The sequence below is a fragment of the Anomaloglossus baeobatrachus genome, chromosome 7 (genome assembly GCF_048569485.1).
Source record: "Anomaloglossus baeobatrachus isolate aAnoBae1 chromosome 7, aAnoBae1.hap1, whole genome shotgun sequence".
NCBI lineage: Eukaryota > Metazoa > Chordata > Amphibia > Anura > Aromobatidae > Anomaloglossus > Anomaloglossus baeobatrachus.
Window position 1 is genome coordinate 87808739 of NC_134359.1, and position 72089 is coordinate 87880827.

A 72089-nucleotide genomic window follows, 5' to 3' on the forward strand; every position below is an offset into this window, starting at 1 on the left:
ATTGTGATATGCTCTTTGGATGAGAGTTTTGGGGTATTCTTTTTCCAAAAAACGATCTCTAAGTATTTTTACCTGATGGTTAAAGTCATCAAGACGGGAACAGTTTTTTCTAATGCGTTTATATTGGTTCCCTGGAATGTTTTCAAGCCATTTGGTGTAGTGCTCACTGTTATAGTGGATGTATCCATTGGTGTCCACTTGTTTGAAAAATGTTTTCGTCAATATTTTGTTATCAGAATGAAATATGGTGAGATCCAAGAAATTGATTTCAGATTTGTGATAGGTGGAAGTGAAAGTGAGACCCCAATTGTTCCGATTCAAATGTTGTAAAAAAAATTCAATATTGCAATGCTTATTGTCCCAAATGAAGATCAGATCGTCTATATAGCGTTTATACAGAATTATCTCACCCATGAACGTGTCATTCTGGATATATAATTGTTCGAAAATCCCCATGAAGAGATTAGCGTAAGCACATGCTGCTCTAGAGCCCATTGCTGTGCCGAGTTTCTGATGATAGAGCTTATCCTCAAAAGTGAAGAAATTGTTATCCAGCACAAATTCCATTGCTTCCAAAATAAAGTTTTTTTGGGCAAACGGGATGTTACTGTCATTCTCCAGAAATATAGATAAACACAGTAGACCAAGATGATGTGCTATGTTAGAATATAATGCAGACACATCTATGGTGAGGAATAAAAAGGATTCTTCCCACTCGATGTTACACAGGGAATTGATGAGGTGGGTGGAATCTCTCAGATAGCTGTCCAGATTAAGTACATATGGTTGCATGAGTTGATCCAAATAAGCGGCCAAATTGGCGCTAAGGGAATTAATGCCTGATATTATAGGTCTCCCGGGAGGGTTGGAGAGACTCTTATGGATTTTTGGTAAATGATAAAAGAAGGCCATGCTGGGATTTTTTATTGAAAGGAATTTTTCTTCTTGAGAATTAAAAATTTTTTGTGATACTCCTTTTTGGATCAAGGCGTGATAGGCTTGAACCGCGGCATCATATTTGGTGCTAGTGACCACCTCATAATAAATGGGATCAGATAAAATTCTATGTGCTTCTGCCAAATAGTCAACTCTATCTTGAATGACAATACCCCCTCCCTTGTCAGCTGCTCGAATGATGATATCTCGGTTATCTCTAAGATTGGCTAGAGCTGATTTCTCATCACCGGTGAGATTATTTTGTGAATTTCTTTTGGCGCTCATGGCTGATTTGAGGTCCGTTAGAACCAGATCGCTGAAAGTTTTGATGTGGTGGCCTTTGTTCTCAAAGGGATAGAATTTGGATTTAGCTTTACAAGTAGTATGGAGAAAAGGACTCGGTTCGGCAATGGGCTGAAAATCTTTACCCTTTATTAGGAAATGCCTCTTAAGTGTCAGCTTGCGAATATAGCTCTGGACATCTAGAAAAACGTCAAACTCATTGGATCTTTTCGAGGGGCAGAAGGAAAGACCTTTGTTTAATAAACTTATTTCACTTTTTTGGAGCGGGTAGCTAGAAAGGTTAAATATATTATTAGTGGGGGTTGGGCCCGAAGGGGTTAAATTAACACTTTTTCTTTTTTGCTTGTGCTTGATTCCTGCTCTGGTCCCTCTGTGAGATTTTTTCTTTTTCTTACTGAAGAGTTTGGTGTCAGAAAACTTGTAATGAGGTTGCGGTTTTTGGCTGGGGGCAAAAAAGGAACCAAGGGAGTGACAATATTGGAGTTGTCCACAGTGATAATCTCCCCAGCAGAGGGAAGGACAGAAGGAATGACTGGGTTGGAGCAACTTGGTTGGGGGTCATCATGAATAGAGAGATCCATCAAATCTAAGATATCGTTATTGTGAATAACCGAATCATCAGTATGGAGGGTAGCTTCAGAAGTTGTGGGCAGCTCTGGAGACTGATTTTGATAAATGGTTGTCTCCACTCAACCTGCAGCCTGGTAAGGCCGTGTGCGACAATGCTGCAAACCTGGGTGCGGCCCTTCGCCTGGGCAAGGTGACACACGTGCCTTGTATGGCTCACGTGTTGAACCTTGTTGTCCAGCAATTTTTAACACACTATCCCGGCCTAGATGGCCTTCTGAACAGGGCACGAAAACTGTCTGCTCACTTCCGCCGTTCAAGCGCCGCAGCTGAGCGACTTGCATCGCTCCAGAAGTCTTTCGGCCTGCCGGTTCATCGCCTGAAATGCGATGTGGCGACACGCTGGAATTCAACTCTCCACATGTTACAGCGACTGTGGCAGCACCGCAGAGCCCTGGTGCAATACGTCATGACGTATAGCCTGGGCCAACGAGATGCAGAGGTGGGGCAGATCACCCTGATGGAGTGGTCTCAGATCAAGGACCTATGCACCCTTCTGCACAGTTTCGACATGGCGACGAATATGTTTAGCTCTGACAATGCCATTATCAGCATGACGATTCCAGTCATTTACATGCTGGAGCACACGCTAAACACTATTCGGAGTCAGGGGGTGGGACAACATGAAGGGGAGGAACTACAGGAGGATTCATATGCGCAAGGGACAACAACATCACCAAGGTCCAGACGTTCATCATCACCAACGCAGCAGGCATGGGACCATGGGGGACAGGGATCGACAAGGGCGCATAGTAGCAGGAGAAATGTTGAGCAAGGTGCAGGAGAACATGAAGAAATGGAGGACGAACTGTCCATGGACATGGAAGACTCAGCGGATGAGGGAGACCTTGGTCAAATTTCAGTTGAAAGAGGTTGGGGGGAGATGTCAGAGGAAGAAAGAACGGGTAGCACCTCTATGCCACAAACACAGCGTGGACTTGGTCCGCATGGCTGCGCAAGACACATGAGTGCCTTTTTGTTGCACTACCTCCAACATGACAGTCGTATTGTCAAAATTAGAAGTGATGATGACTACTGGATTGCCACACTATTAGATCCCCGGTACAAGTCCAAATTTTGTGACATAATTCCAGCCATAGAAAGGGACGCACGTATGCAGGAGTATCAGCAGAAGCTGTTACTAGATCTTAGCTCGGCTTTTCCACCAAACAACCGTGCAGGTGCAGGGAGTGAATCTCCCAGTTGTAACTTGACAAACATGGGACGGTCTCGTCATCTTCAACAGTCTACCCGTACCAGTAGGACCGTATCTGGTGCCGGTAACAGCAATTTTATTGAATCTTTTCATAATTTTTTTAGACCCTCTTTTGCAAGGCCACCAGAGACAACAAGTCTGACACATAGTCAACGGCTAGAGAGGATGATACAGGAGTATCTCCAAATGAACATCGATGCCATGACTGTGCAACTGGAGCCTTGCTCCTTTTGGGCTTCAAACCTAGAAAAATGGCCAGAGCTCGCAACTTACGCCTTGGAGATTTTGTCGTGTCCAGCTGCCAGCGTTGTCTCTGAACGTGTATTCAGTGCTGCTGGGTGTGTGCTGACAGATAAGCGCACGCGTCTGTCCAGTGACAATGTGGACAGACTGACGTTCATCAAAATGAACAAGTCATGGATCCAGAAGGAATTTACTACCCCTGTGTCATCCTGGGGAGAGTAAATGCTTGTTGATTTTGAATGTGCTTGATGCAAATCAAAACATCCTGTTTGCAACTAGGGCACAAGTGCTGCCACTGAATGGGTGGGTGTGTGTGGGGCACAATTTTTGGAAAAAAGGGAGACTCCGCTTGGAGTAACTCTTGCTTACATTGTTTTTAAAAGAAGCCAAGATGAACAAGTCATGGGTCAGCAAAGACTTTGCTACCTACCCCGGTGTCATCCTGGGGACGGTTAAGTATGGCGTATTTTTGAATGTGCTTGATGCAAATCTAGCTGTGAATTGTACAACTAGGGCACAAGTGCTGCCACTGAATGGGTGGGTGTGTGTGGGGCACAATTTTTGGAAAAAAGGGAGACTCCGCTTGGAGTAACCCTTGCTTACATTGTTTTTAAAAGAAGCCAAGATGAACAAGTCATGGTTCAGCAAAGACTTTGCTACCTACCCCGGTGTCATCCTGGGGACGGTTAAGTATGGCGTATTTTTGAATGTGCTTGATGCAAATCTAGCTGTGAATTGTACAACTAGGGCACAAGTGCTGCCACTGAATGGGTGGGTGTGTGTGGGGCACAATTTTTGGAAAAAAAGGAGACTCCGCTTGGAGTAACCCTTGCTTGCTGTGTTTTTAAAAGAAGCCAAGATGAACAGAGCTGGGATCAGGAAAGACTTTGCTACCTACCCCGGTGTCATCCTGGTGACGGATAAGAATGGCGTATTTTTGAATGTGCTTGATGCAAATCTAGCTGTGAAGTGTACAACTGGGGCACAACTGCTGCCACTGAATGGGTGGGTGTGTGGGGCCCAATTTTTGGAAAAAAAGGAGACTCCGCTTGGAGTAACCCTTGCTTGCTGTGTTTTTAAAAGAAGCCAAGATGAACAGAGCTGGGATCAGGAAAGACTTTGCTACCTACCCCGGTGTCATCCTGGGGACGGATAAGAATGGCGTATTTTGGAATGTGCTTGATGCAAATCTAGCTGTGAAGTGTACAACTGGGGCACAACTGCTGCCACTGAATGGGTGGGTGTGTGGGGCCCAATTTTTGGAAAAAAAGGAGACTCCGCTTGGAGTAACCCTTGCTTGCTGTGTTTTTAAAAGAAGCCAAGATGAACAGAGCTGGGATCAGGAAAGACTTTGCTACCTACCCCGGTGTCATCCTGGTGACGGATAAGAATGGCGTATTTTTGAATGTGCTTGATGCAAATCTAGCTGTGAAGTGTACAACTGGGGCACAACTGCTGCCACTGAATGGGTGGGTGTGTGGGGCCCAATTTTTGGAAAAAAAGGAGACTCCGCTTGGAGTAACCCTTGCTTGCTGTGTTTTTAAAAGAAGCCAAGATGAACAGAGCTGGGATCAGGAAAGACTTTGCTACCTACCCCGGTGTCATCCTGGGGACGGATAAGAATGGCGTATTTTGGAATGTGCTTGATGCAAATCAAAACATCCTGTTTGCAACTAGGGCCCAAGTGCTGCCACTGATGGGGTGGGTGTCTGTGTGGCCCAATTTTTGGAAAAAAGGGAGACTCCGCTTGGAGTAACCCTTGCTTGCTGTGTTTTTAAAAGAAGCCAAGATGAACAGAGCTGGGATCAGGAAAGACTTTGCTACCTACCCCGGTGTCATCCTGGGGACGGTTAAGTATGGCGTATTTTTGAATGTGCTTGATGCAAATCTAGCTGTGAATTGTACAACTAGGGCACAAGTGCTGCCACTGAATGGGTGGGTGTGTGTGGGGCACAATTTTTGGAAAAAAGGGAGACTCCGCTTGGAGTAACCCTTGCTTACATTGTTTTTAAAAGAAGCCAAGATGAACAAGTCATGGTTCAGCAAAGACTTTGCTACCTACCCCGGTGTCATCCTGGGGACGGTTAAGTATGGCGTATTTTTGAATGTGCTTGATGCAAATCTAGCTGTGAATTGTACAACTAGGGCACAAGTGCTGCCACTGAATGGGTGGGTGTGTGTGGGGCACAATTTTTGGAAAAAAAGGAGACTCCGCTTGGAGTAACCCTTGCTTGCTGTGTTTTTAAAAGAAGCCAAGATGAACAGAGCTGGGATCAGGAAAGACTTTGCTACCTACCCCGGTGTCATCCTGGGGACGGATAAGAATGGCGTATTTTGGAATGTGCTTGATGCAAATCAAAACATCCTGTTTGCAACTAGGGCCCAAGTGCTGCCACTGATGGGGTGGGTGTCTGTGTGGCCCAATTTTTGGAAAAAAGGGAGACTCCGCTTGGAGTAACCCTTGCTTGCTGTGTTTTTAAAAGAAGCCAAGATGAACAGAGCTGGGATCAGGAAAGACTTTGCTACCTACCCCGGTGTCATCCTGGGGACGGTTAAGTATGGCGTATTTTTGAATGTGCTTGATGCAAATCTAGCTGTGAATTGTACAACTAGGGCACAAGTGCTGCCACTGAATGGGTGGGTGTGTGTGGGGCACAATTTTTGGAAAAAAGGGAGACTCCGCTTGGAGTGACTCTTGCTTACATTGTTTTTAAAAGAAGCCAAGATGAACAAGTCATGGGTCAGCAAAGACTTTGCTACCTACCCCGGTGTCATCCTGGGGACGGTTAAGTATGGCGTATTTTTGAATGTGCTTGATGCAAATCTAGCTGTGAATTGTACAACTAGGGCACAAGTGCTGCCACTGAATGGGTGGGTGTGTGTGGGGCACAATTTTTGGAAAAAAGGGAAACTCCGCTTGGAGTAACCCTTGCTTACATTGTTTTTAAAAGAAGCCAAGATGAACAAGTCATGGTTCAGCAAAGACTTTGCTACCTACCCCGGTGTCATCCTGGGGACGGTTAAGTATGGCGTATTTTTGAATGTGCTTGATGCAAATCTAGCTGTGAATTGTACAACTAGGGCACAAGTGCTGCCACTGAATGGGTGGGTGTGTGTGGGGCACAATTTTTGGAAAAAAAGGAGACTCCGCTTGGAGTAACCCTTGCTTGCTGTGTTTTTAAAAGAAGCCAAGATGAACAGAGCTGGGATCAGGAAAGACTTTGCTACCTACCCCGGTGTCATCCTGGGGACGGATAAGAATGGCGTATTTTGGAATGTGCTTGATGCAAATCTAGCTGTGAAGTGTACAACTGGGGCACAACTGCTGCCACTGAATGGGTGGGTGTGTGGGGCCCAATTTTTGGAAAAAAAGGAGACTCCGCTTGGAGTAACCCTTGCTTGCTGTGTTTTTAAAAGAAGCCAAGATGAACAGAGCTGGGATCAGGAAAGACTTTGCTACCTACCCCGGTGTCATCCTGGGGACGGATAAGAATGGCGTATTTTGGAATGTGCTTGATGCAAATCTAGCTGTGAAGTGTACAACTGGGGCACAACTGCTGCCACTGAATGGGTGGGTGTGTGGGGCCCAATTTTTGGAAAAAAAGGAGACTCCGCTTGGAGTAACCCTTGCTTGCTGTGTTTTTAAAAGAAGCCAAGATGAACAGAGCTGGGATCAGGAAAGACTTTGCTACCTACCCCGGTGTCATCCTGGTGACGGATAAGAATGGCGTATTTTTGAATGTGCTTGATGCAAATCTAGCTGTGAAGTGTACAACTGGGGCACAACTGCTGCCACTGAATGGGTGGGTGTGTGGGGCCCAATTTTTGGAAAAAAAGGAGACTCCGCTTGGAGTAACCCTTGCTTGCTGTGTTTTTAAAAGAAGCCAAGATGAACAGAGCTGGGATCAGGAAAGACTTTGCTACCTACCCCGGTGTCATCCTGGGGACGGATAAGAATGGCGTATTTTGGAATGTGCTTGATGCAAATCAAAACATCCTGTTTGCAACTAGGGCCCAAGTGCTGCCACTGATGGGGTGGGTGTCTGTGTGGCCCAATTTTTGGAAAAAAGGGAGACTCCGCTTGGAGTAACCCTTGCTTGCTGTGTTTTTAAAAGAAGCCAAGATGAACAGAGCTGGGATCAGGAAAGACTTTGCTACCTACCCCGGTGTCATCCTGGGGACGGTTAAGTATGGCGTATTTTTGAATGTGCTTGATGCAAATCTAGCTGTGAATTGTACAACTAGGGCACAAGTGCTGCCACTGAATGGGTGGGTGTGTGTGGGGCACAATTTTTGGAAAAAAGGGAGACTCCGCTTGGAGTAACCCTTGCTTACATTGTTTTTAAAAGAAGCCAAGATGAACAAGTCATGGTTCAGCAAAGACTTTGCTACCTACCCCGGTGTCATCCTGGGGACGGTTAAGTATGGCGTATTTTTGAATGTGCTTGATGCAAATCTAGCTGTGAATTGTACAACTAGGGCACAAGTGCTGCCACTGAATGGGTGGGTGTGTGTGGGGCACAATTTTTGGAAAAAAAGGAGACTCCGCTTGGAGTAACCCTTGCTTGCTGTGTTTTTAAAAGAAGCCAAGATGAACAGAGCTGGGATCAGGAAAGACTTTGCTACCTACCCCGGTGTCATCCTGGGGACGGATAAGAATGGCGTATTTTGGAATGTGCTTGATGCAAATCAAAACATCCTGTTTGCAACTAGGGCCCAAGTGCTGCCACTGATGGGGTGGGTGTCTGTGTGGCCCAATTTTTGGAAAAAAGGGAGACTCCGCTTGGAGTAACCCTTGCTTGCTGTGTTTTTAAAAGAAGCCAAGATGAACAGAGCTGGGATCAGGAAAGACTTTGCTACCTACCCCGGTGTCATCCTGGGGACGGTTAAGTATGGCGTATTTTTGAATGTGCTTGATGCAAATCTAGCTGTGAATTGTACAACTAGGGCACAAGTGCTGCCACTGAATGGGTGGGTGTGTGTGGGGCACAATTTTTGGAAAAAAGGGAGACTCCGCTTGGAGTGACTCTTGCTTACATTGTTTTTAAAAGAAGCCAAGATGAACAAGTCATGGGTCAGCAAAGACTTTGCTACCTACCCCGGTGTCATCCTGGGGACGGTTAAGTATGGCGTATTTTTGAATGTGCTTGATGCAAATCTAGCTGTGAATTGTACAACTAGGGCACAAGTGCTGCCACTGAATGGGTGGGTGTGTGTGGGGCACAATTTTTGGAAAAAAGGGAAACTCCGCTTGGAGTAACCCTTGCTTACATTGTTTTTAAAAGAAGCCAAGATGAACAAGTCATGGTTCAGCAAAGACTTTGCTACCTACCCCGGTGTCATCCTGGGGACGGTTAAGTATGGCGTATTTTTGAATGTGCTTGATGCAAATCTAGCTGTGAATTGTACAACTAGGGCACAAGTGCTGCCACTGAATGGGTGGGTGTGTGTGGGGCACAATTTTTGGAAAAAAAGGAGACTCCGCTTGGAGTAACCCTTGCTTGCTGTGTTTTTAAAAGAAGCCAAGATGAACAGAGCTGGGATCAGGAAAGACTTTGCTACCTACCCCGGTGTCATCCTGGGGACGGATAAGAATGGCGTATTTTGGAATGTGCTTGATGCAAATCTAGCTGTGAAGTGTACAACTGGGGCACAACTGCTGCCACTGAATGGGTGGGTGTGTGGGGCCCAATTTTTGGAAAAAAAGGAGACTCCGCTTGGAGTAACCCTTGCTTGCTGTGTTTTTAAAAGAAGCCAAGATGAACAGAGCTGGGATCAGGAAAGACTTTGCTACCTACCCCGGTGTCATCCTGGGGACGGATAAGAATGGCGTATTTTGGAATGTGCTTGATGCAAATCTAGCTGTGAAGTGTACAACTGGGGCACAACTGCTGCCACTGAATGGGTGGGTGTGTGGGGCCCAATTTTTGGAAAAAAAGGAGACTCCGCTTGGAGTAACCCTTGCTTGCTGTGTTTTTAAAAGAAGCCAAGATGAACAGAGCTGGGATCAGGAAAGACTTTGCTACCTACCCCGGTGTCATCCTGGTGACGGATAAGAATGGCGTATTTTTGAATGTGCTTGATGCAAATCTAGCTGTGAAGTGTACAACTGGGGCACAACTGCTGCCACTGAATGGGTGGGTGTGTGGGGCCCAATTTTTGGAAAAAAAGGAGACTCCGCTTGGAGTAACCCTTGCTTGCTGTGTTTTTAAAAGAAGCCAAGATGAACAGAGCTGGGATCAGGAAAGACTTTGCTACCTACCCCGGTGTCATCCTGGGGACGGATAAGAATGGCGTATTTTGGAATGTGCTTGATGCAAATCTAGCTGTGAAGTGTACAACTGGGGCACAACTGCTGCCACTGAATGGGTGGGTGTGTGGGGCCCAATTTTTGGAAAAAAAGGAGACTCCGCTTGGAGTAACCCTTGCTTGCTGTGTTTTTAAAAGAAGCCAAGATGAACAGAGCTGGGATCAGGAAAGACTTTGCTACCTACCCCGGTGTCATCCTGGTGACGGATAAGAATGGCGTATTTTTGAATGTGCTTGATGCAAATCTAGCTGTGAAGTGTACAACTGGGGCACAACTGCTGCCACTGAATGGGTGGGTGTGTGGGGCCCAATTTTTGGAAAAAAAGGAGACTCCGCTTGGAGTAACCCTTGCTTGCTGTGTTTTTAAAAGAAGCCAAGATGAACAGAGCTGGGATCAGGAAAGACTTTGCTACCTACCCCGGTGTCATCCTGGGGACGGATAAGAATGGCGTATTTTGGAATGTGCTTGATGCAAATCAAAACATCCTGTTTGCAACTAGGGCCCAAGTGCTGCCACTGATGGGGTGGGTGTCTGTGTGGCCCAATTTTTGGAAAAAAGGGAGACTCCGCTTGGAGTAACCCTTGCTTGCTGTGTTTTTAAAAGAAGCCAAGATGAACAGAGCTGGGATCAGGAAAGACTTTGCTACCTACCCCGGTGTCATCCTGGGGACGGATAAGAATGGCGTATTTTTGAATGTGCTTGATGCAAATCTAGCTGTGAATTGTACAACTGGGGCCCAAGTGCTGCCACTGAATGGGTGGGTGGGTGTGGGGCCCAATTTTTGGAAAAAAAGGGAGACTATGCTTGGAGTCACCTTGCGGTGTTTTACATGATTTTAGAATGGCGTGCCATGCCTATATCTGTGTGTCCTCCTCTTTTTCCTTGTCCAGCTGTTTTGTTTTCGCATGAGTATATGTCCTTGTCACTTTCCAATGTGTTTGAGTTGTTTGTCACCTTTAGGACACCTTTGAGGGTGTTTTCTAGGTGTTTTTCTGTGTTTGTGATTGCCTGCCATTGTTTCCTATGCAGTTCGAGTTCGGTTCGTCGAACGTTCGACGAACCGAACTCGAACGGGAGGTCCGTTCGGCGAACCAACCTCGAGCCGAACCGCGACCGGTTCGCTCATCTCTACTCATGATACCTACAGGAGTCATTACATGACCCTTTGCTACCATGGAAACCATTGGCAGAACGTGATCATGCCACGTGACTTCCGATGGCAGCGGGTGAGTACAAGCTTACCGTGCCGGGCATTTACATTGCGCTCACATTTTGAAAGTACGATCTAAGGGGTTAACAGGCAAAGGTGGATTGCGGATCCACTCCAGCCTCCAAGACACACGTGTCAGCTGTTCAAATCAGCTGACATGTGCGGAGAGCTCCACCGGCTGCCCACAGCAGCTGGCGGTGATTAACCTGACACGATCCATGACATATCCAATATGTCATGTGTCGTGAAGAGGTTAATACTGCACTTCTACATAAAGGTAACACACAATGTAGACAGGTAATACCTGTGTTAAAAATACATCAATTAAGTTTCTGTTGGTTGCAACCATTCTTAACATGATTAAAAAATACCAGTTTTCTCCAAAAAAATTTTTTTACTTGACTTGAAAAATGTGAAACATTGATCTCATTTAACATTGGGCAGTGTATTACCATGCTTGCACTGGCATAATCTGCCCCACATTTATCATTAAGGTGCAAAATTGAAATAATACGGATTGACAGATTTTGTAGTGAGTGATACTGAAAAATGTGGAGCAAATTCCACCATTTTGGATCACTGGGACCATTACATTTGGAATGTTGTAACGTATGCATTGTAATATGTGATTATAATCTGAAAAATTGGTAGATGGTGGATTGTAATAGATTATTTGTTCTCACATATGTGCACATATGGGGCATCTAGTCACAATCTCATTTAAGGACCTCAGATAAGATATAAACACAACCAACTGAAGTCCATCTTCAATTTTTACATTAGTCTTCAGATTTCTAGGCCTTTGCCTGACCCTTTTTTTTTTTTCTTTCTAGAAAGTATATCTGGATCCAGAAAGGAAGACTGAAGAATGTAGAAAGGGCCAGGATTTAGATTAGTGTTAGATTATAGGACTATCGGTTTATTATATTTGGTGCCTTATGTGTCATCACACACTGACTATACAGAACAAAATAACTTACACATTGGAACCATACGAATAATGACACTACAGCTACAGAGGTGACCGTCTGATAGCCCAGCTCGACTACCCATCTCTACTGAAGACCCTTACAGCTTTTGAAAGTTGGGTGGAGGACATCATCTCTGGTATAGGGTCCCACAGTTGCACCCCATCACCTTGAGCAGGACTCTTATAAGAGTCAATGCCTTGAGACCACAGGTTGGCACGAAGTCCCTCACTTCGTCACTTAGGATGATTTCATTCTTCAGGGATGGAGTGGTCTTTGTGGTGGGATGCAGGTCTGGAGAGCTGTTGTCATCCTATTATATAGATAAGAATAATGTATGTATTGTAGAAATGTCCCCTATCATGTTCCCTATTTTGTTATTTTGTCCACATTATGGTCCCCATCTTGTACATTATAACAAAGGTGCACTTTTTTTTAATATACACATTGGGACCATACGAATAATGACACTTCAGCTACAGAGGTGACCGTCTGATAGCCCAGCTCGACTACCCATCTCTACTGAAGACCCTTACAGCTTTTTGAAAGTTGGGTGGAGGACATCATCTCTGGTATAGGGTCCCACAGTTGCACCCCATCACCTTGAGCAGGACTCTTATAAGAGTCAATGCCTTGAGACCACAGGTTGGCACGAAGTCCCTCACTTCGTTACTAAGGATAATGTCATTCTTCAGGGCTGGGATGGTCTTTGTGGTGGGATGCAGGTCTGGAGAGCTGTTGTCATCCTATTATATAGATAAGAATAATGTATGTAATGTAGAAATGTCCCCTATCATGTTCCCTATTTTGTTATTTTGTCCACATTATGGTCCCCATCTTGTACATTATAACAAAGGTGCACTTTTTTTTAATATACACATTAAGACCATACAAATAATGACACTACAGCTACAGAGGTGACCGTCTGATAGCCCAGCTCAACTACCCATCTCTACTGAAGACCCTTACAGCTTTTGAAAGTTAGGTGGAGGACATCATCTCTGGTATAGGGTCCCACAGTTGCACCCCATCACCTTGAGCAGGACTCTTATAAGAGACAATGCCTTGAGACCACAGGTTGGCACGAAGTCTCTCACTTCGTCACTAAGGATGATTTCATTCTTCAGGGCTGGAGTGGTCTTTGTGGTGGGATGCAGGTCTGGAGAGCTGTTGTCATCCTATTATATAGATAAGAATAATGTATGTATTGTAGAAATGTCCCCTATCATGTTCCCTATTTTGTTTTTTTTGTCCACATTATGGTCCCCATCTTGTACATTATAACAAAGGTGCACTTTTTTTTAATATAAACATTGGGACCATACGAATAATGACACTACAGCTACAGAGGTGACCGTCTGATAGCCCAGCTCGACTACCCATCTCTACTGAAGACCCTTACAGCTTTTTGAAAGCTAAGTGGAGGACATCATCTCTGGTATAGGGTCCCACAGTTGCACCCCATCACCTTAAGCAGGACTCTTATAAGAGACAATGCCTTGAGACCACAGGTTGGCACGAAGTCCCTCACTTCGTCACTAAGGATGATTTCATTCTTCAGGGCTGGAGTGGTCTTTGTGGTGGGATGCAGGTCTGGAGAGCTGTTGTCATCCTATTATATAGATAAGAATAATGTATGTATTGTAGAAATGTCCCCTATCATGTTCCCTATTTTGTTTTTTTTGTCCACATTATGGTCCCCATCTTGTACATTATAACAAAGGTGCACTTTTTTTTAATATACACATTGGGACCACACGAATAATGACACTTCAGCTACAGAGGTGACCGTCTGATAGCCCAGCACGACTACCCATCTCTACTGAAGACCCTTACAGCTTTTTGAAAGTTGGGTGGAGGACATCATCTCTGGTATAGGGTCCCACAGTTGCACCCCATCACCTTGAGCAGGACTCTTATAAGAGTCAATGCCTTGAGACCACAGGTTGGCACGAAGTCCCTTACTTCGTTACTAAGGATAATTTCATTCTTCAGGGCTGGGATGGTCTTTGTGGTGGGATGCAGGTCTGGAGAGCTGTTGTCATCCTATTATATAGATAAGAATAATGTATGTGTTGTAGAAATGTCCCCTATCATGTTCCCTATTTTGTTATTTTGTCCAAATTATGGTCCCCATCTTGTACATTATAACAAATGTGCACTTTTTTTTAATTTACACATTGGGACCATACGAATAATGACACTACAGCTACAGAGGTGACCGTCTGATAGCCCAGCTCGACTACTCATCTCTACTGAAGACCCTTACAGCTTTTGAAAGTTGGGTGGAGGACATCATCTCTGGTATAGGGTCCCACAGTTGCACCCCATCACCTTGAGCAGAACTCTTATAAGAGACAATGCCTTGAGACCACAGGTTGGCACGAAGTCCCTCACTTCGTCACTAAGGATGATTTCATTCTTCAGGGCTGGAGTGGTCTTTGTGGTGGGATGCAGGTCTGGAGAGCTGTTGTCATCCTATTATATAGATAAGAATAATGTATTTATTGTAGAAATGTCCCCTATCATGTTCCCTATTTTGTTTTTTTTGTCCACATTATGGTCCCCATCTTGTACATTATAACAAAGGTGCACTTTTTTTTAATATACACATTGGGACCATACGAATAATGACACTACAGCTACAGAGGTGACCGTCTGATAGCCCAGCTCGACTACCCATCTCTACTGAAGACCCTTACAGCTTTTTGAAAGTTGGGTGGAGGACATCATCTCTGGTATAGGGTCCCACAGTTGCACCCCATCACTTTGAGCAGGACTCTTATAAGAGACAATGCCTTGAGACCACAGGTTGGCACGAAGTCCCTCACTTCGTCACTAAGGATGATTTCATTCTTCAGGGCTGGAGTGGTCTTTGTGGTGGGATGAAGGTCTGGAGAGCTGTTGTCATCCTATTATATAGATAAGAATAATGTATGCATTGTAGAAATGTCCCCTATCATGTTCCCTATTTTGTTTTTTTTGTCCACATTATGGTCCCCATCTTGTACATTATAACAAAGGTGCACTTTTTTTTAATATACACATTGGGACCATACGAATAATGACACTACAGCTACAGAGGTGACCGTCTGATAGCCCAGCTCGACTACCCATCTCTACTGAAGACCCGTACAGCTTTTTGAAAGTTAGGTGGAGGACATCATCTCTGGTATAGGGTCCCACAGTTGCACCCCATCACCTTGAGCAGGACTCTTATAAGAGTCAATGCCTTGAGACCACAGGTTGGCACGAAGTCCCTCACTTCGTTACTAAGGATAATTTCATTCTTCAGGGCTGGGATGGTCTTTGTGGTGGGATGCAGGTCTGGAGAGCTGTTGTCATCCTATTATATAGATAAGAATAATGTATGTATTGTAGAAATGTCCCCTATCATGTTCCCTATTTTGTTATTTTGTCCACATTATGGTCCCCATCTTGAACATTATAACAAATGTGCACTTTTTTTTAATTTACACATTGGGACCATACGAATAATGACACTACAGCTACAGAGGTGACCGTCTGATAGCCCAGCTCAACTACTCATCTCTACTGAAGACCCTTACAGCTTTTGAAAGTTGGGTGGAGGACATCATCTCTGGTATAGGGTCCCACAGTTGCACCCCATCACCTTGAGCAGGACTCTTATAAGAGTCAATGCCTTGAGACCACAGGTTGGCACGAAGTCCCTCACTTCGTCACTAAGGATGATTTCATTCTTCAGGGCTGGAGTGGTCTTTGTGGTGGGATGCAGGTCTGGAGAGCTGTTGTCATCCTATTATATAGATAAGAATAATGTATGTATTGTAGAAATGTCCCCTATCATGTTCCCTATTTTGTTTTTTTTGTCCACATTATGGTCCCCATCTTGTACATTATAACAAATGTGCACTTTTTTTTAATTTACACATTGGGACCATACGAATAATGACACTACAGCTACAGAGGTGACCGTCTGATAGCCCAGCTTGACTACCCATCTCTACTGAAGACCTTTACAGCTTTTTGAAAGTTGGGTGGAGGACATCATCTCTGGTATAGGGTCCCACAGTTGCACCCCATCACCTTGAGCAGGACTCTTATAAGAGACAATGCCCTGAGACCACAGGTTGGCACGAAGTCCCTCACTTCGTTGCTAAGGATAATTTCATTCTTCAGGGCTGGGATGGTCTTTGTGGTGGGATGCAGGTCTGGAGAGCTGTTGTCATCCTATTATATAGATAAGAATAATGTATGTATTGTAGAAATGTCCCCTATCATGTTCCCTATTTTGTTATTTTGTCCACATTATGGTCCCCATCTTGTACATTATAACAAATGTGCACTTTTTTTTAATTTACACATTGGGACCATACGAATAATGACACTACAGCTACAGAGGTGACCGTCTGATAGCCCAGCTCGACAACCCATTTCTACTGAAGACCCTTACAGCTTTTTGAAAGTTGGGTGGAGGACATCATCTCTGGTATAGGGTCCCACAGTTGCACGCCATCACCTTGAGCAGGACTCTTATAAGAGTCAATGCCTTGAGACCACAGGTTGGCACGAAGTCCCTCACTTCGTCACTAAGGATGATTTCATTCTTCAGGGCTGGAGTAGTCTTTGTGGTGGGATGCAGGTCTGGAGTGCTGTTGTCATCCTATTATATAGATAAGAATAATGTATGTATTGTAGAAATGTCCCCTATCATGTTCCCTATTTTGTTTTTTTTGTCCACATTATGGTCCCCATCTTGTACATTATAACAAAGGTGCACTTTTTTTTAATATACACATTGGGACCATACGAATAATGACACTACAGCTACAGAGGTGACCGTCTGATAGCCCAGCTCGACTACACATCTCTACTGAAGACCCTTACAGCTTTTTGAAAGTTGGGTGGAGGACATCATCTCTGGTATAGGGTCCCACAGTTGCACCCCATCACCTTGAGCAGGACTCTTATAAGAGACAATGCCTTGAGACCACAGGTTGGCACGAAGTCCCTCACTTCGTCACTAAGGATGATTTCATTCTTCAGGGCTGGAGTGGTCTTTGTGGTGGGATGCAGGTCTGGAGAGCTGTTGTCATCCTATTATATAGATAAGAATAATGTATGTATTTTAGAAATGTCCCCTATCATGTTCCTTATTTTGTTATTTTATCCACATTATGGTCGCCATCTTGTACATTATAACAAATGTGCACTTTTTTTAATTTACACATTGGGACCATATGAATAATGACACTACAGCTACAGAGGTGACCGTCTGATAGCCCAGCTCGACTACCCATCTCTACTGAAGACCCTTACAGCTTTTTGAAAGTTGGGTGGAGGACATCATCTCTGGTATAGGGTCCCACAGTTGCACCCCATCACCTTGAGCAGGACTCTTATAAGAGACAATGCCTTGAGACCACAGGTTGGCACGAAGTCCCTCACTTCGTCACAAGGATGATTTCATTCTTCAGGGATGGAGTGGTCTTTGTGGTGGGATGCAGGTCTGGAGAGCTGTTGTCATCCTATTATATAGATAAGAAAAATGTATGTATTGTAGAAATGTCCCCTATCATGTTCCCTATTTTGTTATTTTGTCCACATTATGGCCCCCATCTTGTACATTATAACAAAGGTGCACTTTTTTTTAATTTACACATTGGGACCATACGAATAATGACACTACAGCTACAGAGGTGACCGTCTGATAGCCCAGCTCGACTACCCATCTCTACTGAAGACCCTTACAGCTTTCTGAAAGTTGGGTGGAGGACATCAACTCTGGTATAGGGTCCCACAGTTGTACCCCATCACCTTCAGCAGGACTCTTATAAGAGACAATGCCTTGAGACCACAGGTTGGCACGAATTCCCTCACTTCGTCACTTAGGATGATTTCATTCTTCAGGGATGGAGTGGTCTTTGTGGTGGGATGCAGGTCTGGAGAGCTGTTGTCATCCTATTATATAGATAAGAATAATGTATGTATTGTAGAAATGTCCCCTATCATGTTCGCTATTTTATTATTTTGTCCACATTATGGTCCCCATCTTGTACATTATAACAAACGTGTACTTTTTTTAATTTACACATCGGGACCATACGAAAAATGACACTACAGCTACAGAGGTGACCGTCTGATAGCCCAGCTCGACTACCCATCTCTACTGACGACCCTTACAGCTTTTTGAAAGTTGGGTGGAGGACATCATCTCTGGTATAGGGTCCCACATCTGCACCCCAACAGTTTGAGCAGCACTCTTTCCCAAAGTCTATACTCTGAGATCAAAGGAGGCGCTTAGCCCCCTCACATTGTTACTGAGGATGATTTCATTCTTCAGGGATTAGACAGGAGTGGTCCTTGTGGTGGTTTGCGGGTCTGGAGAGCTGTTGTCATCATATTAGATAGATAAGAATAATGTATGTATTGTAGATATGTCTCCTATCATGTTCCCTATTTTATTATTAGTCCACATTCTGGTCCAGCATCTTGAGCATCATAACAAACGTGCACTTTTTTCGTTTAATTTACTCACTTAGTCACTAAGGATGATTTCTAGGGATGATCAAATACCACAAATATCTGACTTTGCGAAAATTCGCAAACAGGTTGCCGCTATTTGACTATTGGCGAATATTTGATATGCAATGTAAGTCTATGGATAACCCGAATAACAATTGTTTGGGCTTCCCATAGACTTACATTGCGCATCGAATATTCACATAGCAGTGACCTATTGGTCGGATATTCGCGAAGACGGATATTTGTGGTATTCGATCATCCCTAATGATTTCATTCTTCAGGGATGCGATGCTCTGAAAGGTAATAAAATACAAAATCTGTCCTAGTCTGGGGCAATAGCGAAGGCTATTTCTGGTCTTCAAACAACAGGCCTAAACAAGTACCATACTACCACCGGCCTAATTCCAGTTCTTCTGTTGGCCAGTTTATGAATTCCACATAAGGGTTCTTATATGATATAACCGTCCTATAGCTCAGTTAGTTGTAGTATAGCCTTGGTCCAGGGTTCTTGAACTGATCGCCTTTTCTTGGGGTCGAGAAGGAATTTTTTTCCTGTGGCACAAATTGGCTGAATGTGTCCAGGTTTTTTGCCTTCTTCTGGATCAATGGCTTTAGGTATAGGTAGAGACTGTATTTAATAAAGAGTTCAAAACTGAATGATTTGTCTTCTCATTTTTTTATAATATGTAATACTTAATTATTTGTATAAATTAGTTATTAATTTTAGGACTTATGGCTTCTGCAATAAATCAAACCGAAATACAAGGGTAGTAATTATGTCTGATCATAGATGGTCATGTAGGTTAGCAGCAAATAGATAGTAAATTGGCCACTTATTATCTACCTGATGGGTTTGGTGTGGATCCTAAATATGGGATTTTCCATTGCTTACACATTTAATTCTTACTAGTAGATAGCCCATGCCAATACCGTGACTGTGGTATAAAATGCATCCAATTGAGGGCAGAGTGCTTGTTCCAGGGCAACAAACGCAATCTATATATAAATATCCATGTTCATGAACATTACTTAGTGGAATTAGAAATTATAGTTGTAATGCAGAGATGTCATGGGAGTACCATGACGGAGAGTGATCTCTTTTTCAATTGTCAGAAGATTGCAGCGCATGGCTGAAGTAATGGTGCCCGGGGCAGTAGCCATGGGGGAGAGTGTAAAGTTCAGCCTCCCGACACACGGGTTTTAAATGAGAGTTCTGGGTCTGTGTGGGCAAGAGTGTAAAGTTCAGCACCCTGAGACACGGGTTTTAAATGAGAGTTCTGGGTCTGTGTGTGCTGATAGTGTTACTTGGAGCAATGCTGTTACACTCTTCATCAGGTCAATAGGACTTCCAGATAAGGACGACAAACAAATTCATAACAACAAAGTAGTCTTTACTTGGCACAACACTTGGTCACATAATACAGCAGGCAGCACACTTCATGGTATCTTCTGTATAACTCAGACACACAATCATTGCAGTTTCCAATGACGGCATATTACTTGTGAACATTCTTTTAGCCAGGAAAGTTAAATAAGCCCTTCATCTCTATGGCCCTGGAGTCCAAGGGTCAATATGTTTCGCTGAGTATCCTGCACCCACAGCCATAGGCAGTGATCCCTTACGAGAACTGTTCTTAGAGCCGCTTCCTGTTCCTTGTCTTCTTAGTGGGGCAGTGTCGTGGGCGGGGAGGACGCCGCCGCGCGCTCGCTAACGCTCGGGTCCGGCGCTGCTGTTGCTCGGTGGCTTGAGCAGTGGGCCCGGATCCGGGGACTCGAGCGGCGCTCCTCGCCCGTGAGTGAAAGGGGGTAGTTTGGTTTGGGGATTTGGTCCGTGATGCCACCCACGGGTTGTGGTGAGGTTGGGCACCACCGCTGCTGGTGGCGGGGATCCCGGGAGCGATGGTAGGGAGCAGCTGGGATGTTGTTCCCTCCCTCCATGGGTAGGGGTGGTCCCGGGGCCCGGTGAGGTGACGGGGAGGCAGGGTTGGCAAAGTGCAGGGTCGTCTGGACTGCGCAGCGTGGTGCCGGACAGCACGGTTGTACTTACTCAGCCACAAATGTACACAAAGTCTCTGGAAAACCAAACGGCTGGATGGACGGGTCCCGCAGCTGGCTGCTGTGACTTCTCCCGGACGGTTGGTGGTGGCTGCCTTTCCCTGCATCTTTGTGTATGTTCGGTCCTGATGGATTCCCACCGGTAACCCGCTCCCCAGCGTGTATATGTGCCGGAGGAGCCCTTTTGCCCGCAGGCTCGGGACCTTGGAACTCTAGCTGTGGTGGTAGCTGTATTTCCTTTTGCTGGTCGGACGGTTGCCTTCAATCGGGTCTTGGCTGTTAGGAAACCCCTGGGGTTCTGGTCACTGACGGATTTGACTTCTAACGGCGACTCCAAGCCTGGTCGGGGTCCGCAGGCCCTACCTGTGTGTGCTGGCTTCACTTCGCTCCCCGGTTCGGTACCAGCGGGCCACCATCCGTCCCCGGTCTTACGGTTCCGCGTTGATTCGCCTCTCCTGCAGACGGCCACCACCGTCTGCCAACCTTGCGCTTAGTGCCCGGGCCACACACCCGGACACGGTCAGTTTGCTCCTTCTCACTCCTCACTTCCACTTCCCTAACTGAACTCTCTTCCTTTCCCGCCTCTAGGACTGTGAACTCCTCAGTGGGTGGGGGCAACCGCCTGGCTCCACCCCACCTGGTGTGGACATCAGCCCCTGGAGGGAGGCAACAAGGATTTTGCGTCTGGCTGATGTGCCTGTCTCAGGGTGGGGGTGTGTGTTGTAGTACCTGTGACGACCTGGCTAGTCCAGGGCGCCACATTCCCCCTTATTTAAATGCAGACCGTCTGCGGGCTGCCCGTCCATCACCGGTTTTATTTTTCTTTTTTTTTTTAACTGTAAAAAATATAAAAACCATCAACAGTTTAAGCATTTTAAATCTTCCCTTACGGGAGGCAGGTCACTTAAATGTTACAAACCACATATACACACACTTTTAATAATAACGGACGGACAGCTTCCGCTCTCCCACCCAAGCAACCTAGCCCTGATGCTGCCCCTAAGAAGTGGGCAGCACCCCTTGACCCCAGTCCAGATCCAGGCTGCCCGAGCGGGAACGGGTACGGTGACTCGCACCCGGCTGTCACTTCAGGGGACCCCACGTCCATGGGGGACCCCTGACCCCCGGAGGATCGCCACCGGTTGTGGTAGTGGCGGGCCTGGGCCATCACTTTCCTCCAGGCCCATCCTCCAAATCTGCCTCTCCGGAGGCGGCAACGGAAAACATGCCCCAACTTATTTACAATCCCACCAGTTCGTGGGTGCCCTGCAAGTTCTCAGGCATGTCCATGAAGAGTTCCTCATGCCAACGGTACAAAGGGTCCCTGCGGGGACAACTTGCCGGCAACGGCCGGGTCAATCACGGTGTCAATCAGGTTATTTGCTCGGTTGATTCATTCATTTACTTATTTACACACTCAACGTGTAACACCCCTAAATGGTAGTTTCCCTGTACCTAAGCGGGGGTCGGCCTAGGTTGGGGTGTGTGGACCTTCGGGGCTCAATGTTAGTGGTGACAGGCAGTGGGGCAGAGGAAACAACTGATTCCCCTTCCCGTCTATTATGTGGGGCAGGCGGAGACGCAGGGGGGCTGGGTATAGGTGCATCCCTGGGCACTGGTTCATTGGCGGCGACTTCCATCTCTTTTTCCTCCACAGGTTGTGGGAACAGTATCACAGGAAGAATCACTGCGCCATTCTGCAAAGGCCAATCTGCCGGAAAATCGCCCATCATGGTGTGGATTACCTCTTTTTCTTTCTCTCCAGCCGGTCTGGGGGCCGGAACTTCAGTTGCCACCCTCAACGGTGGTGGGCACCTCTTCAGGTGGTCTCTGGAAACCATGGCCGAAGTCTTCCCCTGGTCACGACTGATCTGGTAGGCCTTCACATTCTCTCACTCAGTGGGTTGTATAACATACGGGGTCTTCTCCTATTGGTCATCCAGCTTATGGGTTCTTCTCTTTCGCTTCAGTACTACATCCCCAGGCTGAAAGGGACCTGCAGGAGCCTTCCTGTTGAGGCACTGTTCTTGCTGTCCCCGACTCCGACACAAGTTCTTTTCTACGTATTCTTGGACCTGTCGGTACTGCGCCCTCCGCCGGGCGTCCCAGTCAGCAGTGGAAGGAAGGGCCTCTGGAGCCTCCAAATCCATTTCTAGGTCCACCGGCAACCGGCCTGGTCGGGCTCTCATTAGGTACGTGGGCGTGCACTTGGTGGAGCTGCTAGGAATGTTATTGTCCATGTCTACCAGATCGGACAGCTTTTCCGGCCATAAGTTCCGCTCTTCCAACGGCAGGGTCTTAAGGAGGTCCAAGACCAGATGGTTCATCTTTTCACACATGCCGTTAGTCTGTGCATGGTACTGGGTGGTCCGGATATTTTTACAGCCGTATAACTGGCAGAATTCCTGAAACACTTCTGCTTCAAAAGCTGGACCCTGGTCGGTCAGCACCCTCTCCGGGTACCCATGTTGTCGACAAAAGTAGGCCTGGAAGGCTCTGGCTGCAGTACGCCCGGTCAGATCTTTAACTGGGACAACCACCATGAATCTCGAATAGTGGTCTACAATGGTCAGAGCATAGGTGTACCCACTTCAGCTAGGGGTGAGCTTCACGTGGTCGAGGGCGACCAGCTCTAGCGGCTGATGCGTAATGATTGGGCGCAAAGGGGCCTTTTGGCTGGCCTCATCCCTTCTTCTCAGTGCACAGGGACCACATTCTCGGCACCAGGCCTCCACAGACTCCCGCATCCCACTCCAATAGAATCGCTCCCTCAACAGCATCTCCAGCTTCTTCCACCCAAAGTGCCCGGCACCGTCATGGTATGCCTGCAGAACAGTGGGCACGTTAGTCTGGGGAATCACCAGCTGGCGAACCTTCTCATGGGTCTTCGGGTTGATAAATTCCCGATACAGCTTCCCCTGGTGCAGGTACAGCCGGGCTCGTTCCCTCCACAGTCGTTGGGCCTCGGCGGGGGCAGCAGGGTCTATTCCAGCAGAGCCTTGTTTCACCAGGGACTTGACTAGAGATGAGCGAACCGGTCGCGGTTCGGCTCGAGTTCGGTTCGCCGAACGGAGGTCTCGTTCGAGTTCGGTTCGGCGAACCAGTTCGGCGAACCACTCGAACCCCATAGAAAACAATGGCAGGCAATCACAAACACATAAAAACACCTAGAAAACACCCTCAAAGGTGTCCAAAAGGTGACAAACAACTCACAACACAACACAAACACATGGGAAAGTGACAAGGACATATACTCATGCGAAAACAAAAGAGCTGGACAAGGAAAAAGAGGAGGAGACACAGATATATGAGTATATGCAAGGAAACATCGATGCCATTACTGTGCAACATGAGCCCTGCTCATTTTAGGCTTCCAATCTGGATAAATTGCCTGAGCTTGCCACATACGCCTTGGGGATCTTGTCGTGTCCTGCAGCCAGCGTTCTCTCATAACCTGTCTTCAGTGCTGCTGGGGGTCTGCTGGCAGATAAGCACACGCGTCTGTCCACTGACATTGTGGACATGGCTCTCAGAGGACTTTTCTTCCCCTGGGTCATCCAGGGGAGGCGAAAGGCACACGTATTTTTGAGAGTGCTTCATGCAAAGCATCTTTTTCATTTTGAAAAGGGGGATCAACTGATGCCAGTCAAGTGGGGTGTGTGTGGCCCAATTAGTGGAAACGAGGGAGACTGTGGTTGGAGTCCCCTCGCTGTGTTTCTAAAAGAACCAAGATGAACAAGTCATGGCTCTCAGAGGACTTTTCTTCCCCTGGGTCAGCCAGGGGACACGAAAGGCACACGTATTTTTGAGAGTGCTTCATGCAAAGCATCTTTTTCATTTTGAAAAGGGGGATCAACTGATGCCAGTCAAGTGGGGTGTGTGTGGCCCAATTAGTGGCAACGATGGAGACTGTGGTTGGAGTCCCCTCGCTGTGTTTCTAAAAGAACCAAGATGAACAAGTCATGGCTCTCAGAGGACTTTTCTTCCCCTGGGTCAGCCAGGGGACGCGAAAGGCACACGTATTTTTGAGAGTGCTTCATGTAAAGCATCTTTTTCATTTTGAAAAGGGGGATCAACTGATGACAGTCAAGTGGGGTGTGTGTGGCCCAATTAGTGGCAACGAGGGAGACTGTAGTTGGAGTCCCCTCGCTGTTTTTTACATGATTTTCGAAGTGCATGACATGCCTAAGAGGTTTAGTTTCGGCATCTCCAACTTGTTGGCTACAGATAGGCTGCCTTTACACCCTTTTGTCACTGAGGATTTTCAAGACCTTATGCCCGTTGCAGTGCCCCAAGAGCCGATGGCCATTTTCACTCCTTTTCCAAGAAAGGGGTGCCCGCGCTAACACAGCAGGTCGCACACAACATCACCGCTTCCTTGAGAAACTCTGTGTGTGAATTGTAAAGCGCTGCGGAATATGTTGGCGCTATAGAAATAAAGATTATTATTAATATTATTATTAGTGTGTGACAGGGTGCATTTCACCACAGATACTTGGAACAGTAAGCATGGACAGGGGAGTTACATGTCACTGACTGGGCACTGGGTAACTATGGTGATAGATGGAGAAGTGTCTGCTGTACAAGTCTTTCCGTCCCCACGAGTTGTGTGTTTCAATCCTTCCTCTGTATGTACAAGTTCCTCCACTGCTTCTGCCTCATCAACCCCGTGTTATTCCTGCACCTCAGCCCAAACCTTGTGTGGTCAGGCTTGCCTTCCTTGTAACTGCGCCCAAGGAATCCCACACACCTCCTTACTATGCTGGCAGCAGAGCTCAAGGCCATCAGGCGGTCAAATGTTTACTTTGAAATGTAGGGGAAATGTGAGACACCGCTGAGGAGTTGTGGACGGTTAGCTCTGTAGAGTGAGACCGAGTTTCATCAATGGTTGTCTCCACTCAACCAGCAGCCAGGGAATGCCGGGTGCGACAATGATGCTAAACAGTCTGCGGACCTTCTTCAGGGCAATGTGACACACGTACCTTGTATGGCTCACGTGTTGAATCTGAATCTCCAGCAATTTTTAAATACTATCCCGGCCTACATGTCCTTCTGTCGAGGGCACGGTGTAATGCCTGCCTAGATCAACACACTCAGACAAGCTGTAAAGGATAGGCTAGAGGGAACCCACTCACCAAGCTGGACCCCCAGAACCCTGAAACCCTTTAATCCCTATACAGTGATGTTGAATGACACAGGGCCCAAGTTGATCAATACCTGTGGAAAGCAGCAGTTCCAGAGAATAGTAGTCATGCAGGGTCAAAACATTAATTGAGGAAGAGGAACAGAATGGGAGGGACAGGACTTAATCAGAAAACAAGCAGAGGTGAAATGCAAATCGGCCAACGAGGTACCTAAACAGCAAGCAGGAAAAGTAGTCAGGTAAGAAGCACACAAACTCATAAAGCTAAACTGGGGGTAACAGTAACCAGAGGTTCATAGCTATGTCTGGCAGTGGTCTTCAGACAGGAGGGGCCTAAAAAAGGGTGTTGTGTCTTCCCATTGGTTGTAGCTGAATGATGCTACTTCATCTGTGAGATACCCACCACCTGCATTCAGCCTGTGGTTCTGCATCTGTCAAGGTAACGCATCCCAGTGGGTGAGCATAACCTGCGTCCACCTGCGCCGCTGGCGTCGACTCCTCTCCCATCATCAGCACTATGCACGAAAGGAACACGTTGTCACCTTGCGACAGGAGTACAAATTGACGTAGCGGACTACGGTGGTGACTTAACAGCCATGTGCACAATGATGCAAACATGGCAGCGTGCCTTCCTCAGGCCCATGTGACACACGTGACTTGTATGGCTCACGTGTTTAATCTGATTCTCCAGCAATTTTTAAAACAACATCCCGGCCTACATGGCCTTGTACAGCAGGCACGCTCACTATGTGCTCACTTCCATCGTTCGCACCCAGTAGCTCAACAACTTTCATCGCTCCTGAAGTCTTAAGGTCTGGCGGTGAAACGTCAGAAATGCGATGTTCCGACACGCAGGAATTTTAATCTGCACATGTTGCAGCGTCTGTGTCAGCACCGCAGAGCCCAGCTGAAATACGTTATGACGTATACCCTGGGCTAACTTGATCCAGAGGTGGTGCAGATCACGCTGCTGGAGTGGTGTCAGATCAATGACATATGCACCGTTCTACACAGTTTACAAATGTCGACGCAGATGTTTAACACTGGCGATGACATTCTCAGCGTACAATTTTGGTCATCTACATGATGGAACACACTGTAAGTATTATTCGGAGTCAGGTGTTGGTCCAAGAGGAAGGGAGGAAGTACTGGAGGAGTCATATGCGGAAGGGATAACAAGATCTACAAGGTCCAGATGGTCAGCGGCATCTTGGCGGCAGTCATGGTACGGTGGGGGAGAGGGATTATCAAGGGAGCATAGTATCAGCAAACAGTTGGGGAAGGTGCAGGAGCCCAGGAAGAAATGGAGGACGAACTGGCGATGGGCATGGAAGACTCAGCAGATTAGTGAGAGCTTGCTCACATTTTGGTTGTGCGAGGTTGTGGGGAGAGGGCAGAGGAAGGAGGCACGATTCTCACCTCTCCGCCACCAACACACCAAGGACTTGGTCCTCCTGGATGCTCAAGACACATGAGCGCCTTCTTGCTGCACTACCTACAACATGACCCTCGGATTGTACGAATTCCAAGTCATGCTGACTACTGGGTTGCCACACTGTTAGATCCCCGGTACAACACAAAATTTTGCGAAATAACTCCTGACATAGAAAGGGATGCACGTATGCAGGAGTATCAGCAGAAGTTGGTACACAATCTTACATCTGCTTTTCCACTAAACACCAGTGGTGCACAGAGGGAATCTCAACGCTTCTTCATCGATAGGAGGAAATGGTCTTACTTGTCCACATCTGAGGGACCGAGGGCTGGCTGCTGTGCTGAGACGGCGTTGAGTACGGTGTCTCTGCAGAGTTGCATTTTTTTCATATACAAACTGAGTTGAAAAAGGACAGATGCTGGTGGAAAGGGGAACAGGTGTGTTGGAAAGGGTAAAAAAGTTTGTGTCCGTGGGTTTGGTGGTTAAGCAACATTAACATTTGCTGAAGAAACAACATCTGGTATGGTGGGACTGGCAGATTTGGATAAGGTGGTATATACTATGTTACCGCTTTATCAAAAATATTAAGAAGAAAAGAAAGAGAAAGGTAGATATCCCAATCGCCATTCGGTGTCCACCGTGCTCACAGATGGAAAAGGAGAGGTTGGCAACTGGAAGGTTAGGTGGAGGATACAGAGCAGGTTGACTCTCAAACAAATAGTAGCCTGAACCGAGTTAGACGCAACTCGGATCTGGAGACTTGGAGCCCTGTTAGCGTGACAGGGTCCACACGACCACCCAGCCCAGGAATTCCCTGTTAACAACACAGGGGCCATTGGTTACGCAGTCCGTGTGCTTAGGGGACACACCTGTGGACAGCAGGTGCATCAGCAGCAGCAGGCCTGTTTATGCCACTGGGCTGCACTAGCAGGACTGGTAGGACAGGAGCTGTTCTTAAACGTTCTGCGTTACCAACTGTGGTGGCGGCCTGCATCGATGACCTATCCCTGCCTACCTCTGGCCTAAAGCCGCAATGGGTTCAACACATGGAGGTGTGCTCTTTCGGAGCATAATAGAAGACTTGGCACCTTATTCTTGGCTCCAGCCCCTTTTATAACCTGGGTCCGCCCGAAGCCAGGGTGGACCACAATGCACCTCCTGGACACAAAAGCAGAGTGACACGTCATGAGTGGCATAACTAGCGTCCTATTTTGAATGGCCACTTGAATGATGACCTCATGGCTGCCACAACCAAAACACCTCAACAGTCATCGTCTGACCAACAACAATGAGGTGACAAGTCATAGGGGCGGCCCTCTGCAAGCCTGTTGGGAGTGGCCTGGCCAAATTGTCAGGACACCTGATGCCCTGTGGTCTATATGGGCTCCCCACATCAGGGGCAGGGCCAAAGAGTTCATTACCCGACCTAGCCTCTGATGCAGTAAGTGCCTGAGCATGCTCAGTAGCATGAAATACAGTTTCTGAAAAAAAGACTTTCCGCTTCAGCATGCTGTCTAGGCACAACACAGGACTTAGACCCGGCACGTAGTGCAAGTACCTGTGCAAAGAGGCTTTTCTCAGTCAGTGTGAAGTCCCACGGGTGTTGTGTTGGTGCATTACCTTCAGGGACTCCACGTGGAGGAAGAGTCTGGTCACACTTAGGTTGCTTCTTTATATGTATTTTTGTGACGCCACTCTCGGTTTTGCGGTCAGTGGGGACCGCCACTGCAGTGTAAGGGGACACCTGGGCCTGATGTTGGGTGCAGTTAGTTTTAGTGGCCTCCCGAGAGTGAGTCAAGCACCAGGCTCCTGTGTAAGTGTGTTGAGCCGCAGGTCGCAGAATGACTCAGGCACAGTCCAAACGAGCATGCGCTGTAGCCCAAAATTAAGACTTTGCCTCAGGAATGACACAGTCAGGCAGAGCATACTCAGTTGGCGAAACACTGGAGTTAGGCTGCGGCTGGGGTAAATCGGCACACAGGAAGGAGCAACCGCGTAAATACTTCGTTCAATTGTGAGGGGAGTCATTTTGGAGTTTTGTGAGGAGTACCGTAACGCCAGTGAGCAGCATCCTGTGCCACAGACCAACATTCTTCCGGTGCTGTCTATACTGTTAACCATTATAGGAGCGTAAAGTCTGTATTTATGGCAACTGGACATCACATTACCCGGGTACGGTAGGCTGTGCCCAGACAGTAATGCGTTCACGCAACACTTTGTTTTATTATGAAAACACATATCTGTTCTGGGTAGGACGACTATATAGACAATCATACTTGCTGCCTCTGCACTGTCAAATTGTCACGTACAGTTTAAATCATAGAGGGACAGCGACACATGTTTGCATTGAATGTTGCTTTTCAAAATTTACATGACTGTGTTGCAGAGCTGTGTGGTTTGCATTCAAACTGTTATCATCTGCCTTATCTGTGAGGCTTCAGCTAACAAGGGTATTCAGGGTGGGTGATGTGTTTTGTCTATGTATAGGTAGATAACTGGGAAGCTCTTGTGATGCGCCACTAGTTAGTTGTCTTCGCACACACACACACACACGCACAAACACACAATTACTGCTGCTACCCAGAGGGCTTAGCAAGCAGTAGGCCACTGATTAGATTGTTCTATTATTTCAATTTAATGCATGGTTCTTATTGTTTGTTTTGGGAAAGTGAAAGAATCATTTGTGAACCCAACTGCAAACAGTGCTTTTCATGTTGCGTGGTTTTGCTGCATACTGTCGATCCCACCAAATACAAGACTTAAAATGAAGCATAAGTCGCAAAGGGAATTTCACTGTGCTACAATGCGGCCTAGCGGGGCTGTGCAACCACCGCCTGCCCCATCAAGTGCATCTGCGTGCTCTTCATCTTCTGTGACTGTGGGGACAGCAGTCACACATGCTTTTTCACGATGAACTTCCACCCCTTTACCCGTAAGCGGGAGTGTGATTGCCAGGTCGTCACTTGTTTTGGAAGTGGAAACAGATGGTATTGTTGAGCTGTCAGACATCGAGAGAACCACCATTGGATGAAGGCAACATTATATCCACGCCTGCACCTTCGTGAAACATTGGCTGGACTACCTGCAGTTAATTATTGTGTTCCACAAATGGAAAGGAGTGTAGAACGCACATGTGTTGTACCTTGCTTGGCAGCAAAGGAACACTAACTTAGTATTCCAGACAATTTTAGGATGGCAGAAAAAGTGTCAGCTCTTTGGGCAAATTAAATATCGTGGCAAAAGTGGGCAGGTGGGTACAGTGGCCGTGTTCTGTGTGTACCAGGACAGTAAAGGAAGCCTCACTTTCTATCCCTCCTAATGGTGAAATGCAGCAAGGAATTCCATGAGTTTGCTATAAAAATAGCGTTGCAAAATGTGCAGGAGGGTGTCATGCAGAGGTGTTAGAAATAGCTTGGCACCATTGGGGCACAAATGGAGTACAACAGCCACTTTTTGGATGCCACTAACTATCAGCATTTTTTGCTATTATTATAGCTTATTAAAAACAGAGCAGGAGGGTGTCATGCAGAGGTGCTAGAAATAGCTTGGCACCAGTGGGGCACAAATGGAGTACAACAGCCACTTTTTGGATGCCACTAACTATCAGCATTTTTTCCTATTATTATAGCTTATTAAAAACAGAGCAGGAGGGTGTCATGCAGAGGGGTTAGAAATAGTTTGGCACCATTGGGGCACAAATGGAGTACAACAGCCACTTTTTGGATGCCACTAACTGGCAGCATTTTTTGCTATTATTATAGCTTATTAAAAACAGAGCAGGCGTGTGCAATGCAGTGGTGCTGCAAATAGCTTTGCACCAGTGGGACACTAATGGAAGTCCAACAGCTACTTTTAGGATGCCACTAAGTTTACTCAGTGTTTGCTAGTATAATGGCTTAGTAACAATGAGTTTGAGTGTGCAATGCAGAGGTTCTGCAAATAGATTTGCACTAGTGGGACACTAATGGAAGTCCAACAGCTACTTTTAGGATGCCACTAAGTTTACTCAGTGTTTGCTAGTATAATGGCTTAGTAACAATGAGTTTGAGTGTGCAATGCAGAGGTTCTGCAAATAGATTTGCACTAGTGGGACACTAATGGAAGTCCAACAGCCACTTTTAGGATGCCACTAAGTTTACTCAGTGTTTGCTAGTATAATGGCTTAGTAACAATGAGTTCGAGTGTGCAATGCAGAGGTTCTGCAAATGGATTTGCACTAGTGGGACACTAATGGAAGTCCAACAGCTACTTTTAGGATGCCACTAAGTTTACTCAGTGTTTGCTAGTATAATGGCTTAGTAACAATGAGTTTGAGTGTGCAATGCAGAGGTTCTGCAAATAGATTTGCACTAGTGGGACACTAATGGAAGTCCAACAGCTACTTTTAGGATGCCACTAAGTTTACTCAGTGTTTGCTAGTATAATGGCTTAGTAACAATGAGTTTGAGTGTGCAATGCAGAGGTTCTGCAAATAGATTTGCACTAGTGGGACACTAATGGAAGTCCAACAGCCACTTTTAGGATCCCACTAAGTTTACTCAGTGTTTGCTAGTATAATGGCTTAGTAACAATGAGTTTGAGTGTGCAATGCAGAGGTTCTGCAAATAGATTTGCACTAGTGGGACACTAATGGAAGTCCAACAGCTACTTTTAGGATGCCACTAAGTTTACTCAGTGTTTGCTAGTATAATGGCTTAGTAACAATGAGTTTGAGTGTGCAATGCAGAGGTTCTGCAAATAGATTTGCACTAGTGGGACACTAATGGAAGTCCAACAGCCACTTTTAGGATCCCACTAAGTTCACTCAGTGTTTGCTAGTATAATGGCTTAGTAACAATGAGTTTGAGTGTGCAACGCAGAGGTGCTGCAAATAGATTTGCACTAGTGGGACACTAATGGAAGTCCAACAGCCACTTTTAGGATGCCACTAAGTTTACTCAGTGTTTGCTAGTATAATGGCTTAGTAACAATGAGTTTGAGTGTGCAAAGGGCAGGAGGGTACAGTGGCAGGGTTGTGGGTCTGGGTAGAGGAAAGGAAGCCTCACTTTCTATCCCTCCTAATGGGGAAATGCAGCGAGGAAATCCCTGACCTTAGCTACACAGACGCTGTTATCTTGTGTAGCTGTTAAAATCTGTTTTCATGGACCTGACTGTCACCTATGGCTCTGTGCCTGCTGGTATTAGCCCTTACAAGGGCTAATAGAAACTTCTATCCCTATTCTGTATAGCACTGTGTGTAGAGCGTACACAGCAGTATCGGAGACAGGAGCTACGCCAGCGGTGACTGACACCCAGATGCAGAAGGCAGATAATGGCGTCCAGACGGGCAGATGCCCGTATTTATAATGCAGGGACATGTGACAAGGACATCCTATCACACATGCCGTTGCTTCTCTGGCTAAAAGTCTACTTATCTGTGTGTGTAAAAAAAAAAACAAAAAGCCAGCACCAAATGTGTACTTCAGCACTAAACATTCCAAACTGTATTATAAAAATTTTTGAGATTTTTGGCAAAAAATTGCAATTTCTTGAGCTGCCTCGCCACGTCACGGCAAATCTCATTTGAGGCAGTCCTACACTAAAATATTTTTATAAAATGTGCCATACGGCCTCACATATGAATAGTAGAACTGCTCTCAGCAGCACTCACCTGGTCTATTTCAATCCCGTACCCATGACTGAGTCATGGTTGTGGGCGGGACAGGTCCAAGCAAATGCTGCATGAAGTATATAGCTGGGGACAAAGCCTGATGACTTAATGTGAACAGTCACCAACCGCCAAAATCTAGACAGATGGAATACATCCCAAATTGGGGTGCATAGCAAGGTGGAGGTCAACCACCGACCAATTCAATGAAGAAAAAACAAAAAGCCAGCACCAAATGTGCACGTCAGCACTAAACATTCCAAACTGTATTATAAAAATTTTTGAGATTTTTGGCAAAAAATTGCAATTTCTTGAGCTGCCTCGCCACGTCACGGCAAATCTCATTTGAGGCAGTCCTACACTAAAATATTTTTATAAAATGTGCCATACGGCCTCACATATGAATAGTAGAACTGCTCTCAGCAGCACTCACCTGGTCTATTTCAATCCCGTACCCATGACTGACACCAAGGACGCAGAAGAGATAATGGCGTCCGGACGGGCAGATACTCGTTTTTATAATGCAGGGACATGTGACATGGACATCCTATCACACATGCCGTTGCTTCTCTGGCTAAAAGTCCACTTAGCTGTGTGTGTGTCTGGGATTGGCTGACATGCCCGCCCGCCCAACTACACGCGCGCGCTTAGGGAAGGAAGACAATGAAAAAAAAAAAAATGGCGATCGCCATTATCACAGCAGCAGTGATCTGAATGCGCTGTTCCCGCACACTATACGCTGAAATTTCATAATAGTGTGAGTCACAAAGTGACTTACACTATTACAGAGGAAAGCCAGCTAGTAATTAGCTTGGCTTTTTGCTGCTAGAACCGTTCTCGAACGTGACTAGAACTATCGAGCTTTAGTAAAAAGCTCGAGTTCTAGTTCGACCTAGAACAGCCCCCAAAATCACTCGAACCGCGAACTGGAGAACCACGAACCGCGAACCACGATCAACTCTAGTCTTGACCAAGCGGACAGAGGGTGCCTGGTCCTGGGCTTCTTGCCACCCTTGGCTGGGCTGCGGATCTAAGTTCACTTGTTGTTGCTGGACATGCAACTTCTCGGCTGGCGGCAACTCGATCTCTTCGAGGTCATCATCGTCCGGTCCCTCTCCTAACAGGTGGGGCATCCGGGAGAGTGCGTCTGCGTTAGCATTTTTACGGCCGGCTCGGTACTTGATGGTGAAGTCATAGTTTGCCAACCTGGCCACCCACCGCTGCTCCAATGCACCCAGCTTAGCTGTATCCAGATGGGTTAGCGGGTTATTGTCCGTATAAGCAGTGAACTTGGCTGCCGCTAGGTAATGGCGGAATCGCTCGGTGATGGCCCACACCAGTGCTAAGAGCTCAAGCTTGAAAGAGCTGTAGTTCTCAGGGTTCCTTTCCATAGTTCGGCGTTTCTGGCTAGCATAAGCGATCACCTTCTCCCTTCCGTCCTGTAGCTGAGATAAGACTGCTCCCAAGCCTACATTACTGGCATCGGTGTAGAAGATGAACGGGAGACTGTAGTCGGGGTACGCCAGGATTTCTTCCCCGGTCAAGGCCGTCTTCAGCTGGCGGAAGGACTCTTCATGCTTTTCTTCCCACGCCAACGGGGTTCCAGGGGACCTGCCACCCTTGGTCTGTCCCACGAGGAGGTCTTGCATGGGGGCGGCCATCTTCGTGTACCCCTTAATGAAGCGGCGATAGTAGCCAACCAGACCCAGGAACTGTCTCACCTCTCTCACCGTGGTCGGCCTCGGCCAGTCCTGAATGGCAGTGATCTTTTCGGGATCTGGGGCGACGCCTTCGGCGCCCACCACATGTCCGAGGTACTGCACCCTGGGCTTCAATAGATGGCACTTGGAGTGCTTCAATTTCATTCCGTACTTGGCAAGGGACGCGAACACCTCAGCTAGGTGCTCCAGGTGGGCTTCATACGTCTGTGAGTATACAATTACATCGTCCAGGTACAGCAAGACGGTCTCAAAATTCAGATGTTCCAGACAGCATTCCATCAGCCGTTGGAAGGTTCCAGGGGCGTTGCACAGCCAGAACGGCATGCTGTTGAATTCACAGAGTCCCATGGGTGTAGCGAAGGCAGTCTTCTCGCGGTCCTCGGTCGTCACGGCCACCTGCTAGTACCCACTGGTGAGGTCCAGGGTTGAGAAGTAGTTAGCGGTTCTCAGTGCGGCCAGTGACTCTTCAATACGGGGCAGAGGATAGGCATCCTTGTGCGTTATCTGGTTAATCTTCCGGTAATCCACACACATCCTCATGGTGCCATCCTTCTTCTTTACCAGCACCAGCGGGGCGGCCCAGGGACTGCAGCTATCCCGAATAACCCCTGCCTCCTTCATGTTCCTCAACATGTCTTTGGCGCATTGGTAGTGTGCGGGTGGGATAGGTCTGTATCTCTCTTTAATGGGGGGATGCTCGCTGGTGGGGATGTGGTGTTGGACCCCTTTAATCCGCCCAAAATCTAGTGAATGTTTGCTGAAAACCTGCTCGTACTCCTGTACCACCCGGTATACCCCTTCTTTGTGATGTGTGGGGATAGCATCGGTGTCTACATGTAACTCTTGACACCACTCATCTAACCGCTCAGGGGGTGTGTAGTAACTGGCAGAAGGCGGAAAGGTCGGGGGAATGGCCTCCTGGATAGTGTGGGGATCTAGGGTAAGTAGCTTGGCAAGGGTAGCGTACCGGGGAAGCCTGACCTCCTCCTCCCCACAGTTTAACACCCTTACGGGCACTCTCCCCTTCTTAACGTCTACTACCCCTCGGGCGGCCATTACTGTGGGCCAGTGTTCGGAGGGCATGGGCTTTACCATGGCTGAGTAATCACGCCCCTGGGGACCTACCGCTGCCCAGCACCAAATCATCATTTCGCTCCTGGGAGGCACAATCAAAGGGGCCGCATCCATCACTCTCACTCCCTCAATCTCCCCTCCTGTTGAGTTCACTTGCTGCCGATACATCAAGGCCCGGATATCACGCTGCACAGCCCTCTGTCGGCCTCCTGCTGCGGTGGCGGCCAGCTGCTGCAGGAGGGTCAGCACCTCACTCATGCAGTGCTCCATCACATTAGTCCCTAGCACTGTGAAGGCCTAGGCTATGCATCGTTTGTCCAGTATGATATTATATTATAATAAGATTAATCTGTATTTTGAATGTTTTATGTATTGCTTTCTACATATATCTGACTGAAATGTTGCAAGGATTGTATATGTAAACAAACTATGCTTAGGGCTAAGTAATGAGTTTGCAGTCTCAAATAAGTAAACTGACAGGTTCTTGGAAAACCGGTTAGACTCATGATTAAGCAATATTCTTGAATAGACTTTCGTCCGTTCCTAGACACACCTGAATGACTTAAAGGAATGTTGTTTTACAGGACTGTCCAAAAAGCTGTATAAAATGTTATGCTTTTGAATACACTGGCAGAAGGCATCCACTTCTCCCAAATAGAGACACGTTTCTCTGTGTGGTCATTTTCCTGATTCATATACATCTGCGCAGTTCTGATTTGAAATCCACCTCCGTGACCCTGAGAGACCGGGAGGTCTCCCCCAACAGTTTGGCGCCCAAATCGTGGGGCCCCCATAAGGACACCCCGATACCTGGACACCCCGATACCTTGGACGTCACGGACCAGGACCTCCCTCCGCTCCAACAGGCCTGATCAACCTACAACCCCGGTGAGTGTTTGCATATTGTGTATTCACTGCCGATACGGTTGTTCTTGGAGAGGAGGGGGTGACAGGCCTTGTGTCCCCATCGGAGTTAAAGGTACCCGATAGTGACTCGGTGGTGGTGCCCGCTGGAGGCCCAGTAGCTCGAATCCTACCCTGTGGTGTGGATTTCAATTGTCACAAGGGATCCGGAGGATGGATAGTAGGGGTTAAGACGGCAGCAGTTGGATATAGCTGGTTAGACTGACCCGATCCGTAGTTTGAGGATGCGGGGGGGATACCCGTGATCGAAGATAGGGATTAGGACAATAAATTGGTACAGCTGACCAAGTCCGGAGGGCGGGACATTCTTGTATGTGACATTTTTGTACGTCCTCCTCCTTTCACGGGACACCTTTGTTTTTACTTAGCTGAGGGAGCTAGAGTAAGGGTGGAACGCCCAGTGCCGGCCGGACTGTAGCGTGCACCATATAGTCTTGAATTAGTGTAATCCAACTGCCGCCAAGACAGCAACAATGTTAAGGTGGAGAAAAAGAAAGTTGAGAAGGTTCACAGAATGTTATAGAATTAGTGACAGACAGAGAGGAAAAGAAAGTTGTGCGCCATGCCTTAGAAATTTTTAAGGTGATAGGTTTGCCTAGGAGCGGACGGCTACAGCCGTCACAATGGAATGCGGCGCTGAAGGGAAAGAAAGGAAAGTTGAAAGATAAAGGATTGTGGGAAGATGCACAGGTGTTTGGTAAAGTGTAGCGCAGATGTTGCAGTCAGCAGGATAGGTTGAAATAGAAGAAGAAAGTGCAGGAGACAGGGGTGTATGTATGTTAACCCAGCTAATTCAAATTTACATCATGCTGGGGGAAGTGGCCCGGCAAATGGTTATACAAGGTGGTCAGACGATTCAGGAAGAAATAGAGGAATATGTTGGATAGACTGATGAGAATAGAGAGTTTACAAGTACAAAATTTGTTACTTGGAGTCCCCGAAGTGTCGACCCCTTATTGTACAAATAAGTGAACATTTTGAATAATTGGTGTTGTAAAAGTCTGGCAGCATTATATCTTAAAATAGAATAGGGGCAGGTAAATACATATTTTTGCACCGTGTTAGCTAATCTAAAAATTCATAAAGACTTACCCCAATAATGTTGGAAGGTATTATATCCATTTAGAAAAAATAGATCCAACAGAGACGTGTATTATGGAGAATTAGATTTCTTGAGATACAGACTGCCAGTATTTCATTAATATTTTGATTTTCCTTTCTTTCATGGATATTAGTGTACAGTATATACGAACTGTGTTATCTATTGTAAGGTCTCAAAATTCCCCAGCAATGTATATTGTTCCAGAGAACTTTGCTAGATTAGTACACTAAAAAAAAAAAAAAGGTGTTTTGAAAAACAATGCATGGGGAAGGGTTTCTAAAAGTCTATATAGTGTCTATATAGAGAGAATTGGGTAGAAGGGGAAAGGGAAAAGAAAGACAGAATTTTGAGTTATGTATATAATAAAAATGTACCTTGTGAGCGACCAAAAATGGCGATGGTGTGGTATGGGCCTGTTCTAGCTGTGACCGGAAAAATCCGGATGAGAGTGAACTTTGTTGTGGATGTGGAGACTCTAGGCCGCAATACTATGATAAACCATGTGCTATTTTAGGTCAGATCTAAAAATGGTGGATGAAGCACATGGTGGTCGAGGCATGGTTATTACAAAAGAAATGAGAGGGGGATGTGTGAAGAAGACCATGTAATGTGTAAATGTTTAAACAACAGATTGGGTGGACTACTACCTACTCAAGACAGAAAAAAAGGTGTTTTATCTATAATTAGACTAAGATCATGGATAAATATATATAAAGTAAAATTTGGGAGTTGGGTCAGTCATAACGAGAGTGTCAGGTTAGTAGGAAATTGGATTTAATGAGTATTTGCAATGTGAGCCTCAGGGATCAAAATGTTAACGTCCATTGCTATATTGAAAATATTAAATTAAAGCTGTTAGTAAAATTTTATAATACTGAAAGATTTAATATTGAATGAATGAATGAGTGGTTGGGCTGGAGATGGCTGTGGAAGACATTTACGATATATCCAGTGTGCAGGTTGGATTGAGTCAGCACAGTCATAGGGGGAATGTCTTATTAATTAATAAACAATAAAATAAGAGGAAAAAAAAAACAAAAACAAAAATAAACGTACCATAAAAACAGATTTGATGAAAGATAAGAAGGAAAAATAAAAAAGTATGTATTCCAGTTGTGGATGGGATGGGTGAATTTTGAGAGTTGCATGTATTTGTTTTTTTTTGTTGTGGTTTTTTTTTTTTTTTTTAAAAAATAAATAAAGGAGGAGAGAGACTTTTAACCCAACAAGGAGATAACAAGCCCTGTTTGGTCTTGGCTTCAGGGAGTGGACCCAAAATACAGGTTTTCCCAGTTTGTAGGTCAAACGACTAAAGTTTCAGCTTACAGGGGGGTAGTCCTATTGTTTGCTATAAAAAAAAGGAGACTTTTCCCTACTTTAGCAATTAATTGTAAATTATATTGGAAAAAGTAATTGACAATAGTGTTTTATTTTACTGAGTCTATCTAAACAGAATAAATTGAATTGTGGACATGTTTAGATTTATTGGTAGATATTGGAGCATAGAGGTCAGGCTGTGTACAATTAGTTAATTATTATAATCTTTGTTAATAATCTAATTTATTAATAATTATAATAATTTGGTTTACGGTATGTGGATGATTTATGGCATTCTGTGTTTGATATATAATGTATTGAAAAATCTGTTTTCTTTTTATAGAAAGATTGTAATGCAGATTTCTGTGGTTCAAGCAAAGGTTGAAAAGTCATTGAAATCGTTTTCCATTATAAGGCTACACAAAACATATTTATGGTGTTCCCGGTTAGGTACGATGTATACAATGTGACTTTCATGCCTAAATGTAGAGCTCCAGTGACACACACTTTTTGAATCTAATTATGCTTTGGATAATGGATTCAAAAAGGGGGGAAAGATGATGTGGAAAGTCACACCTATTTTTAAGTTTTAATTTGTTAATCGATTGAGTTTGTCTATTAAGTTGCCTTTATAATTTTATCTGTAAGGAGGATACAGTAGACAGACATATATCTCATGATTGCTCTGCTGTAACAAGAATTGTCAAATTTTGAACATGTCTCAGATGAGCCCATTGTTAATGCAGATTTTAAGGTTTTTTTTCGTAGATGGATCCAGATACCAAGATGCTGGTTGATTCTGCACTGGATATGCTGAGGTTACGCAACATGAGGTAATAAAAATCGAACCACTTCTCTCCCATCGGAATAGGAGAACGAGATGAAGATTTGCAATTGCTGTTGTTCGTAGAGCGGAGGGGGGTAAGATAGTCAGAAGTGTATATAGGCAGCAGATCTTTTCTAGTGTGATGTGATAAACCTATAAAGATCGTAGAGTGCATATGAGCCCAGGTGGAGGCTCTCGCACAGGTGCAGACAGCAAAGAAGCAATGGATGGGCCTAGAGTTGAGAGTCCTTTACCAATGCAGACCGGTACCTCGGTGGCTCCTGTCACGTCCGTGACATTGGTCACTACTTGTGTTTTTAAATCCGTACAGAAACAAGTGATTCAGCAAGGAACGGAGTGTGAGACGCAGGGAGCCAGCTGACTGAGGAAGGTCTGTGGATAAAGGGCGGTAAGCTTTCTCTGCCATGAGTGCTCTACTCAATAATGGCCCAGGTAACCTATGAACACATGTGATAAACATCATTATAAGTGTGGTGGTGGACAAGATATGGGCGGCACCAGTGCTCAGTACCCATGTGGCCAGACACACCAAGTCTTGTAAGACCCTTGCTTAATACAAGGTAGAGAAACTAAAAAGACCTCGTAGAAACACCCCCTCATCCGCTCTACTGCTCCGGTGATTGCAGATTAGTCATATACATCTACCATGAGTAGGTTTATGTGAGTTTGTGCGTGTTGTGTAAATTTCTTTCCAGGTTTGGTCAGAGGCATTCCAGTGCAGAAAGCGACGTTATTGCTGAAAAGCACATGATGGAGGTGGTATGTAAAAAATGGGTTTACAGAAGTAAAGAAAGTGTATATTTTTATAGAAAGGTGGAAACTTCTTTTTGTGATAAACAGGTCTATTTGTAAGATATTTTTTGGTTTATCTCAGGCATGTACAATTTTTTTTATATGATTGACTAAATAGTGTGATAAACAGGTGTATTCTCCAATTCCAGATTTTAAATCAGTGTCAGGAGCACGTGGTCTTCAGTCAGGGGACTGATTGATCCTAAAAGGACAAGCAAGAATGAGCCATCCAGCCACAGACATGTCAATAAGCACGACGGCAGGGCAACATGGATTCACACGTCGCATTGCAGAAGGGTCGGCCCACCAAAGCTACACTGAGCGTCTTGCTTGTATTTATCCTTTTTAAAAGACCTGTACAGTGTCAGACCATCATTGCCAAAATACGTAGAAGAGAGGACTTAGAGAACCTTGAGACATGGGAAAGTCCAACTACAAAGGGTGAGGACTCGTCTAGGAGTCTTTAGTCTCAAACCGGTGAAGAAAACCCTTTCCCCTCTCCGCCCATGCCTCAACGTTCAGTCAGGCAGGTTTTCCCAACAGATCTCTTTCCCTCTCTTCCTAAGGGAACACAGTACCCTTAGTATTCGGAAATGGCAGAAATAAGTCTTTAGGGGGGACTGGCACCATAAGAATTGAGTAACCTGAAATACTTAATTCAGCCATTTCACAGACCCCTATACGTAGTTTAGTCGATGTAGCCTAATATACATATTTATGAATGCTTTTGTTTTCTTCTAACACATATATAAATATATTCGTTGATTTGCCTTAATACAAAATGCCAGCTGTTAACCCTCTAATCCTGGGAAAAGATTTGGGAGAGCCCATCCCACCAGGCTGATGTCTCCCCGGCCTAGTCTGCTGAGCACTGGCAGTGACACGCGAGTTAACGTCTTCGCCTCAGAAACCAATGGACCTAAAACAACTGAAGCAGAGAGCGGCTGCCATTCCACCCATTATCTCAGAAGGCTTCTCTGAGTCAACGCCTCAAACTGTTCACATGAAGCCTCATCACGCTTTGGATCTTTATCAAGAGCAGATCACCAAGGTTCACGAGTCGGCCCTGGACAGGACTAGCACCAACCAAGTATCCTCCTTCTCATTTAACATCTGGAAAAGACCACAGACAACGTGTAGCAGATGTTTTTTGGTTATGTGCTAACCTCAAGATAAGATCTAGACTCAAACTTCCTTGGTCAGGATAATGTGCCCTAATGAAAGTGTTAATGCCGATCCTAATAAGCCCTGTAAATCATGGAGTTACCCTTGAGCAGATAAGAACAAGTAACCAAGGTAGAACCAGGCCCCGTAGAACTGTGTCAAACAATGACCTATTGGAAGACCCCCATGTATATATTGATGTAATTGGAGTCCCAAGGGGGGTCCCAGATGAGAATAAGGCCAGAGATGAAGTAGCAGCAGGATTTAAGTCCTTACTTCCCATTATTACTGTGAATAAAAATGTTGCATGGATCAATTATCTCTATTATAATCAACAGAGATTTGTTAATTACTTCAGGAACTCCTTAACTGGGTTAGCTACTCAGTTGGGTCAGACTACTCTGCTGGCCAACCAGAACCGGATGGCTCTGGATATGCTATTAGCAGAAAAAGGAGGTATCTGTGCAATGATAGGAGAGGCCTGTTGTACTTATGTCCCAGATGAAACAGGCCCAAATGGTAAGGTTACCCAGGCCCTGAAACAATTACATTCCCTATCCAAAGAATTGAAAGAAAATTCAGGGGTAACCAATCCGTGGGGTGACTGGTTTAGTTGGATGACTTCTCTGAAAGGGATATTAATTCAGATAGGGATTATAACCCTTCTAGTGTTGGTTTTTGCTATAATTATTGTTTACTGTATTTTGCCTTGCTGGAAGAAGATTTGCAATAAGGGGACAAACGAGGCTATAGCCATGGCAACCTTCCGTTCAGTATTATATACAACAGTAGCCCCCTCCAAAACTGACACAATGGTTACCATCAAAATTCAATGACCCAAAGTCAAACTTAGGGGGTTGTTATAGAAGGGCGCCACAGGGCTTGGATCCCCTCTGTGGGAACTGAGGTGAAGATGTTAGAAAAGACCCGAGGGCGTGATTAGCACGCACCTATATACCATAGCTATAAGACACTGTAGTCTCTGGGTAGCCCTCACGGAGTAAGTAGACAGATAATCTTATTAAGGGGGGACTGTGAAGGCCTAGGCTATGCATCGTTTGTCCAGTATGATATTATATTATAATAAGATTAATCTGTATTTTGAATGTTTTATGTATTGCTTTCTACATATATCTGACTGAAATGTTGCAAGGATTGTATATGTAAACAAACTATGCTTAGGGCTAAGTAATGAGTTTGCAGTCTGAAATAAGTAAACTGACAGGTTCTTGGAAAACCGGTTAGACTCATGATTAAGCAATATTCTTGAATAGACTTTCGTCCGTTCCTAGACACACCTGAATGACTTAAAGGAATGTTGTTTTACAGGACTGTCCAAAAAGCTGTATAAAATGTTATGCTTTTGAATACACTGGCAGAGGCATCCACTTCTCCCAAATAGAGACACGTTTCTCTGTGTGGTCATTTTCCTGATTCATATACATCTGCGCAGTTCTGATTTGAAATCCACCTCCGTGACCCTGAGAGACCGGGAGGTCTCCCCCAACAGCACTACCTTCGGGTTATGGTCGCTGGGTTCATTCATTATCACAATCATTCCCTGGTGCTGCAGTTCAGCCCATCCCACGGTCATGGCCACTTGCTTGTATCCCCCTTGTGTCAAGGGGAGTCCATTAGCTGCGATCAGTGTCATGCTACCGTCTGGAGGGGCAAGTTCATCATCCCCCCAATACCGCTGATACTGTGTGTATGGTATCGTGGTTACCTGGGATCCAGTGTCCAGGAGTACCATCAGCGGGATGCCATCTACTGCCAGAGGGATGATGGGACGGGCTCATATGTACCGGTCCCGCCAGTCTGGGGGGCCACTGGATTCTACTCCTGAGGATTGGCCCTTGGCCCCAGGGGTTGCTCGTTTAACGGACACCGTCGGTGTTACGGGGGGCTGTCTGATAATAACCGAAAGGAGTATCAGACAGTCAGGGTCCACCGTGCAAAGACTTTGCTGCAGACTATGGCAGAGTGCAATACCTCTGTTAACTCACAGAAGGATATAATAAGAAAGTAAAGCAATTCCTCCCTTACTTGGAGGGTGTGTGGAATGATCTCTGTTAATAATCACAGAGACAAAGGCAATGTGTGCGAAATGGCACCTACCTAGGTCCGCTCTTCTAGTGGTGCAAAAGAGACGAACAGCAGCGTAAGCCGCACAAAGCTCCTACCTGCGTTCGCTCCACTAGTGTGCGAGGACACGAACCACTAGATATGGCACCTGCCTAGGTCCGCTCTTCTAGTGGTGCAAAAGAGACGAACAGCAGCGTAAGCCGCACAAAGCTCCTACCTCTGTTCGCTCCCCTAGTGTGCGAGGATACGAACAACTGCCAGACGCAGTATAAGGAACGTTACCCTAGCGGCAACGTCCACCTACGAGTAGAATCACAAGGCCCAGCCAGACCATGTGCCTCAGGCACCTGCCTATGTCCGCTCCCCTAAGAGGTAAGGATACGGACAGCAGCCGAAGCTGTAAGGTATAAGAACGCTACCCTGCCGGTAGCGCTCACCTAGCATAGACAGAGGAATGCCTAGAGTAACGCGCACAGAGCGTCTACTCATATGCATGAACCAAGAGGACTGAGCACCATGCGGCGTGTGTCAGGGTCTTATATAGACTCTGTGCCTCATCCAAGATGGAGGACACCAGAGCCAATCCGCTGCCAGAACGACAGGAGTGACGTCATGCTGGCCTATCACCGAGCAAGACGTCACAAGCACATGACCAGCGACCAATCGGCATAGAAGGTGTCAGAGACATGTGACCTCGTGTCAGCGATGATGTCACCCGCACATGTGCAATGGCTCCAAGATTGGACTTAGTCTCCGGCGCTCGCACATGTGCAGTAGCAAGAAATCTGGACTTAGTCTCCAGCGCTCGCACATGTGCAGTAGCAAGAAATCTGGACATAGTCTCCAGTGCTCGCAGCAACCGTAACAGTACCTCCCCCTCAAGGGCCCCCCTCCCGGCGACGCAGGTAATCGGCAACTAAGTCGGGAGCATGGACAGCCTCCTCAGGCTCCCAAGAGCGATGTTCCGGGCCATAGCCCTCCCAATCTATCAAGAAGAACCTGCGCCCTCTAACCATCTTAGAACCAACTATGGCTCGTACCTCATAGCTAGAGCGAGAGGAATCAGAGGCAGGAGAGTGCACTTCACGAGCGTGAGGTAAAATAGCCGGCTTTAGCAGTGAGACATGGAATTTGTCATGAATCCTAAGATGGACAGGTAACTTCAATTGATAGACTACAGGATTTACCTGTCGAAGAACCTCATAAGGACCCAGGAAGCGAGGAGCAAATTTGACAGAGCTCACTCTAAGTCTCACGTGTTTTGCAGAGAGCCACACAAAGTCCCCTGGAGAAAAGACAGGAGCCGGGCGACGAAACCGATCGGACACCGTCTTCATACGGTCCTTAGCTGCTTGGATCGACTCTTGAGTCCGATCCCAAACCTCTCTGGCATTAGTTGCCCAGTCGGCCACAAGAGGAGGAGGTGCAGCAGCGGGAAACGGTACCGGTACCCTAGGGTGTTGCCCATTATTGAGTACGAACGGTGTCTGCCCAGTGGCCTCAGCCAGCGAATTGTTAAGGGCAAATTCTGCCCAGGGTAGGAGGGAGGACCAGTTATCGTGGTTCTCAGCAACAAAGTGTCGAAGGTATATAATCATAGATTGATTGGTACGTTCAACCAAACCATTAGTCTCCGGATGGTATGCCGAAGAGAGATTCAACTCAATTTGCAGAAGGCTACAAAGATCTCGCCAGAAACGGGAAGTAAATTGCGGGCCTCTATCACAAATGATATGATCTGGCATCCCGTGAAGCCTAAAGACATGCTTGAGGAATAGTTTGGCTAGTACCCTGGAAGATGGGATTCTCGATAACGGTACGAGATGAACCATCCGGGAGAAATGGTCCGTAATGACCCACACAAATCTATGTCCCTGTGAACATGGAAGATCACCCACAAAGTCCATGCCTACCACCTCCCATGGTCTATCTGGCACTGGTAAAGGATGCAAGAGCCCAGCCGGTCTCTGCCGTAATGGACGGTTGCGAGCACACGAGTAGCAGGAACCGACATATCTCTTGACGTGGCTGGCTAAGTGTGGCCACCAATACCACCTCTCCAGTAACTCTCGTGTCCGCCTAATACCAAAATGCCCACCCACCTTTGAGGTGTGGGCCCATGACAGTATATCATTCTGTCGATCAGGCGGAACAAAGGTCTTGCCCGGTGGGATTTGGTCTAACGTCACAGGGGAGAGCGTATGAAAAACCCTGGAGGGAAGGATAAGACGAGGTTCGTCAATCTCTTCCTGGGTAGAAAGCATAGAGCGAGACAGGGCGTCTGCCTTGTTATTCTTACTCCCAGACAGATAGTTGATGGAGAAGTGAAAGCGGGAGAAAAACAAGGACCAGCGGGCTTGGCGAGGATTCAGACGCTGAGCGGTTTGTAAGTACGTCAGATTCTTATGGTCTGTATAGACCTGGAAAGGATGTTTCGCTCCTTCCAGCAAGTGACGCCACTCCTCCAAGGCTAATCTCAAGGCAAGCAGTTCCCTATCCCCAATGGTATAGTTTCTCTCTGCCGGTGAAAAGGTTTTAGCAAAGAAGAAACACGGCCTTTTTCTACCTGCACCGTTCTTTTGATACAAGACCGCACCAGCACCCACTGAAGAGGCATCAACCTCTAAGAGGAAGGGCTTATTCTCATCGGGTCTTTGAAGAACGGGAGCAGTTGAAAAGTGTCTTTTTACTGTCTCAAAAGCCTGAGATGTCTCAGTAGACCAGGCTTTGGGATTAGCACCTTTCTTAGTCAAGGCCACCAAAGGGGCCACCAAAGTAGAAAAATGGGGTATGAACTGCCTGTAATAATTTATGAATCCTAAGAAGCGTTGCACCGCCTTCAAGGAATGAGGTTCGGACCATTGCAGGACAGCAGAGAGCTTCGCAGGATCCATAGCCAGACCCTCTTGTGAGATAATGTAACCCAAAAAAGGCAATGAGGACTGCTCGAATACACATTTCTCGAGTTTAGCAAACAATGAGTGCTCCCTTAAACGGGAAAGGACACGAACGACATCCTGACGATGAGTCTCCAGATCAGGAGAAAAAATCAGGATGTCGTCCAGATACACCACTACTGAGGATAACAGTAAATCCCTGAACACATCGTTTACGAAGTCCTGAAATACTGCGGGTGCATTACATAACCCAAAAGGCATGACGAGGTATTCATAGTGACCGTCTCGGGTGTTAAAAGCGGTCTTCCATTCGTCACCCTTTCGAATTCGTACCAAGTAATACGCACCCCGCAGATCCAACTTCGTAAAAACTTGAGCTCCTCTCAGTCTGTCAAAGAGCTCCGAAATTAAAGGTAATGGGTATTTGTTCTTTATTGTGATTGCGTTGAGACCCCTGTAATCTATGCAGGGACGCAAATCACCCTCTTTCTTCCGAACAAAGAAAAACCCAGCTCCCGCGGGAGAGACAGACTTACGAATGAACCCCTTCTCTAAACTCTCTCTTATATAGGTCGACATGGCCTCCGACTCAGGTATCGACAGGGGGTAAACCCTGCCTTTAGGTGGAACTGAACCTGGGATAAGGTCTATGGCACAGTCATACGGCCTATGGGGTGGAAGAACCTCAACACCCTGTTTGGAGAACACGTCAGCGAAATCCAAATAGGGTGTAGGTATGGGAGAGAGATCAGTTGATGCAACCGCAACGACCTTAGGTGGTAAGGGAAGGCATCGGGACTGACATTTCGAACCCCAACTAATAATGCTGTCAGACTCCCAGTCAATGTGAGGAGCATGAGTCCGAAGCCATGGAAGACCCAGAAGGACGTCGTCTATACCCTCAGGCAAAACAAGAAAAGAAATCTCCTCTATGTGACCCTGAGACAGGGAAAGGCGCAAGGGAACTGTCCTCAATGTAATGGAGTCAGACAACATAGTTCCATTAACAACACGGACAGGAATAGGCGCCTCTAACATGATAGAGGGAATATTGTGTCCCTTTACAAATCCTGAGGACACAAAAATCCCGTCAGCTCCGGAATCCACAAAAGCCATAATAGGCCATGTATTCTCAGATAACGAGAGCTGACCTGGGATACAACACTTAGAGGGTGCAGAAGACGTCTCTAGTAACCCCCCTCTAATGGTTACTAGGCCAGGGAGTTTCCCTGACGACTAGGACACTTGTTGGCATAGTGCCCAGCCTGACGACATACATAACATATAGGAGGACCAGACTTGCGTAGTCTGGAAAACGTATGACCTAACTCCATAGGAGTGGGAGATGTTTCAGATGTTGAGGAAGATGGTAGTGGACCCTCAACAACTGGAATAGCCCGATGCTTAGGGCGTGAGGAAGAGACCTCGAGTCTACGTTCCTTATGGCGTACATCGATCCTCGTTGCTACTGTGATCAAGTCCTCCAGAGAAGCAGGGACCTCACGAGTAGCAAGGGCATCCTTGACATAGCCTGCCAACCCTCTCCAGAAGATAGGAATCAACACCTTCTCTGGCCAATCTAGTTCTGCCACCAGAGTTCTAAAAGCAATGGCATAAGAACTAGTGTATAACGAACCCTGAGATAGATCTAACAGTCTCAGGGCCGCATCATGGGTAACCTGCGGACCCATGAATACCGCCTTAAGAGCATCAAGAAAGTCTTGATGTCTCAGAGTAACCACATCAGAGCGCTCCCATAGGGGAGTCGCCCATTCTAAGGCTTTGTCCTGAAGTAAGGAGATGATAAAGCCTACTCTGGACCTCTCCGTAGAGAAGCGAGAAGAGTTGACCTCTAGGTGTATCTGACACTGACTAATGAAACCACGACATGATCTGGCATCGCCAGAATATCTGTTTGGCAGAGCAAGTCGAGGATCATGTGCAGATGTCACCATGGTCTGAGGTTTATCCTCTATACTCTTGAGCCGTGACTCAAGTACTTGTATGTAACGGTGTAACTGCTGATATTCTGCCATAACTGCCAGACCCTTGGCTCAGTCCTAATGTTACGGGGGGCTGTCTGATAATAACCGAAAGGAGTATCAGACAGTCAGGGTCCACCGTGCAAAGACTTTGCTGCAGACTATGGCAGAGTGCAATACCTCTGTTAACTCACAGAAGGATATAATAAGAAAGTAAAGCAATTCCTCCCTTACTTGGAGGGTGTGTGGAATGATCTCTGTTAATAATCACAGAGACAAAGGCAATGTGTGCGAAATGGCACCTACCTAGGTCCGCTCTTCTAGTGGTGCAAAAGAGACGAACAGCAGCGTAAGCCGCACAAAGCTCCTACCTGCGTTCGCTCCACTAGTGTGCGAGGACACGAACCACTAGATATGGCACCTGCCTAGGTCCGCTCTTCTAGTGGTGCAAAAGAGACGAACAGCAGCGTAAGCCGCACAAAGCTCCTACCTCTGTTCGCTCCCCTAGTGTGCGAGGATACGAACAACTGCCAGACGCAGTATAAGGAACGTTACCCTAGCGGCAACGTCCACCTACGAGTAGAATCACAAGGCCCAGCCAGACCATGTGCCTCAGGCACCTGCCTATGTCCGCTCCCCTAAGAGGTAAGGATACGGACAGCAGCCGAAGCTGTAAGGTATAAGAACGCTACCCTGCCGGTAGCGCTCACCTAGCATAGACAGAGGAATGCCTAGAGGAACGCGCACAGAGCGTCTACTCATATGCATGAACCAAGAGGACTGAGCACCATGCGGCGTGTGTCAGGGTCTTATATAGACTCTGTGCCTCATCCAAGATGGAGGACACCAGAGCCAATCCGCTGCCAGAACGACAGGAGTGACGTCATGCTGGCCTATCACCGAGCAAGACGTCACAAGCACATGACCAGCGACCAATCGGCATAGAAGGTGTCAGAGACATGTGACCTCGTGTCAGCGATGATGTCACCCGCACATGTGCAATGGCTCCAAGATTGGACTTAGTCTCCGGCGCTCGCACATGTGCAGTAGCAAGAAATCTGGACTTAGTCTCCAGCGCTCGCACATGTGCAGTAGCAAGAAATCTGGACATAGTCTCCAGTGCTCGCAGCAACCGTAACAGTCGGGAGTAGTGGCCGGGCTTGCTGCACCTGTAACAAATTGGAGGTCCATACCATGAGTCATTGGCCCTTCTTCGCTGCATCCAGGGGACGTCCTCCGGGCTGTCAGTGAGCTGCATCCTCCCCGGGGGCTTGGATCTCGTCGGAGGCTGGAGTGCGGCGAGGATCTTGGTGAGGTCTCCATCCATGCGACGGACCTGGGCAGCCAGCTCCTCCATCATTCCGCCAGGGGCTGCAGGGGCCGAGGGAGCTGGGAGAGGAGGGGCTACCAAGATGGGAGCCGTCTCAGCTGGCCATGGGGCCGCTTCAGGGACGTCGGACGCTGGGGGCTGAAGAGCTTTGATGGCCCGTTCTTTCAGCATGGCAAAGTCCACGTTAGGATGTTCTAGGGCCCACAGCCGGAGCTGCTTGCGGTCCTCTGGGGATCCCAGCCCCTGCATGAACTGCTTGACTAACATTTTGTTGCTGTCCGCATCATTAATGGTATCCACCCGCTTCAGCGTACGGAGGGAAGTTTGCAGGCGCAAGGCATAGTCTCTAATACTATATGCAGGCCGCTGTCGCCATTGATAAAACTGCATCCGCAGCTTGGCTTCGGTGCGGGTCTTGAAGGCAATCTGAAGCTTTTCAAAGATAGTGGCCACGGTGGACCGGTCCCCCTCGGTCCAGGTCTCCGTCTCCTGCTCAGCCGCGCCGGTTAGCTGCCCCAGCACTACCGCTGCATGTTGCTTATCGGTCAGAGGATACAGTTCAAGGACCGGGTTAAGCTTCTTCCGGAAGACCTGTAAAGCATCAGGTTTTCCGTCGTACTGCGGCAACCAGGTAGCTCCGGGCACATAGGGCAAGGAGAACGGCATCACCTGAGCAATGGCGGGGGCCACGGCCTCCCCTGCTCGTGCGACCGGAGCATGGGCTGGCCCATTTCCATCCACGGGTGCCGCTGCGGCTGCGACCGCCGTTCCTCCAGCGGCTCCGTCGGGCGCAGACATCTTGTTACCACCCCCCCTTGTTCTTTTCTCGGCACCTACTCTTCAGGTGCGGGGCTTCGGCTTTCGCGCCTCCACTGCTCGAGAAGACGCTTGAGCGGGAAAATCTTCGTGCCCAAGATGTCGGATTCTGAAATTTTTCGGCCGGACACCATCGGCGGGGCACAAGGCGCACTTCTACCAGCCGGCAGAACGGTAAGATCCTGTTCGTGACGCCAAGTTGTCGCGGGCGGGGAGGACGCCGCTGCCGCGCGCTCGCTAACGCTCGGGTCTGGCGCTGCTGCTGCTCGGTGGCTCGAGCGGTGGGCCCGGATCCGGGGACTCGAGCGGCGCTCCTCACCCGTGAGTGAAAGGGGGTAGTTTGGTTTGGGGATTTGGTCCGTGACGCCATCCACGGGTTGTGGTGAGGTTGGGCACCACCGCTGCTGGTGACGGGGATCCCGGGAGCGATGGTAGGGAGCAGCTGGGATGTTGTTTCCCCCCTCTATGGGTAGGGGTTGGTGGTCCCGGGGCCCGGTGAGGTGACGGGGAGGCAGGGTTGGCAAGGTGCAGGGTCGCCTGGACTGCGCAGCGCAGTGCCGGACGGCACGGTTGTACTCACTCAGCCACAAATGTACACAAAGTCTCTGGTAAACCAAACGGCTGGATGGACGGGTTCCGCAGCCGGCTGCTGTGACTTCTTCCGGACGGTTGGTGGTGGCTGCCTTTCCCTGCATCTTTGTGTATGTTCGGTCCCGATGGATTCCCACCGGTAACCCACTCCCCAGCGTGTATATGTGCCGGAGGAGCCCTTTTGCCCGCAGGCTCTGGCCCTTGGAACTCTAGCTGTGGCGGTAGCTGTATTTCCTTTTGTTAGTCGGACGGTTGCCTTCAATCGGGTCTTGGCTGTTAGGAAACCCCTGGGGTTCCGGTCACTGACGGATTTGACCTCTAATGGCGACTCCAAGCCTGGTCGGGGTCCGCAGGCCCTGCCTGTGTGTGCTGGCTTCACTTCGCTCCCCGGTTCGGTACCGGCGAGCCACCATCCGTCCCCGGTCCTGCGGTTACGCGTTGATTCGCCTCTCCTGCAGACGGCCACCACCGTCTGCCAACCTTGCTTTTTGTGCCTGTGCCACACACCCGGACACGGTCAGTTTGCTCCTTCTCACTATTTACTTCCACTTCCCTAACTGAACTCTCTTCCTTTCCCGCCTCCAGGACTGTGAACTCCTCAGTGGGTGGGGCCAACCGCCTGGCTCCACCCCACCTGGTGTGGACATCAGCCCCTCGAGAGAGGCAACAAGGATTTTGTGTCTGGCTGATGTGCCTGTCTCAGGGTGGGGGTGTGTGTTGTAGTACCTGTGACGACCTGGCAAGTCCAGGGCGCCACAGCAGCACCCTCACTTCACCAGTGCGCCCCCACTGGTATACAATGGACTCACTACATTCTTGGTTTCTTACATTTCTTTGCTCTCTTCCAGCTTGTCTGCTAATGTGACCAGTGTTGCTGCAACAGGTTCCTTTTAACGGTTTCTTGCTGTTTCTGTGCAATGTGTCTCACACCACACCAACTTCACCAGAACAACTCCTTCCTTCACCAGTACTTTACACACTGACCCCTACACCAGGAGCTTCCTCTCCTCCTGACTCAAATGCTCCTTCCTCTCCTCCTGCCTCTAATGCTCCTTTCTCTCCTCCTGACTCTGTGACGCCCTGGGCAAGCCAGGGGTCACAAGTCACAACAACACACGCACCCCACATTCCCTGCAGGTACAACAGCTAACCTAAAATCCTTGTTGCCTTCCTCCAGGGGCTGATGTCCACACCAGGGGGTGGGCCAGGCGGTTGGCTCCACCCACCGAGGAGTACACAGCCCTGGAGGCGGGAAGAACCAGGCAGATAAGAAAAGGGAGAGGAAGTGAGAGGAAGCAAGATAGAGTTTGGAGGAGAAAGTGGAAGGAGTAAAGTCAAGTGAAGGAAGTGAAGTGTTAGAGGAGCTTGTAGGAGAAGCTGAAGTGAAAAGGAAAGAAACAGTAGTAAAGCCTGAAGTTGGTCCGTGGCTGGGTGCCTGGACAGTGACAGCAAGGTCAGCAGACGGCGGTGATAGTCTGCAGTGGGACTGTCTGGAGGTTGCTGGAAGGACCGCGGACGGGTAGTGGCCTGGCGGTCTGGAGCAGTATACAAAGGACAGTCAGCACCAGGGCAGGGGCCTTTTGGATCCCGGCAAGGCTAGTGTGACGCCCTGGGCAAGCCAGGGGTCACAGGTCACAACAACACCCACACCCCACACTTCAGGTAGTAACATCACAGCTAACCTACAAATCCTTGTTGCCTTCCTCCAGAGTCTGATGATGCACACCAGGGGGTGGGCCAGGCGGTTGGCTCCGCCCACCGAGGAGATCACAGCTCTGGAGGCGGGAAAACCAGGGAGATAGAGAGAGGAGTTTGAAGGAGGAGGAAGAAGAAGGAGTGAGTTCAGCTCAGGGAGAGCTTGAGTAAACAGCAGAACAGCCCAGGCAGGGCAAGTGAGAGGAGTTAAGTGAAGGAGTAAACAGCGAAGTGAAAGTAGAAGGAAGGAAAAGTGGAGGAGTAAACAAGTGGTGACAGAAAGGAAGACAAGCCTGAAGGGTCCAGCTTTGTGTAGGGCCAGATCAACAAGGTCAGCGACGGCGGTGACCGTCTGGAGTGGGACCGTTCGGAAGTTCCTGGAAGGACCCCGTTGGCTGTGTGCCCGGTGGTCTGGAGCAGTGTTCCGAAGGACAGTCAGCACCAGGACAGGGGCCTTTCGGACCCCAGCAGGGCTAGGAGTCGTCAAATCTGCTAAATCCGTTAGTGAAAGGGACGGAGATCCCCCAGCAACCAAGTCCCGATAGAAGGCAACCGCCCAACCGTTACAGAGGAGACACCGCCACCGCCAAGGCACCAGTTTCCTCAGGGCCAGCGCCTGCGGGCAAAGTGCAGGGCTCCTCCGGCCCAGATTGTAGCCGGGGAGCGGGTAATCGGAGGGAATCCACCGCTACCACCATCAGACTTAGGGTGCAAGGAAGAGTGACCTCACCGTCAGCTATCGGGAGTGCAGGTGCAGCCGTCTGTGGGACCGTCCTACCAGCCGTTTGGTTTACCGTACAAACTGTGTCCGTGTCTCAGGCTGAGTGAGTACCACAGTGCCGCAAGGCACAGCGCTGCCCCCGCGTCCCTGCGCCCATCAGGCCCTGCATCCCCCACCTCATCACCGGGCCCCGGGATCACCAACCCCTGCCCACGGAGGGGCAACGCAACACCTGGCTGCTCCGCATCACCATCCCCGGGACCCCACCACTGAGCAGCGGTGGTGAAATCACCACAACCGTGGGTGGCGTCACGAACTGTAACAATCCCCATCACCCCACCAACATCCCCTTTCACTCACGGGCGAGGAGTGCCGCTCGAGACAGCCCCTGGGATCCGGCCCACCGCTCGAGCCACCACTGAGCAGCGGCCGGACCCGAGCAGAGGGGTGAGCGCAGTGCTGACACCCTCCTCCCCGCCCGCGACACTAGCAGTCACCATAATTTGCCAAATCTGTCAGTGAAGGGGATATCTGTCTCCTAACAACTAAGTCCCGATTGAAGGCAACAGTCCGACCATTGAGGGGAGACACCGCCACCGCCAAGGCACCAGTTTCCCAGGGCCAGCACCTGCGGGCAAGAGAGAGGCTCCTCCGGCCCAGATTGAAGCCGGGGAGCGGGTAACCGGTGGGGACCCATCGCTACCAAAGAGACATTTCAGAGGTGCAGGGAAGAGACCGTCACAGCTAACTGCAGGGAACCGCAGCACCGTGAACCGTCCGAGGGACCCGTCCAACCAGCCGTTTGTTTACCGAGAACTGTGTCGTGGTTACTGGCTGAGTGAGTACCTCCGTGCCGTGCGGCACAGCGCTGCCCCTGCGCCCCTGTACCTCCACAGGCCCCATACCCGCCTGTCCACCATTCCAATCCCATCATCGGGCCCCGGGAGCACCAAAACCCCTACCCACGGAGGGGCACATCAACAACTGGCTGCTCCACACCATCACTCCCGGGCTCCCCATACAGAGCAGCGGTGGTGTTAACAAATCACCACAACCGTGGGTGGCGTCACGGACAATACACTATCCCAACAACCCAATCCCCTTTTCACTCACGGACGAGGAGCGCCGCTCGAGTCCCCGGGATCCGGCCCATCGCTCGAGCCACCGAGCAGCGGCAGGCCGCAGCAGCCGCGGCAGCCGGACCCGAGCAGTAGGGAAGGCGCGGCGTCCCCTCCTCCGCCCGCGACAACTCTAATGCTCCTTCCTCTCTTCCTGCCTTTAATGCTCCTTTCTCTTCTCCTGACTCTAATGCTCCTTCCTCTCCCTAGCTAGCTAGGTGTTAACCCTCACATCCCTGAACACAGGATCCTGCAGCCCACAGGAAAATATAACATACTAGCTGTAGTACCTGGCGTTGCCTGGGATAGTAACTAAGTGTCTCTCAGTCTCTCTCACTCTATCTCTCTGTCTGTCTATCTGTGTGTCTGTGTGTTTCTATCTCTGTGTGTTTCTGTCTCTGTTTGTCTATGACTCTGTGTGTGTCTGTCTCTGTGTGTGTCTCTGTGTGTGTCTTTGTGTGTGTGTCCCTGTGTGTCTCTCTCTCTCTCTCTGTGCCTCTGTTTCTATGTGTATGTGTGTCTCTGTCTGTTTGTCTCTGTCTGTGTCTCTGTCACTGTGTGTCTCTGTTTGTGTGTGTGTGTCTCTGTGTGTGTCTCTGTGTGTGTCTCTCTGTCTCTGTGTGTGTGTCTCTGTGTGTGTCTCTGTGTCTGTCTCTGTGTCTGTCTGTGTGTCCCTGTGTGTGTCTCTGTCTGTGTGTGTCTCTGTTTGTGTGTGGGTCTCTGTCTCTGTGTGTGTCTCTCTGTCTCTGTATCTCTGTCTCTGTGTCTGTCTGTGTGTCCCTGTGTGTGTCTCTGTGTGTGTCTCTTTCTCTGTGTGTACGTCTCTGTCTCTGTATGTCTCTTTGTCTGTCTGTGTGTTCCTGTGTGAGAATACCTTCGAGATAAAGGACAGCGCAGGAGCCCCAGTCTTAGGGTCAGCTCAAGAGCCCCGCTTCCATTGCTACATACCCCATGACATCCTGGCAGCATTCCGGTTTCAGTAATGGGGGTGGCGTTGACGTCAGTCACCGCTCTGATATGGAAAGAGGCGGCTGTAATATGACCCACCGCACTGACTGACAGTGACAATGCGGCTGGTGTGGTTTCAGTTGCCACTTTCCATACACAGTCCGGTGACTGAACCCGCACCGGTGCTGTCCCCGTGACTGATATAAGAATGCTGCTGGGAGGATTAAAGCTAATTTCCTCCCGGCAGCGGGGTTTAATGTTCAGGCGCTGGACAGGTTCAGAATACTATTAACCTGCAGATTAACCCCAATGGGAGATATTCAGAGTTTACACTACGTAGGATCATGGCCTGGTCCTTTTTCTCTGGTGGGTGTAGGATAATATACAGTATAATAGTCTTTATATAACTTTATAGAAAGGTTTTTTTCCCATGTTATTTAAGACATTCGAATGTTTAATTTGAATGTCTAAAACTGAAGAAAATCCATATATTAATAAAAGGAGATATCTGCATCATGCTCTAAGTTTAAAAAAGTAAATACAAAGAGCAAAAATAAAAAATCTCTTCTGAACAGACAATAAGAAAGCTGTAATTTCAGATAAACGTTAGGAAATATTTATCTTACACAGCAGAGACGAGCCCGACAATAACTAACATATATCTTTCTGGAGCAGGTGTTACATAAATGCAGATATCTATCGGAAGAATTCAATTCTTATTATCGGAAAGGGGAAATATTTCCTCTTTTAATGACTTTAAAGGGAATATGCCAGTAGCTTGATGCATCATGAATTAGAGACCGGCAATCCTGTACAACCTATACGAAATAACATCCAGACACGATGCCAAGCCGGGGTCAGGCGGCTTGTTTTTATATAGGCAATAGTGATGATGTCAGGACCAGGTGGACGGGCAGACCCAGGAGGTGGATCCACTGGACCGAACTCCAAGATGGTGGTAAGGAGTCCGGTAGCTGAAGCACTATAGGCAGCAGAACAGTCCGTGCAAATGAGAGTAACGGAGAAGTCCCTGGGACCACGGAGTCACAGATGGTAGTCCGGGTGACGCAGCTCAGGTTCGGAAGCCGAGATGATGTCAGGCGGGGTCCGGAACCTTGGGAGCGAGATGACGGGTCACCGCAGGGATCCGAGATGGTACGGACTGTCAGATGGCAGATGAACAGCGTGCGGGGTTCGGGATTCGGCAGGACCGGATGGCGATACAGGATCGGCTCTAGAAGACAGAGAGGTAAGTATCTCACAGAACACAAGGAGACCTGACTCCTAGCTTGGGAAAACACGAAGAACAGGCCCCGCCCCCTTGGACAAGATCCCCTTTATACCCAGTACCTGTGTGCATCATATCCTGTTAGTGGACACTGGCCCTTTAAGAAAGGGTCAGTGACCGCGCGCGCGCCCTAATGCGCAGGCGCGCGGCCCGGGTGCCAGAAGCCAGGGCGGGAAGCTGAGAGGAGGACGCAGCAGAGCCGGCCAGGGACTGGGAAGCCGACGGGCGCCGGGAGCGGAGACCAGGGAGCCTGGGAAGCGCGGCAGATGGAGGCTGGGAAGCGGGCAGCGTGACAGGTGACCCGGGGAGTGGAGTAGAGGACCCGGGGAGCGTGACAGTACCCCCCCCCCCCCACGCCCCCCTCCCCGCAACCGGGACAGGAAGGCACGGATCAGCGGAGTACCCACATTCTCCCGGGGCTCCCAGGATCTATCCTCAGGACCATACCCAGCCCAGTCCACCAGGAAGAACTGACGACCTCCTACGGTCTTCATGGCCACGATATCCCTTACCGCATAGATGTCGTCATCGGCAATAGGAGGAGGGGCCGGACTGGCAGCAGCGGAGAAGGGACCAAGGACAACCGGCTTGAGCAGGGAGACGTGGAAGGAATTGGGTATCCTCATCGTGGCCGGGAGCTGTAGCTTGTAGGAGACCTCATTGATCTTGTTGAGGACCTTAAACGGCCCGATGTAGCGAGGACCCAGCTTGTAGGATGGTATCTTCAATCGGACGTACTTGGAAGCAAGCCAGACTAGGTCTCCAGGAGAGAAACACGGAGGGTCCAGGCGTCTCTTGTCTGCGTGTCTCTTCATCCGCTGGGAAGCGCGCCCAAGGGACGCCTTGACAGAGTCCCAAATAGTAGCGAAGTCACGGGCTACAGTATCAGCAGCAGGGACATCCGAAGAAGGGGATATAGGCAATGGGACGGAGGGCTGAAGTCCGTAAACGACATGGAAGGGAGATCTGGAGGAGGACTCACTGATGTGGTGGTTATGGGAGAATTCAGCCCAAGGAAGAAGCGTGGACCAGTCGTCGTGATGGGCGTTGACATAGTGACGTAAGAAGGAGGTCAAGATTTGATTGACCCTCTCTACTTGGCCATTAGACTGAGGATGGTAAGCAGAAGAAAAGTCCAGAGTCACTCCCAGATGTTTGCAGAGCGCCCTCCAGAAGCGGGAGGTGAACTGAGTTCCTCTGTCGGACACGATGTGTGATGGAAAGCCATGCAAGCGGAATATGTGATGTATATAGGCTTCCGCGAGTTCCTGAGCAGAGGGCAGTCCGGCCATAGGGACGAAGTGAGCCATTTTAGAGAACCGATCCACCACGACCCATATGACTGTGTGTCCGGAGGATAATGGCAAGTCCGTAATGAAGTCCATCGCTATGTGTTGCCACGGAACTGAGGGTATCGGTAGAGGCAGAAGACGGCCATAAGGCAGGTGTTTGGGCGTCTTGTTCCTGGCACAAGAGGAGCAGGCAGAGACAAAAGCAGCGACGTCCGTGCGAAGGGATGGCCACCAGTAATGGCGTACAATCGCACCCCATGTTCTCTTCTGGCCTGCATGACCGGCTGTTTTTGAGGCATGAGCCCAGTGTAACACTTTTTGCCTGTCAGTCTCAGGGACATAGGTCTTCCCGGGTGGTATCTGGGCCAGAGTGACAGGAGCCACCGGAATGATCTTGCTAGGAGAGATGATAGGTTGGGTAGTCTCTTCCTCCAGTTCCATGGGCATGAAAGACCTAGACAAGGCATCCGCGCGTACATTCCTGTCCGCGGGTCGGAAATGGAGCTGGAAATCAAACCTGGCAAAGAATAAGGACCACCTGGCTTGCCGTGGGTTCAGTCGCTGAGCGGACCGCAGGTATTCCAGGTTCTTGTGGTCCGTGTAGATAATCACGGGGTACACTGCTCCTTCCAGAAGGTAGCGCCATTCCTCTAGAGCCAGTTTGACCGCCAATAGTTCTCGGTCACCGATGGTATAATTACGTTCAGGCGCTGAGAAGCACTTGGAGAAGAAACCGCAAGTCACCATCTTCCCGGAGGAGGACTTCTGCATGAGCACTGCTCCGGCTCCCGAGGAGGAGGCATCCACCTCCAAGGTGAATTGGCGGTTTAATTCCGGTCGGTGGAGTACAGGAGAGGAGGCAAATGCCCGCTTCAGAGAGCAAAACGCGGCGTCGGCCGCAGGTGACCAGTCCTTTGGATTAGCCTCCTTTTTGGTCAAAGCGGAGAGAGGAGCAGTCAGGGCCGAGAAGTGAGGGATAAACTGGCGGTAGTAGTTGGCGAATCCCAGGAACCGTTGGATTGCCTTCAGTCCAGAAGGGGGAGGCCAGTTGAGAATGCAGGAGACCTTCTTTGGATCCATCTGCAGTCCGGTATCAGAGATGATGTATCCCAGGAAAGGGAGAGAAGACTGCTCAAAGACACACTTCTCGTATTTGGCGTAGAGACGATTCTCTCTGAGTCTTTGTAGAACCAGCTGTACGTTCTCTCTGTGGGTCTGGAGGTCCGGAGAGAAGACAAGGATGTCATCCAGATATACTACTACACAGACGTAGAGGAGGTCCCGGAAAATGTCGTTCACCAATTCTTGGAAGACTGCTGGTGCGTTACACAGGCCGAAGGGCATCACGCAGTATTCATAGTGCCCATCGCGAGTATTAAACGCGGTCTTCCATTCGTCCCCAGAGCGGATACGAACTAGATTGTAGGCACCCCGAAGATCCAGCTTGGTGAACACACGAGCTCCTCTGAGCCGGTCGAACAATTCGGGGATGAGCGGCAGAGGGTACTTGTTTTTTACGGTGATCTGATTCAAACCCCGGTAGTCAATGCATGGGCGTAGGTCACCCTCTTTCTTCTTAACGAAGAAGAAGCCTGCTCCCGCAGGAGAGGAGGATCTCCGGATGAATCCCCTTGCCAGGCTCTCTGTGATATAGGTAGACATGGCCCTTGTTTCGGCTGGAGACAACGGATAAATCCGTCCTCGAGGTGGTGTTGTTCCTGGGAGCAGGTCGATGGCACAATCGTAGGGACGGTGTGGCGGAAGTACCTCAGATTCCTTCTTGTCAAAAACGTCTGCGAAGGACCAATAGGCCGAGGGCAGTTCCGGTAGGTTCTCTGGAACCGGAGGTCGTCGGATGGGTTGTATGGACTTCAGACACTTCTCATGGCACGAAGAGCCCCATCGGGTGATTTCGCCAGTGCCCCAGCTGACTGATGGTTCGTGTGTCCGCAACCAGGGAAGTCCCAGCAGGATTTGATGGGACATGTGTGGAAGGACGTAGAGAGCGATGTTCTCAGTGTGCAGGGCACCGATACGCAGTTCGACCGGCCTGGTGACCCAGGAGATGGTATCAGAGAGGGGTCTCCCATCCACAGAGGCAATCACTAGGGGCTTGTCGAGTGGAGTAACAGGCAGCTGGTACTTGTCCACCGTGGCCTGCTGGATGAAATTGCCTGCTGCTCCAGAGTCGAGGTATGCCTCAGCCGTGAAGCGCGTCTCTCCCGTTGTCACTTGCACAGTCCACATAACTGGGTCTGAGAGAGTCCCAGCACCTAGGGTGGCCTCTCCTACCAACCCTAGGCTTTGGAGTTTCCCGGCCTTTCTGGACAGGAGCGTAGGAGGTGTGTGCCCTCTCCGCAGTAAAAGCAGAGACCCTTGGCGAGCCGCTCTGCTCGACGTTGTTCAGACTGCCGAACTCGGTCGATCTGCATGGGCTCGTGGACGGGAATCCCAGCTGTTGATGACTGAGGTACGGAGGGCTTCTGCGGAGGAGAGGAATGCCGTACTGGACGTCTCTCACGAGACAGCTCTTTGGAGCGCTCCTGAAAACGAATGTCCACTCGAGTTGCTAGGGCAATCAGGGCATCCAGGGTGGACGGCACGTCACGACTAGCCAACTCATCTTTGATGCGACCAGAAAGTCCTTCCCAGAAGGCGGCTGTTAGGGCCTCATTATTCCACCCGAGTTCAGAAGCCAGAGTGCGGAAACGGATGGCGTATTGGCCCACCGTCAGTGTTCCTTGACGTAAGCGGAGTAGGGATGAAGCAGACGCAGAGGCGCGTCCCGGCTCGTCAAAGGTGCTGCGAAAGGCCTGCAGGAACTCTTGAAGATCCTTGGTCATAGGGTCCTCCTTCTCCCACAAAGGATTCATCCATGCCAGTGCCTCGCCCTCTAGGTGAGACATTATGAAGGCGACCTTGGCTTGGTCGGAGGCAAACAAATGTGGCAGCTGGGTGAAATGAAGGGAACATTGATTTATGAATCCCCTGCAGGTCTTGGGATCTCCGGCGTACCGGGGTGGTGAGGCCAATCGAAGCCTGGAAGCTTCCGAGGAGACTGCCACGGGAGCGGGAGCCGTGGATTGACTTGCAGAGGCCTGGGACGCAGAAGATGGAACCGAGGCTTGTAGCGTGGTCAAGCGGGCGTCCACGGACGTCATAAAGTTCAGCATACGGGTCTGGACTTCACGCTGGCGTTGGAGTTCCTCTTGCAAGGCCGCTAGTGCTGGAGCGGGATCCATGGCCTGTTCTTACTGTCAGGACCAGGTGGACGGGCAGACCCAGGAGGTGGATCCACTGGACCGAACTCCAAGATGGTGGTAAGGAGTCCGGTAGCTGAAGCACTATAGGCAGCAGAACAGTCCGTGCAAATGAGAGTAACGGAGAAGTCCCTGGGACCACGGAGTCACAGATGGTAGTCCGGGTGACGCAGCTCAGGTTCGGAAGCCGAGATGATGTCAGGCGGGGTCCGGAACCTTGGGAGCGAGATGACGGGTCACCGCAGGGATCCGAGATGGTACGGACTGTCAGATGGCAGATGAACAGCGTGCGGGGTTCGGGATTCGGCAGGACCGGATGGCGATACAGGATCGGCTCTAGAAGACAGAGAGGTAAGTATCTCACAGAACACAAGGAGACCTGACTCCTAGCTTGGGAAAACACGAAGAACAGGCCCCGCCCCCTTGGACAAGATCCCCTTTATACCCAGTACCTGTGTGCATCATATCCTGTTAGTGGACACTGGCCCTTTAAGAAAGGGTCAGTGACCGCGCGCGCGCCCTAATGCACAGGCGCGCGGCCCAGGTGCCAGAAGCCAGGGCGGGAAGCTGAGAGGAGGACGCAGCAGAGCCGGCCAGGGACTGGGAAGCCGACGGGCGCCGGGAGCGGAGACCAGGGAGCCTGGGAAGCGCGGCAGATGGAGGCTGGGAAGCGGGCAGCGTGACAGGTGACCCGGGGAGTGGAGTAGAGGACCCGGGGAGCGTGACAGATGAGCACCCAGTACCATGCTCGGGTGCTCGGTACTCAGAATGAGCAGTCAGACACTTGGATGGAAGTCAATGGGAAACTCCACCACTTTTCTGGGAGATCTTAGGGAAACATGCTTGAGTCCCCCTTGACTTCCATTATATTCGGGTTCACGAGTAGAGATGAGCGAACCGGTCGCGGTTCGGCTCAAGGTCGGTTCGCCGAACGGAGCTCCCGTTTGAGTTCGGCTCGTCGAACGTTCGACGAACCGAACAAGAACTGCATAGGAAACAATGGCAGGCAATCACAAACACAGAAAACACCTAGAAAACACCCTCAAAGGTGTCCAAAAGGTGACAAACAACTCACAACACAACACAAACACATGGGAAAGTGACAAGGACATATACTCATGCGAAAACAAAACAGCTGGACAAGGAAAAAGAGGAGGACACACAGATATATGAGTATATGCAAGGAAACATCGATTCCATTATTGTGCAACTTGAGCCCTGCTCATTTTAGGCTTCCAATCTGGATAAATTGCCTGAGCTCACCACGTACGCCTTGGGGATCTTGTCGTGTCCTGCAGCCAGCGTTCTCTCGGAACCTGTCTTCAGTGCTGCTGGGGGTCTGCTGGCAGATAAGCACATGTGTCTGTCCACTGACAATGTGGACATGGCTCTGAGAGGACTTTTCTTCCCCTGGGTCAGCCAGGGGACGGGAAAGGCACGCGTATTTTTGAGAGTGCTTCATGCAAAGCATCTTTTTCTTTTTCAAAAGTGGGGTCAACCGATGCCAGTCAAGTGGGGTGTGTGTGGCCCAATTAGTAGCAACGAGGGAGACTGTGGTTGGAGTCCCCTCGCTGTGTTTCTAAAAGAACCAAGATGAACAAGTCATGGCTCTCAGAGGACTTTTCTTCCCCTGGGTAAGCCAGGGGATGGGAAAGGCACGCATATTTTTGAGAGTGCTTCATGCAAAGCATCTTTTTCATCTTGAAAATGTGGGTCAACTGATGCCAGTCAAGTGGGGTGTGTGTGGCCCAATTAGTGGCAATGAGGGAGACTGTGGTTGGAGTCCCCTCGCTGTGTTTCTAAAAGAACCAAGATGAACAAGTCATGGCTCTCAGAGGACTTTTCTTCCCCTGGGTCAGCCAGGGGACGGGAAAGGCACGCGTATTTTTGAGAGTGCTTCATGCAAAGCATCTTTTTCTTTTTCAAAAGTGGGGTCAACCGATGCCAGTCAAGTGAGGTGTGTGTGGCCCAATTAGTAGCAACGAGGGAGACTGTGGTTGGAGTCCCCTCGCTGTGTTTCTAAAAGAACCAAGATGAACAAGTCATGGCTCTCAGAGGACTTTTCTTCCCCTGGGTCAGCCAGGGGATGGGAAAGGCACGCGTATTTTTGAGAGTGCTTCATGCAAAGCATCTTTTTCATCTTGAAAATGTGGGTCAACTGATGCCAGTCAAGTGGGGTGTGTGTGGCCCAATTAGTGGCAACGAGGGAGACTGTGGTTGGAGTCCCCTCGCTGTGTTTCTAAAAGAACCAAGATGAACAAGTCATGGCTCTCAGAGGACTTTTCTTCCCCTGGGTCAGCCAGGGGACGGGAAAGGCACGCGTATTTTTGAGAGTGCTTCATGCAAAGCATCTTTTTCTTTTTCAAAAGTGGGGTCAACCGATGCCAGTCAAGTGGGGTGTGTGTGGCCCAATTAGTAGCAATGAGGGAGACTGTGGTTGGAGTCCCCTCGCTGTGTTTCTAAAAGAACCAAGATGAACAAGTCATGGCTCTCAGAGGACTTTTCTTCCCCTGGGTCAGCCAGGGGACGGGAAAGGCACGCGTATTTTTGAGAGTGCTTCATGCAAAGCATCTTTTTCATCTTGAAAATGTGGGTCAACTGATGCCAGTCAAGTGGGGTGTGTGTGGCCCAATTAGTGGCAACGAGGGAGACTGTGGTTGGAGTCCCCTCGCTGTGTTTCTAAAAGAACCAAGATGAACAAGTCATGGCTCTCAGAGGACTTTTCTTCCCCTGTGTCAGCCAGGGGACGGGAAAGGCACGCGTATTTTTGAGAGTGCTTCATGCAAAGCATCTTTTTCTTTTTCAAAAGTGGGGTCAACCGATGCCAGTCAAGTGGGGTGTGTGTGGCCCAATTAGTAGCAACGAGGGAGACTGTGGTTGGAGTCCCCTCGCTGTGTTTCTAAAAGAACCAAGATGAACAAGTCATGGCTCTCAGAGGACTTTTCTTCCCCTGGGTCAGCCAGGGGACGGGAAAGGCACGCGTATTTTTGAGAGTGCTTCATGCAAAGCATCTTTTTCATCTTGAAAATGTGGGTCAATTGATGCCAGTCAAGTGGGGTGTGTGTGGCCCAATTAGTGGCAACGAGGGAGACTGTGGTTGGAGTCCCCTCGCTGTGTTTCTAAAAGAACCAAGATGAACAAGTCATGGCTCTCAGAGGACTTTTCTTCCCCTGGGTCAGCCAGGGGACGGGAAAGGCACGCGTATTTTTGAGAGTGCTTCATGCAAAGCATCTTTTTCTTTTTCAAAAGTGGGGTCAACCGATGCCAGTCAAGTGGGCTGTGTGTGGCCCAATTAGTAGCAACGAGGGAGACTGTGGTTGGAGTCCCCTCGCTGTGTTTCTAAAAGAACCAAGATGAACAAGTCATGGCTCTCAGAGGACTTTTCTTCCCCTGGGTCAGCCAGGGGACGGGAAAGGCACGCGTATTTTTGAGAGTGCTTCATGCAAAGCATCTTTTTCATCTTGAAAATGTGGGTCAACTGATGCCAGTCAAGTGGGGTGTGTGTGGCCCAATTAGTGGCAACGAGGGAGACTGTGGTTGGAGTCCCCTCGCTGTGTTTCTAAAAGAACCAAGATGAACAAGTCATGGCTCTCAGAGGACTTTTCTTCCCCTGGGTCAGCCAGGGGACGGGAAAGGCACGCGTATTTTTGAGAGTGCTTCATGCAAAGCATCTTTTTCATCTTGAAAATGTGGGTCAACTGATGCCAGTCAAGTGGGGTGTGTGTGGCCCAATTAGTAGCAACGAGGGAGACTGTGGTTGGAGTCCCCTCGCTGTGTTTCTAAAAGAACCAAGATGAACAAGTCATGGCTCTCAGAGGACTTTTCTTCCCCTGGGTCAGCCAGGGGACGGGAAAGGCACGCGTATTTTTGAGAGTGCTTCATGCAAAGCATCTTTTTCATCTTGAAAATGTGGGTCAACTGATGCCAGTCAAGTGGGGTGTGTGTGGCCCAATTAGTGGCAACGAGGGAGACTGTGGTTGGAGTCCCCTCGCTGTGTTTCTAAAAGAACCAAGATGAACAAGTCATGGCTCTCAGAGGACTTTTCTTCCCCTGGGTCAGCCAGGGGACGGGAAAGGCACGCGTATTTTTGAGAGTGCTTCATGCAAAGCATCTTTTTCTTTTTCAAAAGTGGGGTCAACCGATGCCAGTCAAGTGGGGTGTGTGTGGCCCAATTAGTAGCAACGAGGGAGACTGTGGTTGGAGTCCCCTCGCTGTGTTTCTAAAAGAACCAAGATGAACAAGTCATGGCTCTCAGAGGACTTTTCTTCCCCTGGGTCAGCCAGGGGACGGGAAAGGCACGCGTATTTTTGAGAGTGCTTCATGCAAAGCATCTTTTTCTTTTTCAAAAGTGGGGTCAACCGATGCCAGTCAAGTGGGGTGTGTGTGGCCCAATTAGTAGCAACGAGGGAGACTGTCGTTGGAGTCCCCTCGCTGTGTTTCTAAAAGAACCAAGATGAACAAGTCATGGCTCTCAGAGGACTTTTCTTCCCCTGGGTCAGCCAGGGGACGGGAAAGGCACGCGTATTTTTGAGAGTGCTTCATGCAAAGCATCTTTTTCATCTTGAAAATGTGGGTCAACTGATGCCAGTCAAGTGGGGTGTGTGTGGCCCAATTAGTGGCAACGAGGGAGACTGTGGTTGGAGTCCCCTCGCTGTGTTTCTAAAAGAACCAAGATGAACAAGTCATGGCTCTCAGAGGACTTTTCTTCCCCTGGGTCAGCCAGGGGACGGGAAAGGCACGCGTATTTTTGAGAGTGCTTCATGCAAAGCATCTTTTTCTTTTTCAAAAGTGGGGTCAACCGATGCCAGTCAAGTGGGGTGTGTGTGGCCCAATTAGTAGCAACGATGGAGACTGTGGTTGGAGTCCCCTCGCTGTGTTTCTAAAAGAACCAAGATGAACAAGTCATGGCTCTCAGAGGACTTTTCTTCCCCTGGGTCAGCCAGGGGACGGGAAAGGCACGCGTATTTTTGAGAGTGCTTCATGCAAAGCATCTTTTTCATCTTGAAAATGTGGGTCAACTGATGCCAGTCAAGTGGGGTGTGTGTGGCCCAATTAGTGGCAACGAGGGAGACTGTGGTTGGAGTCCCCTTACTGTGTTTTACATGCTTTTCGAAGGGCATGACATGGCTTGGAGGTTGACTTTCAGCATCTGCAAACTGTTGGCTACCAAAATGCTGCCATTCCAACACCTGTGGTTATAGACAATGAGGAACATACTGATGAAGATGAGACGCAGATACCCGATTGGGATGACAACTTAAATATTCGGTCAGGGCAAGAAGAGGCTCGGTCTGAGGGGAAGGGGAGTGCAAACACAACAATTGATGATGAAGTTCTAGATCACACCTACTGTCAACCCACAGTCAGACACTCGAGGAGGTCAACAGAGGCGGTGGAGGAGGATGCAACCGACGACGAAGTTACCTTGCGCCTTCCTGGACAGAGTCGGAGCACTGGTAGCACGTCTACAACTGCATCCTCAGCCACCACTCTGCCTCTGAGCATTATTCGGGGTGGATCAACAGGTCGCATGGCCTCTAAGCCTTGCCTAGCCTGGTCCTTTTTTGACATAGAAAAAGATCGCCCAAATTATGTGATCTGTAAAATTTGTCATGGTTCTCTTAGTAGAGGTCAAAACCTCAGCAGTTTGACAACTTCTTCCATGAATCGTCACATGAATAAATATCATATGGCCCGGTGGGAAGCTCACCGTGCTGCAATGCGGCCTAGCGGAGCGAACCATCCACCGCCTGCCCCTTCCAGTGCATCCGCGCGCTCGTCATCTTCTAGGACTGTGGGGACAGCTGTCACACCTGTTTTTCCACCCACAACTTCCACCACAACCGCAACAGGCAGTTTGCTTGGTAGGTCGTCAGTTGGTTTGGAAGGGGAAACAAGTGAGTGTGTACAGCTCTCTCAGACATCGATAGCACCAACGTTGGATGAAGGCAACATCATGTCTCCGCCTGCACTTTCCTCACAAACCTGCATTTTTCCAGGGACGCCCTACTCAACACCGTCTACACACAGCAGCCAGATCTCTGTCCCTCAGATGTGGTCAAATAAAAGGCCACTTCCTGCGACCCATTACAAAGCAAAGAGGTTGACTCTATCCCTCTGTAAGCTGTTGGCTACCGAAATGCTGCCTTCCCGCCTAGTGGACACACAGGATTTTAGAGACCTTATGTCTGTCGCTGTGATCCAGTACAAGATGCCCAATCACCACTGCTTCTCCAAGAACAGCATGCCCGCGATACACCAGCATGTCGCACACAACATCACCACTTCCTTGAGAAACTCTGTGTGCGACAGGGTGCATTTCAACACAGATACTTGGACCAGTAAGCATAGACAGGGTCATTACATGTCACTGACTGGGCACTGGCAAACTATGGTGAGAGATGGAGAAGGGTCTGCTGTACAAGTCTTGCCGTCCCCACGAGTTGTTTCAATCCTTCTTCTGTATGTAGAAGTTAATACACTGCTTCTGCCTCTTCAACCTCGTGTGGGTCCTCCACCTTGGCGCAAACCCTGTGTGGTCAGGCCACCCTTCCTTGTAACTGCGCACAAGGACTACCACACACCTCCTTACTATGCTGGCAGCAGAGCTCAATGCCATCAGGCGGTCAAAGTTTTACTTTGAAATGTATGGGAAATGTGAGTCACACCGCTGAGAAGTTGTGGACGGTTAGCTCTGGATACCGAGTTTCATCAATGGTTGTCTCCACTCAACCAGCAGCCAGGGAAGGCCGGGTGCGACAATGATGCAAACATGGGTGCGGCCCTTCGCTGTGACAATGTGACACACATGGCTTGTGTGGTTCACGTGTTGAACCTGGTTGTCCAGCAATTTTTAAAGCACTATCCTGGACCACATGGCCTTCTGCAGAGAGCACGGTGTAACGCCTTCCTTGATCCACACACTCAGATGGGCTGTTAATGATAGGCTAGAGGGAAGCCACTCACCAAGTAGGACCCCTAGAACCCTGAAACCCTTTAACCCCTATACAGGGATTAGGAATTACACAGGGCCCAAGGTGATTAATACCTGTGGAAGGCTGCATTTCCAGAGAATAGTAGTCAGGCAGGGTCAAAACATTAATTGAGGAACAGGAACAGAATGGGACGGCCAGGACTTAATCAGAAAACAAGCAGAGGTGAAATGCGGATCGGCCAACAAGGTACATAAACAGCAAGCAGGAAAAGTAGTCAGGTAACAAGCACACAAAATCATAAAACTGAACTGGGGGTAAAATTAACCAGAGGTTCATAGCTATGTCTGGCAGTGGTCTGCAGACAGGATGGGCATAAAAAAGGGTGTGGTGTCTTCCCATTGGTTGTAGCTGTATGATGGTATTTCATCTGTGAGATACCCACCAGCTACATTCAGCCAGAGATTCTGCATCTGTCAAGGTAATGCAGCCCAGTGTGTGAGCATAACCTGCGTCCACCTGCGCCGCTGGCATCGACTCCTCTCCCATCATCAGCACTATTCATGAAAGGAACACATTGTCACCTGGCGACCGGAGTACAAATTGACGGAGCGGACTCCGTTGGTGACTTAACAGCCGTGTGCGGCAATGATGCAAACCTGGCTGCGGGCCATCGTCAGGGCAATGTGACACACGTGCCTTGTATGGCTCACGTGTTGAACATAATTCTCCATCAATTTTTAAAACACCATCACGGCCTACATGGCCTTGTGCAGCGTGCACGCTCGCTATGTGCTCACTTCCATCGTGCGCACACAGCAGCTCAACAACTTTCGTCGCTACAGAAGTCTTTAGGTCTGCTGGTTAAACGCCTGAAATGCGATGTGCCCACACGCAGGAATTTGAATCTGCACATGTTGCAGCGTTTGTGGCAGCACCGCCGAACCCTGCTGCAATACGTTATGACATATAGCCTGGGATAACTTGATCCAGAGGTGGTGCAGATCACGCTGCTGGAGTGGTGTCAGATCAAGGACCTATGCACCCTGCTACACAGTTTACAAATGTCGACGAAGATGTTTAGCACTGGCAATGTCATTCTCAGCGTGACAATTCTGGTCATCTACATGATGGAGCGCACTGTAATTATTATTCGGAGTCAGGTGTTGGTGTGACGCCCTGGGCAAGCCAGGGGTCACAGGACACAACAACCACCACACCCCACACCTCAGGTAGTGACACCACAGCTAAACTACAAATCCTTGTTGCCTTCCTCCAGAGACTGATGAGTCACACCAGGGGGTGGGCCAGGCGGTTGGCTCCGCCCACCAAGGAGGTCACAGCTCTGGAGGCGGGAGAAACCAGGCAGAACAGCCCAGGCAGGGCAAGTGAGAGGAGTTAAGTGAGGGAGTAAACAGCGAAGTAAAAGTAGAAGGAAGGAAAAGTGGTAAAGGAGGAAAGTAAGAGAGGTGACAGAAAGCCTGAAGTTGGTCCGTGACTGTGTGTCCGGACGGAGTCAGCAAGGTCAGCGACGGCGGTGACCGTCTGGAGTGGGACCGTTCGGAAGTTCCTGGAAGGACCCCGTTGGCTGTGTGCCCGGTGGTCTGGAGCAGTGTTCCGAAGAATAGTCAGCACCAGGACAGGGGCCTTTCGGACCCCGGCAGGGCTAGGAGTCGTCAAATCTGCTAAATCCGTTAGTGAAGGGGACGGAGATCCCCCAACAACCAAGTCCCGATAGAAGGCAACAGCTCAACCGTTACCGAGGAGACACCGCCACCGCCAGGGCACCAGTTTCCTCAGGGCCAGCGCCTGCGGGCAAAGTGTGGAGCTCCTCCGGCCCAGATTGTAGTCGGGGAGCGGGTAACCGGTGGGAATCCACCGCTACCAATGGACTTAACATAGGTGCAGGGAAGAGTGACCATCACCGTCAACTACCGGGGAGAGCAAGTGCAGCCGTCTGTGGGACCGTCCTACCAGCCGTTTGGTTTACCGTACAGACTGTGTCCGTGTCTCAGGCTGAGTGAGTACCACCGTGCCGCAAGGCACCGCGCTGCCCCCCTGCGCCCCTGCGCCCATCTGGCCCTGCAGTCCCCATCTCATCACCGGGCCCCGGGAGCACCAACCCCTGCCCACGGAGGGGCAATCCAACAACGAGCTGCTCCCCCACCATCACTCCCGGGCTCCCTGCATCGAGCAGCGGTGGTGAAATCATCACAACCGTGGGTGGCGTCACGAACTGTAACAATCCCCATCACCCCAACAACATCCCCTTTCGCTCACGGGCGAGGAGTGCCGCTCGAGATAGCCCCCGGGATCCGGCTCACCGCTCGAGCCACCACTGAGCAGCAGCCGCCGGACCCGAGCAGAAGGGGTGAGCGTAGTGTGCTGACACCCTCCTCCCCGCCCGCGACAACTTGGCGTCACGAACAGGATCCTACCGCTCTGCCGTCTGGTAGAGGTGCGCCTTGTGACCGCCGGAGGTGTCCGGCTGAAAATTTCCAGAAGTCGCCATATTGGGCGCGAAAAGTTCCCGCTCGAGCGTCTTCTCGAGCAGTAGAGGCGCGAAGGCCAAAACTCCGCCCCAAAAGAGGAGTGGCCGGAAAGAGCTAAGGGGGACGCGATGGCGGCTGGACGCATGTAGCTGCGGCTATAAGGGCAGGGACGCCAGGACTCTGCAAACATACCGTTCCTGGAAGCAAAAGAACCAGCCATCATGTGGATGCCGTCCCGTGACACCGAAGCCCCCGCGCCTGGAACCGCGGCGTGGGTGGAGATCCGAACCGCGCAGCTCTACCGAAGGCTGCAGGTCAGGATGCAGCTCCTCATGGAGGAGTGGGAGGCCGACATGGCGGATGTCATAGCAGCCGTGCGGAGACGCGAGGAGGAAGCGGAGGAAGGGAGGGTGAGTGACCCACGCCCCTATGTCCAAGAGGGACCGGTCGCTGCGGCTGAGGGACCCGTTCCAAGCCCTCTCTCCCCGTTGCCTTCCTCGCCACCCGTCCCGGAGGCCGTGACCCCGCCACTAGGCCTGCTACCACCGCAACCGGTAGCAGTACCCAGCGTCCCCGCCCAGGCGGGCCGACCTGTAACCGGAGCCCGCGGCACACCGGAGGTGTTCCCATGGAAGACGCCGAAGGAGAAACCGGAGGCATCCCCTGAGAAATTCCCCGAGCCGGAGCCGATAGACCGCTCCGAGCCGGAGGCCCAGCAGCGGAAAGCCCCTGTGCCCATCCCCCACACCTCGGCTGAGGTGGCGCCGGGTTGTTGCTGCAGGGCAGCGCCCAAGGCCATGACACCGCGGGATACGCCACCCACCTTCCTGGCAGTGGGTAACGTCATGGATGTCCCGCGGGGCCCGACCCGTGCGCCGGAGCCGGTAGCGGCGCCATATTGGGACAGGGAGCCAACAAAGCTGGGCCTGGAGATTGCGGAAAAGGAGAAAAGGAAGGCCAAGCTGGTGGCCAGAGCGATCCGGGAGAAAGAGCACCTACGGCAGGCAACCTCCCGTGCCCGAGGACCGTTGTACGTGGGGCAGGTGAGGCGGTTTGATGTCCGCCGGGGCTACGGGTTCATATATGAGCCGGGCCTGGAGG